The sequence below is a fragment of the Cyprinodon tularosa genome, unplaced genomic scaffold (genome assembly GCF_016077235.1).
Source record: "Cyprinodon tularosa strain WSP-4 unplaced genomic scaffold, ASM1607723v1 ctg355, whole genome shotgun sequence".
In the NCBI taxonomy this organism is placed as follows: Eukaryota; Metazoa; Chordata; class Actinopteri; order Cyprinodontiformes; family Cyprinodontidae; genus Cyprinodon; species Cyprinodon tularosa.
In genome coordinates, this window is record NW_024039069.1 from 824,668 (window position 1) to 896,756 (window position 72,089).

At 36.5% G+C, this 72,089-nt stretch overlaps 1 protein-coding gene across 2 annotated transcripts; it reads left to right on the forward strand.

Moving 5' to 3' along the window:
- Nucleotides 1-25,628: 25,628 nt before the first annotated feature.
- lman2 (lectin, mannose-binding 2) lies at nt 25,629-38,180 on the forward strand. 2 transcript variants are annotated; one of them, XM_038295425.1, is made up of 8 exons: nt 25,629-25,932; nt 27,123-27,229; nt 27,979-28,096; nt 31,593-31,672; nt 32,135-32,296; nt 35,786-35,900; nt 36,071-36,190; nt 37,292-38,180. In XM_038295425.1, exons 1-8 carry the CDS (start codon nt 25,797-25,799, stop codon nt 37,450-37,452), a joined length of 999 nt encoding a protein of 332 aa, XP_038151353.1. In that variant the 5' UTR covers nt 25,629-25,796; the 3' UTR covers nt 37,453-38,180. The 2 variants fall into 2 exon arrangements, with proteins under 2 accessions (XP_038151353.1, XP_038151352.1); XM_038295424.1 differs by lacking the exon at nt 31,593-31,672 and adding an exon at nt 31,467-31,549 and having other exon boundaries at nt 25,636-25,932.
- Nucleotides 38,181-72,089: the final 33,909 nt, after the last annotated feature.

Consider the following 72,089-nt stretch of genomic DNA (forward strand, 5'->3'; position numbering starts at 1 on the left):
TTGGTTCCTGGGCTTGTGGGACACTTGCGTTGTATGACTGCAGTTCACACAGGAGATCACATACAAATCTCATAAGCCTATCTGGAAATGTGAACAGCAACGCAAAAAAAATCAGATTGCACAAAAAAATCAGAATTGAGCATCAAGGCCTGCAGTGTGAATGTAGCCTAAAATATGCAGGATGGTGGATCCTGAGGACCGAGCTTTTAAATCACTGTAGTACCTTATTATAATATCAACTGGTAATAAAGTTTTCTAAGGAAACGCTGCTAATTGCAATAAATTATTTATTTTGCAATAAACCGATCCTTTAAGTAACCATGTGGTGGCACAAGATCATACATGTTTGTTTTGGACCTGACAGCCTGGCTAAGGCTCTGATTGTACTAAGCCTAAAGAAGAATTCCTTCATGAAAGAAAACACACATTTGCAAACAATTCTGTATTTATTAATAACAAACAACTTTTCCTCCAAGTTTCATTACTGGTTTCTGTGTACTTCATGTTCTTTATGGTGCGTTGATATATGTTTGCTTTCATTCATTAAGTATAACTTTCAGCAACTCATGATTCAGTGTACTTTCTGCTTTAATGCCAGAGGTAATGTCCCATTAACTTTCTATTCAGTTTTTTGGCCTTGCTCTGCATGCCAAAAAAATCTTTGCTATTTATTCTGTCTGTTACATATGGATACAAATGCACATATGTAAAGTTACCTTTTAGGAAAAAAAAGAAAGAAAGTAAAAAAAAAACAGGACTGGGCATTTTTGAATTAAAATACCACAAATAATTTGCTGCAAAGATTGTTTTGAAATCTTGAATTTTGAGTTCTAATTAGAATGACTCCCTACAAAGTTAACCCTGTTACTTAATTTTTGCATGAAACCAAATAAGGAATTTTTTATGAATCTAAAAGGGATACTGGGGCAGCAATTTTTATATGCATAGTTGGAATGTACAAGGGTGAAGCAAATCTTGTGGCCAAATGGTCTACTGTGTTCTGTGCCCCATAGGTCTGACAACAACACCTCTGACACCACAGTAGTTAAAAATAAATGTCTAAAAGAGGAATAAATGTTGCTCTTTCATTAAGTTTATAAAAGGAATATATCCATCAACAAATTAACTGAAACTAAATGAATAGAAATCGAGCTGAAATAAAATAACAGCAGATATACAAATAGAAGATATGCAGTACATCCCCAAACGTTTTTATTCATACTCTGGGTATACTATACACTCATGAAAAATAAAAATAAAAAAATTCTATACATACACAAGTTAAAAAGTATTTAAGCATGTGTTGTGTGTATTTCCAGCTTTTTTCCCATAAAAAAACACAACCAAGGTCAGAAATGAGAGCCTTTCTTAACATAATGTGTTTATCTTAACCCATAATTAACACTGTTATTGAAAACCTGCTGATGAAACACAACCTCATACCGCAGATGATTCAATTCCCAAACCCAATCAACCAAACAATCTAATCAGCCAAACAACCTAGAGATTAAAACATAATTATTTAAAAAATTGGGCTTTTTTATTCACATTTTACATGATAGGAATTTAATCCACCCAGAGCTTTTGATTCCTTTAGCATAAGTCTAATTAAACCTTGCCGTCCAGTGATTACAAGAAAAGGCTGCATGCAATGGGAAAATAGTGTATTTATGTATGCATTTGACATGAAAATTATGGCTTTTCAAAACCTATAAAATTAGAATTCTGACTTTCAGCGGCATCCAGAGCAAATTAATTCATTACATGTTTAAGTAAAATAAGTGCAATAATTTACATAGGCATGCTTGCTTATTTCCCCTTCTGTTTCCATCTCCGTCACTGAAACAATTAACTTGTCAAAGATTAACTTTATACTTGGACCCTTTTTCTGCAGCAAGCTTACTTAGATGTTTGGTTACTGTGCTTCAACTTGGCGGGCAGTATCTCTCCTCTACCACTGACATAAAGATTTTAAAGTTGGGCTCGTCGTTTAAGATATTGGGAAGTTGCATTAAATAATAAATTCCTGTATTATTGCTTCAGTAATAGCCTTATGTCTGGGATATCCTTGGCTGTACACTTGCATTCCTTTTGTAAGAAAGGATTTGATTCTGCTCTGTCCCTCTCTATATTCAGAGAACCTGTGAAAAATTATGTTTATTTAGATTAGTACCTAGCCTTCTCCAATATCATAGTTTTTTTAAGTGTACCAATATTAGTATGGCTCCAATATATAATATGACATAAATAGCTTAAAAATACTACATTTTAAAGCTTCCTTTTCTTCTCTCTAAGCGTAGAGAATCGAGAAAACCTGACACTAAAGCAAGGGTGTAACTTTGAAATTAAAGCTGCTGGGATCACTCCTATGGTTGCTGATGGACCTACAGCTACTCAACCCGAATGCATTCAATAGGGTTTGTATTTTCCAAAAATGCAATAGTGCATTATCTATAAAGGGCTCAAAAACACTAATGTATAAAAAATTATGAATAACAGCTGATACCGATGCCAACAGCAATATATCATGCATCCCTAGTATGACCACAACTTTAATTCATTCAATCCATCCATCTAGGTAAAGATGGATGGATAGATGGTTTCCCTTTAAGCTGCATCAGTGATCATCCTATTTCACAAGCAGCAAAATCTAATTTTAAAATTTGACCCATATACCGCCGACATCCAAAGTCTATGTATTGAATGTTATATTTCAAAAATCATTTACACACTGAATTTTAGTCAATTATTTTTGCCCTATGTCTTGTAGGTTTATTACATTTCAATTTTAAGTCTGTGTCCTGTGAGTCTGCCTGTCTCTGGGTTGGCTGGCACAGCTATTTCTGATTCTTGCTGAATTACAAAACACAAACGATATGTGGAATTGAATATATATGTATAGGATAGCACATTATTTTCTTGTAAACTTTTTGGTAAACTTGGAGATATACATTATTGCATGTTACATATCCCACTAAATCTGTTTCACCTTTAAATCTGCAGCTGTCCCTGCTTGTGTCTCTTTTCTCAGATTTATGAACCTGTCTACTATTATAATGATGCCAGAGAAACTCATTTTCAAGATGTCTAGAAGCTCTGCAGTCTAATTATGTCTGTTTAATCAGAAAACAACAGATAAGTGTTAATTTTAACCTGTGTGAGTCATGGTGCTCTGAGAAGCCCAGGTTTTTTAACTAATAAAGAAGAACACAACTTTTAAACTATTTTCTCAATCTTCTTGCATTATAATACCGTACTAACTTGTATAAATTTATAATCTGTTGACATTTTTGCTGAAAAAGTCTGCGTATGTCTAATCATGGTTTTTTCGGTAGCGTCTCTAATTTTCTTAACTAACCAATCTCCTAAATTTAACATATAATGTATCGAAGTAGCTGCCAGTTAAATTCAGTAAGTGTTGCTGATATGTTTGTCTGTCACTATGTACGCAGTAAATAGCGACCCCAATAATATTATGTGTCAAAGTGATGATGTTTCACTGATAGGCAGGACACGGGAGCAGCAGGAGAGAGGGAAAAAAAGCAATGTCCAGTGGTGTAGTCCAGGATATAGGCAGTTAAATGGGATATACCCACTTGTGTTTCAATCTGCATTGCATATACCCACTTCTAAATACCCCATGATCCGCACTATTAATTAGAATATCCGAGTCAAATTTACCTTTTTTTCTATGACGGTAAAGCCATCAAGTGTGCTACTCTTCTTCTAAAGGGCCAGTACTCAGAGAAGGGTGGTAAGCTGAAGGAGTTGAAGATTTATTAACCAAAAAGTTCAACAGAAGCAAAAATCCAAAACATAAATTCAGAAAAACTGAGAACCAGGAATACTTAAAAAAGGAGGCAAAGAAATTACAACAAACCAGCCAATAGTGAATGAAGATGAGGAGACTATATGGGAGAGAGAAACAAAGGCCAGGCTAATTAGCAGATTGGAAGCAGGTGTGAACAGAGGCAAGAAGGGAGCTAGGGAAAAGGAGACTGACACAAAATGGGCAAACATGAAATATCTAAGAACTCAAATACAATCATAAATAACCAGAACACAAAAATGGAAATAAGACCAATAAAACTCAGATATAAAACTTGAACAGAGCCAAAATTATCAGCAGGTCGCTCATATTAAACAAACTAAAAACAAATATCTTGTACTGTGTGCGGATTTTATTTTTTTTTGCCTGCGTGAATCGTGTGAGTGGATCTTGTCCTGTGTTTGTATGAATTACATATGTGTATTTGTAAAAACTGAGACCGATTTAGCTCCATAGAAATCAGGCTTTTTAAAAAAAATTATCTCTAATATAATCCACATGTCATTCTTGCAACCAAGCAGAGAAAATGGAAAGTGTACGAAAGGTGAGGTTAGTGGAAATATGGGCAATGGAGTTAACACCAAAAGGCAGACAAAAATCTAATAATTTTTTAGACCTTAAGAAAGACTGAAAAGCTAAGCTACTGAAAAAGACTGTGGTTCTCACCCACTTATCTATCTGATTTGATGGAGTATGGCAAGATGTTATGGTTTACTGTATTGTTTTGAATTCTATCTTTAATTCCTCAATATTTCTTTTCTCTCTTTTTTTTAAATCTGCAATAATAATAAATAAATAATTAAGCTTTATTGACTCACATTATAAAAATGTACCCATACATTTAACCCATCCCGTTGGGGATCAGTGGACTGCCATCATGGGGCACCCGGAGAGCAACCAGGGGATACGGGCCTTGCTCAGAGACCCAAAGTGGCAGTGTGTGCCCGAACCACTAGGCCCCCACTCCCCATAACATAGGCTCAAACTATTCAAGATTGATGGGTTAAACATGTTGTCATACGAATATGTTTAGATAAGAAAAGCTTCTAGGAAGTGAAGAAGCAGCAACTTTCTAATGCTCATCTTTGCCACAAGCTTCTCCCTAATCTCTGTGTTTTACTGAAACGTTTGAACAAATAACTAAACATATCATTCTTTTCACAGATTAAATTGAAAGCAATTTAACTGCTGTAACAGATTCCTTAGTAAGTTTTAATTTAGATGTAGATGGTAACAGAAGCACAAATCCAGAAATGATAAACAGGTAAACAAAACCAGGAGGCGTCAGGGAGAAACATCTATGAGGAATGCAGTAATGAAGAAAATTCAGCAATGAGGAACTTCAGATGAGGTGTAAATATGGGAGACAGAACAAAGAATGTGCTAATCAGCTGATAGGGAGCAGGTGTGGATAGAAGTAACCAGAAGGGAGCTGGGGGAAAGGAGACTGGCACAAGGGGGCGACAGAGAGTAACTCAAAAAATTCTAAACTTCTTAAATATAACAACAAAACAACTAGAATGACACAAAAGGGAAAAGAAACTACTGACCAACAAAACACAGAATGACATAAATTAAAGTGTAACTGAAAACTCAAAAAGAAACTTAAACAGAGGTCCACAAAGGGCAGAATCATGACAGCTTGAATGTATTGAAAAAAAGATAACTGCTTCAGGTGCAAAGCAATCAGGCTCCTTAAAGGTTTTGGGCCTCATCTTCACCACCTGAACTTTGTTTGTCTTTGCCTGCCACGTCTTTGACTCCTTCAAGATAATGAAGAGTTTTAGGTTTCATGCTATTTCCTTTTTTTTTTTTTCTGGAACGAACGTGGATACACCTCATTACCTCTTCTTCTCCCTGCTGAGGTTTGCCCTACTCTAAAAGAGAAGGAGAGGGGTAGAGGGCGTCTCTGCATGGGGAGTAATTAGAAATTTGAATAAGTGATAGACACCTTGCAAAAATCCTGACGTGTGACTGACAAAAATAGAAAAACCCCTCTGCTGTCTGGGTCTTCTCTGGCAAAAGTTTTGACAGTCAGCAATCATTAAACAAGAGGAATCAGTCTGCAAGAGGTCCCAGGTTAATCTCATTGGGGAGTTGTGCTCTGTTGTAACGTTAGAGGAAGTAGTTTGTATCTAATAATAGCTATTGTTGTTAAGTACAAGGAGGAAACCGGAGTTGGTAGACTTTGTAAAGCAGAATAAGCAAGGACATGAGGACTTTTATTTAACTTTATCTTTACCATGCTTTGTCCTTACAGTATGGTTCCGAGTTGATTCATTATAGTTTATATATTTCCTCCTGTATTATAACTGTATTGATCAGATTGATAAGATTGGCTATAGTTGATATAACAGCAGTTTACAAAGCTTGAATGACAGTTAAAAAATCTCTTTGCTGACATCTATAGTGCTAATTGGTTTAAATAAAAAAAATGCTAGACTGTTTAACTAAATTATGAAAAATATTTCCGTGCAATGCATTTGTTTTTCCTTCCTTGTTTAAGTTCTCAGTGAATTCTTAAGCAATTAATTAGGCAAGGTTTAATTTATTTTTTAAATTTAATAAGTGCAGATTTATCAATTTAGTTGATTTTCCCCTCTATGCCTTCCCTCTTCTATACTATATTGTGATCTAGTAATATTGTCTGACAGAATAGTTGCTTGTAACAGGGGATTATTTGTTAAATACATTTTTGTTATACGAAAGGTTGGTTTCTTCTTTTTCAGTAAGAGTTGACTGTAAGGGTCAGAATCACTCCTTTCCATTTATCAGTACTGTCATATAGAGACATTAATGTGGTTTGGTAAATGACCAGTGGTCATCCATTTCTATTATAAATAAATTCTTACATTAACTAATGGGTAATTCAAACTCAGGTTTGCAACTGATTTTAATATCCACATTTCTTAGTAAATCAATTTAGTAATTACAATTCATATTCCAGATTGTTAATTATAATCATTAAAGGCTGGTAGCCATTAATTACAGTTGTCTGAAAAATATTTTTTCTATGAATTAACTTTGACCAGAATATTTAATTATCATTTTTAATTTTTACAATATGTTTAACGATCTTGGTTCTGTTGTTTTTGCTTTAAGTTTTCAGTTTCAAGTTTAGCCAGGTTTTTTCGTTGTTTTCTAGCTTTATTGATGTGTCTGGATTCATTTAAGGGCCCGTCCACACGAAGTCAAACCCTGGCCTAAATTCACAAATTTTTCACCAAACCAGCCTCTCATCCATACGAAGCCGGCATTTCGGGGGTCTGTAAACGATCTTTTTTTTATTAATCCAATCAGAGTGGGAAGATTTTGAAACACCGTTTTCACGGTTCCATCTTTAAGCTCTGACCGCATTTTTTTTCTTACACGCATGCGTCATAGCGTCGCCTCTAAACACGCAGGCACGACACAGTATCACAACAACAATGGCGCCGTTGCTGCTAATGCTACTCACCCTGCTGTCGGGCTTACAACAGAATCTTCTTCTTCTGGAATATCTCCAGGAAGAACAGAGCAATATCGACGACATAGTTCATAGGTTTGGTTGTTGTATAAATATTGATGCGCATGCCCAACATTTCGTTGCCTGTTTTCGCCTATTTTTGCTTTGGCACCACAGCGCCACTTACAGGCCTGGCATACATTTTGCAGCGTTTTCATGCATTCATGTGGTCGATCACATTTATTTTACGTCTCCGTCTTTAAAACAAACATTCTGGAAAATATTAGCGTTTCGTGTTCGTTTTGACTTCGTGTGGACGGGGCCTAAGTTGCTTAGGTTTTTCTGTCTGTCCTCTGTTGCCCCCTTGTGTTCTTTTCCCTTGGCTTCCTCATCAGCTCTAGTCACACCTGCTCCCTATCAGCTCATTAGCCCTACCTTTGTTCAGTCAGCCATAAATACACTCCCTCTGCAGTCCCTCTTTGCTGGTTCCTTGTCTTATTTCATTCAACCCTGGCTCCTCATGACTTTTTCCCCTGGTGTTTCCATGGTCCTGGTTAGTGTTCAATTCTTATGTTAGTTTTTTTGAATTTCTGTTTTGATTTACATTTTTAAGTTGGATTTTTGGATTCCTGTTTTTGCTGCCTGTTTTTTTTTATTAATCCTTCCAAGATCTCACCCCTGCCTCTCAGCTTCAGCTTTTGGGTCCAAACAAAAACCTTAAAACCAAATCTTGACAATATGATGGTATGATATTCATAACCAAATAGGTAATCTATGGATTATGCTAGTCAAATAAGGACTACAGTCTTTTGGAAAAGAACTACAAAAAACAAACAATAAAAACCAAAGATATGAAGGTGTTTTCATCTGGATAAGTTACACAGATTGCAAATGAAAGGAAACATTTTTTTTTAAACTTTTTGAGAACGCCTCCGCACAGGATCGTGAGAAACCATATAGGTCCTAAGCGGCGGCTAATAAACCCGGAAGAAGAAGAAGAACGTATGCTAAAAAAAAACTATTGACTTCTCTCTTACTAACTTCTAGTACTATTTGGAAAGCACTTATCATGGCGTTCACTAATGCACTTCCACTTTAACTGAGTGTCCTTTCTGATTTACCCGATTTCGATGGAATGATTGTTTTCCAGATATCTGTCAAGTCAGTAGTGTTTACTGTAATTGGGTGAGCCACAGAAAGTGAAAGACTAGTTTGGCAAATGTTTGCAGAAATGTCTTGCCAATTAAAGTGTTACGCCACGTTTTTTTTTGTTTTTTTTACATTTAACTATTTTAAAATGTTTTTAATTTTCAAAGACACAACAATTTGGGTTCAAATCACCTCAATGCCTTGAAATATAGTAAGTCTATGCTTCAATTCTAAAGCAGTTATGATGAGAGTAATTTTCTGTTGTTTATTAACCTATTCTTAACCAAAAACAAGCATTTAAAAACATGCCTTGGCCCTTTTAACTTTTCAAAACAGTATAGATAGAGACAAACTGGAACATACTTGTTCTATGATTTATCAGACCTTTGCCCCAACAAAAACCCTTCCTGGACCCACGCCCATCTTCTCCAATACAGCTGGATTTTGATACATATAACTCCAAGAAACCTTTCAGAAGTCAGAGAGAGAGCTGAACACCTGTGAGGGAGGAGTTGCAAGTGTGCAAAAACAGATTTGAGAGGTTGTGTACACTGGTTTGTAGTTGTAGTGGGATAAATGATTCTAGTTAAAGAAAATGAAAAGATGTAATGAATTTTTTGCGTAAAAAAAAACATTAAGATAACATTTTGCAAACAATCTCAAATTGATACTGTAAAATAGGTAAGAAAAAAAATTTTAAAAGTAAGAAAAATGTTGTGCAGTTTCCCACATCATAATTTACAGACATTCACATCTAAAATCTAAGCCCAGGCGTTTGTAAACGTATTTACCTCTATACACAATGATTTTATGTAGGATTCTTTTCAGCATGCAAATATTGCTAATCAGCTGTCCCATCATAGTTGTGATTTTAGTACAGAAAACTTATCATGTACAAGAAACCTGTTTGATATGATTTCTGTGATTATGTTGCATTTGTTAACTGAAAATAGAGGAAGAAAGACACACTTATTAGCAATAACATTTAAAGCTCTGGTGTAAACCATGCTGAGTCGATGCTAAGAACATTTTATCACACAGAACAAGAGTATGGTTGGAAGCAAAAGGAAATAATAGAAAAACTATAGATATGAAAAGCTTCCAAAAGGGGCAATGTCTTGTATAATAATAAATCATATATTTATGTTTCAATTTATTGAAAAGGACTGCCTATGTGAAGTCTATGCTTGGTATATACTGAGGAGCCTGTCACCATGACTACAGAGGTTTGACTTTAAATTGGATCTGCATTGGGTGTTTAAATTGCATGAAACCTTCATTGAGAGAAGCAGAAAGGGAGGGCTGGAAGATAAGAAGGTTTATCATGTCCCCTGGGAGTCCACATGAGTCATTCTTTACCAGCAAACAAAGCTCCAGGTTAATAATGAAGAATAAAGGGCAGAAGGCCCATTTCCCAAAGAATAAAAACCTGCTAACACTGCTGCTTCTCACGGTCGCCCGAAATCATATAGTTGTGATGAATGCCTTTCCCATACGGTATTATTCACTCCCTAACCAAAACAGGTGCCTAACAGCTGTCCTTTCAGGGCCCTTCGCAGGACAAAGATTAGATTTCTAAAAAATTGTTTAGAATACAGCTTAGATTAAGCTTTGATAATTACATTTTTATTGTTGAAAACATTATTAAATGAACCAAGTCCAGCTTTAGTCTCAACATGCTTAAATGTATAAATGCTGGATCTGTATGATCTTTTTATCCACTTCTACTCATAACAGTTACTGCTATCTTCCGCAATAAAAAATTATTTTTAAATATTGTCTATAAACACTACACCACAGCTTCACACAGTAGGTCAGATATGGTACAATCAAAGAATTATACACAATATATCAAGCCTTTTCGTTTATGACTTATTTTCCCTGTTAAAAACAGCAATGTTACGGGATATTTTAAGCTTCATATAATCTGTATTAGCTCTCCATGGCAAGTGTTCTTCCAAGAAACTTCATTTTTTGTGTTTTGTATTTTAACATGATCAAAATATGACTGTGCATCAGTAAAATTTTACTACAGCAAAATATCTTAGTCATTTACTATACAAATATTTAAAAATAATATATTAAACCATTTTTTCATTTTAATGAATTCATTTTTAACCAACTCAAGCACTTTGTTGATTTGTATTTCAACTGAATAAAATAATGAATCATCTGCATATAAATACTGTTAAACAACTTAGACAGCTAAGTAATGTCATCAAATAGACATTATGTAAGTTTTTACTGAAACAATATGCTTAAAACGGCCTTCTTATTTGACCCTTTTTGACTAAAACATTGTTTGATTAACAGTAGGAAACGTCAGTAGATCCACACCGAAGCATCTATCAGCCTGTAATCTATTTTACTTAGGAAGTCAGACGTTCCTGCACTGTTCTGTGCATGTAAAGTCAAGTGGCTCCATCTTAAATGGGTACGGCCAAGCAAACAATTAAAGCATTATATTTAAAGTGGATTTGTGGATATTTTGAAGTGATCAACATCCATTTTAACACAGACACCAGTGGCAACTCTAGTAAAGATCAAAGTAAAAAAGAAATAAAATAAAGCTTGTTAAATACCAGTGTGAGCTACGAGAATGAGCAGAAGAGTGCTGCAGTTCTGTGTTTTGGCTACAGGTTGCAGTATCATTAAAAAACTCTGTGTTGCCTCAGTAGTAGATGTCAAGGACCAAACCTTGAAGTACTGCATGAATAATGTGGCAAACAGCAGAATTTGTATTGCTAACTTCTAAAACCATTTTCTGTCCTTCAGGTAGCTAAGCATCTAGTCCATTTATAGTCCACTCTTTTAATTCCGTATTTATATAACTTACTCAACAATATTATGATCTAATGGATCAAAAGCTTTTTGAAGATCAACAAATATACTTACTAATTATTGTTTATGATCATTTGCAGTAAAATGTCTTCTACCAAATAAATCATTGCTGATGCAGTAGAGTGACTATAGTGAAATCTGTACTATTGCTTTATATCTTGTATGTGTTTCAAAAAAGTAAGACATAATAAAAGTGGCAATTAGAGAGATTAATTGATGATCTGACAGTTCTTTGGCACTCGGACCCTATCAGAAGACATGGAAGCTGCAAATGACAATGAGGATTAGATATGTCTTTCCGTCGGATCTGGTCACTGGTGGTGGAGTGAAGGCCAGAGGAGAAGGAAGACATAAGGATCCTGAGAGCATGATGAGGTGGAGGTGGGTCCAAGCTCAGCGAAGACCAGGACAGTCTGTGACTGGAGAGCTTTATGCAGAATCTTACAGTATGGTTATCTGAAGAGGAATGAGGACTTGATGGTGATTGGATGGAACAGAGGCACATAATGCAGTGATTAAATGATAGTGATGCTTTTATGACTCTTACAATTCTAATACATATAAACTTCATTGGTACATACAGTATATTATTATGGTAACAAACTGTTTATTTCAGGATCAAGCTGTGACTTTGGCCTATAGTTAGAAAATGTGGTTTATTTCCATCTTTCTTAAGTGGTATTATTTAAATAAATTTCATTTGGTCTGTGAAAATCCCTTTAGTAAATGAAGCATTGCATATATAAATAAGGATGTTCTTGATAAGATCCTAGAGTCAGATCAGCTCAAAGTTTTCTTTCGAAGGAAAACCAGCTGATTGCATCGATTAATTGACTCTTTAGCAATCCAAGCATGCTTGTAGTGACAGTGGAGAGAAAAAGTCCCTTTTAACAGGAAGAAACCTTCAGCAGAAACAAGCTCGGTGTGAGCGGGCATCTGCCGAGGCCGACTGGGGTTCAAGGAGACAGAAGCAGGCATACAGAAAGAAGCAAAGATACAAAAGGTAACTGTCAAACAGCTCCACAAGTGGTCCCATCGAGGAAACACACAGCCAGGCAGGCAAGCTCCAAGCCAGCTCCCATGTCAGAGGGTGAAAGAGGCATCATATATATTTATGTTTTCTTCAAATAAATATTTTATTGTTTTATGTTCTGACTTGTCCCTTTTTACAAATGTATTATGTCCCATGTATCTTTTATACAATCTTTTTTCTCCTTCAAGAATTTGCTGTAATATTCTGTGTTGTCTTTCCCTCATATATGCTATTTTTTATGTATTTTTTTACTCTTCCTATGCATTTTTTGTACTTCATATTAGAAACATTTTGTACAAAATATAAATATATATTTTTTGCTAAAAGCATTTCTTATTTTTTTACATTAGGATCAAAATCCCTGTCAGTGTCATATTTTGTATCGTTAAATTCTTCAACTATGTTCAGATTAATAGGTTGTTAGGAATCCAGTTGGTGTGGGTTGTGCTTTTGTTTGTCTTCCCTCCACCACCAGGCAGCGCCTGGTTCTCGTTGGCCTCCTCACACACCTGCGGATGGTTACCTCATTACCGGAGGACTCTTAAGCTGCTGACTGCCACTACCTCTACGCCAGAGTGTTTGCCAGTTTTGGGAAGTCATCCTGCGAACTGGATGTTTTGGACCTTCTCCCCCCTGGAAGAATTCTCTAAGCACCAAACTGAGCTGAGGATTCAAGCTTGTGGTTTGGATCTACTTTTCCCCCAAGGATTATTTGGGCGTCTCTCTGAGCAGGGGATTCATCTTCACAAGTACCTGTTGAAGTACCACAGGAAAATTAGGTGGCAGTCAGCTCCTCCGTTCCTCAAGGAAAAAACGCAATTTGGATAAACCCTGTCCGCCCTCCAACGAGCAAGTCATTCATTGGAACAACCCACACCGACTGGTTTCAACAAGAGACACCTTTTTCTGGAAACGTGAGTCCGCAGCCTTAATTCCCTTCTTCAAATCTAAGACACAAATTTCCCACTGAGCCTGAACTAACCGCAGAATCTTCCCCTTCATTTTTCAGTTGTGGTTCAACAGTGTTCTGAGCAGCACTGGACTCTTATCACCAACTCTCAATAAAACCTGTTGAAATTTTCCCTGGTCTCTCTGTTTGGTCTTCTGCATGTGGGTCAGAGCCTTAGATAAAATCATGACATAAGTTATGTTCAGTCCGATAGTTTGTCTTACAGCAGCCTGAACTTATAAAAGTATAAATTTGAAAATAGCTCAGGATAACTGAACTATTTTGAATGAGGTATCAGAAAGGTACAGCGAGAAGAAATGTCTGTCTGAAATCTACCCCCTGCTGGATCAGGATGTTCATTTTATCTTCTTCTCTACTCATTCAGTAAGTGAGCAAAAATCTATCTGTTTTTAGCTATAAACCCTATCAAAAAGGAAAGTTTTAAGCCTGGCCTTCAATGAACATAAGAAATGAACTTGAGATCTCTGTTGTAAGATGACCAGCATTAATGTGCATGTCCCTCTTTTAAAGTTGCCGAAAAAGGCTGTCCAGATTTGGCACAGCAGTCCGAACAGCCTTAAAGTTCAGTACATAACAGCAGAAGCACTAAGACAAACCCTTACTGTTGATCCAGTGAAAGATGAAGGAACAGGAGCCAGAAACATAAGGAAGGAGCTGCAATTTGAGGTATTCAGATAGAACCTTCAATTCCCTTTCAGTCTTTCAATTTGTTTAGATGTACATTTGTAAGTTTATATTTCAGGATTTTATAACTTGAACTTAATTATTTCATTTTAGTTTTAGATTTTCATTTTAGGTGAATTATATATCTTTATTTTTTTTTTGTATTAATCTCATCCTCTCTCTTCCCTGTATTGTGGTCTTTGACACATTCTTCCCTGTGACACTGAGGGTTAAAAAACACCCTTACAAAAACACACAGAAGCAAAGGACCAGCACTTTTGGTTTGGAATAAAAAGAAGTACACAATGTACAGTGGGGCAAAAAAGTATCTAGTCAGCCACCAATAGTGCAAGTTCTCCCACTCAAAAAGATGAGAGAGGCCGGTATATTTCATCATAGATATACCTCAACTATGAGAGACAAAATGAGAAAAAAAAATCCAGAAAATCACATTGTCTGATTTTTAAAGAATTTATTTGCAAAATATGGTGGAAAATAAGTATTAAGTCAGTTACAAAAGTTCATCTCAATACTTTGTTATATACCCTTTGTTGGCAATGACAGAGATCAAACGTTTTCTGTAAGTCTTCACAAGGTTTTCACACACTGTTGCTGGTATTTTGGCCCATTCCTCCATGCAGATCTCCTCTAGAGCAGTGATGTTCTGGGGCTGTCGCTGGGAAACACGGCCTTTCAACTCCCTCCAAAGATTTTCTATGGGGTTGAGATCTGGAGACTGGCTAGGCCACTCCAGGACCTTGAAATGCTTCTTACGAAGCCACTCCTTCGTTACCCGGGCGGTGTGTTTGGGATCATTGTCATGCTGAAAGACCCAGCCACGTTTCATCTTCAATGCCCTTGCTGATGGAAGGAGGTTTTCACTCAAAATTTGACGATACATGGCCCCATTCATTCTTTCCTTCACACGGATCAGTCGTCCTGGTCCCTTAGCAGAAAAACAGCCCCAAAGCATGATGTTTCCACCCCCATGCTTCACTGTAGGTATGGTGTTCTTTGGATGCAACTCAGCATTCTCTCTCCTCCAAACACGACGAGTAGAGTTTTTACCAAAAAGTTCTATTTTGGTTTCATCTGACCATATGATATTCTCCCAGTCATCGTCTGCATCATCCAAATGCTCTCTAGCAAACTTGAGACGGGCCTTGACATGTACTGGCTTAAGCAGGGGGACACGTCTGGCACTGCAGGATTTGAGTCCCTGGCGGCGTAGTGTGTTACTGATGGTAGCCTTTGTTACTTTGGTCCCAGCTCTCTGCAGGTCATTCACTAGGTCCCCCCGTGTGGTTCTGGGATTTTTACTCACCGTTCTTGTGATCATTTTGACCCCACGGGGTGAGATCTTGCGTGGAGCCCCAGATCGAGGAAGATTATCAGTGGTCTTGTATGTTTTCCATTTTCTAAAAATTGATCCCACAGTTGATTTCTTTACACCAAGCTGTTTACTTATTGCAGATTCAGACTTCCCAGCCTGGTGCAGGTCTATAATTTTGTTTCGGGTGTCCTTTCACAGCTCTCTAGTTTTGGCCATGGTGGAGTTTAGAGTGTGACTGTTTGAGGTTGTGGACAGGTGTCTTTTATACTGATAACGGGTTCAAACAGGTGCCATTAATGAAGGTAACAAGTGGAGGACAGAGGAGCCTTTTACAGAAGAAGATACAGGTCTGTGAGAGCCAGAAATCTTGCTTGTTTGTAACTGACCAAATACTTATTTTCCACCATATTTTGCAAATAAATTCTTTAAAAATCAGACAATGTGATTTTCTGGATTTTTTTTTCTTATTTTGTCTCTCATAGTTGAGGTATATCTATGATGAAAATTACCGGCCTCTCTCATCTTTTTAAGTGGGAGAACTTGTACTATTGGTGGCTGACTAAATACTTTTTTGCCCCACTGTAAAAATGGCAGTGATATTTCAGCCAGTGACATCTAGAAAAGAGAATGTATTTAAATGAAGGCCCTGGGCCTGTCTATAAATCCTAATTTCCTCCTGGAAACTAAAAGAGTGTGTATAGCATGAATGAATGCTTGACACGCCAGTTTCAATGTAGATTGCAAAGCTACAATCATCATAAACTAATATGACTATTGTTAACCTAAATGTCATAATTTAAACATACAGTATCCTTTTATAATTATTCTGAAAAATAAGCCATGAGGGATTTTGTGTAGTTTACTGACATATTCTTTTTTAAGACTATATCAAAGCAACACTCCCTTTCTTTCTCAACCAAGGAAAATGCTCCCAAGAGAGTCCTTTGCTCTGAGACTGCAGAATCACTCATGGCTCATAGAGTTTGCAAGTGTGGCTTAGGATTTCTTTGATTAAGTCAGTTTATGTTTGTTATTGATCTCAACTACAACTGTGGATTTAATGTGTATTGTTTTATTATTAAGATCTGTTCTAGCTCTACTAAAGCCACTGAAAAGACATGAATTAAACTACAGCCGACTAGAATCCACCTAAGCAGAATATTAGTAAGAAGTGCATTTACGACAGCTTCATTTTTTTTTTTTTTTATATAATCATATTTATGTCATCCCTTCTTAGGAAAACAAAAGTAACAACAATGAAGAAAAGAGAGTGTGTTGTGTTCTGGTATCATGAGTCTTAACTTCACAGTATTTCAAATGTGATGCTAATATTATCTTGTTCTGATCTGTAAACCCCAAAGGATAAACCTTCATTGTACAGGGAATAACCATGGAAACCGTATAAATCAACAATGTTTGGATTAATGTTTCAGTGTTTGATCATTAAAATAAAGAACGCATGATGAGAGAGAAGATGTGTAAAAAACAGCAAAACACACAAAATAAGCTACCACTGCCAGTGCAGTTGGAATAATTGAAAATGAGGGTTATTTAACCATTGATTTTTGCCACAGTTGACGTATGACCTTTTGTTCTTTAGCGTTCTAGTTTACATGTGCCAGCAGCCAATGTTGAGCCCTATCTTGCTGTAGCAGGGGCCTGGCAAGAGAGGGCAACAGCCGGCTTTGGGTTTACAGTGTGTTCACATATCAGAAGGGTCAACAAGTTGGATTTGCTTCATTCAATGCACAAAACAATTGTTATCAACACTTAACAGATGAACTCAGCTCTCACCTCTAACATTGAGCTGAAGGGGGTATAGAAATAAAGGGAAAAAATGGATCCAGAGGTTCTCTGGAGAAAAGATACTGTTTTTATGATCAATATTACAGTTGAAAATACAATTCAAAGCAACTTTAAGAAATATTTCACTCTCATATTCTGACTAGAAATAACCCCCCTCATCTTCCCCCTTGAGATTCTTCAACTGTTAAGTTGTTTTTTTCTTGAAACTGCACTGCAAAAACGATCTAGAAATAAGTAAAAAATTTCTTAAATTGAGTGTATTCACCCTTAATTTGAGCAGGTAAATGAGAAAGTTTGCCGATGGAATGAGTAATTTTACTCTTAAAATAAGATAATTAGATAATATGCACTTGAAATAAGACAGTGCAATTGTGTTTTCTTATTTTAAGTGTAAGTTGTCTTGTTCCATTGGCAAAATGTCTCTTTTACCTCCTCAATCCAAGAACAAATGCACTTATTTTAAGAAAAAATGACTTATCTAGATTCAGATTTTTTGCAGTGTGCATGTACAGTCCCAAACACATTTGTCCTGGTCTTGTTTCTTCAATTAAATCTGACTTTAATATCTACCCTCAGATCAGACTGACTCCTGCAGTCTGTAAATCCTCAGCACGCTCACCATGAAATTGGACCATCAGTCTAATTTAACAGCTTTTGCTTCCATCAAATCTACTCCACAATCAGTTTATGCTGCAGGCTTCCCTAAAATTCCAGCAATATTGATCTATGAAAAAAGGGCAGCTATTATTTGAATAATAAATCCAAAGTTATGAGAGGGAGGTCCTGAAGCATGTTTGTTTTTCACAAAGGTAAATTTTATGCAAACACCATGTAATGGAGGGAGTTTAATTAAAATTTAAAAAAATACACTGGACTTTGCAAAAATAAGTAAATGACTACTAAAAGTTGTGTAAGCTAACAAAAGTTTTAACCCCCTGTTTTTTTTTTTTTTAAAGAAAGTTTCTCATTGTCTCTTATAACTAAACCAGCTCTAAGTAACTGTTAAATGTTAATAAAATATTTTTCTAACTTTTATGATTATACGTCGACTTACAACTAGTAGGATGACACCTCTGTCAGGGGGTCTGTATCGTTTTCACAGGCACTAAGCAACTTTGAGGAAGGTGGCAGTAATCCTGCCACACAAAACAACTACAAATGTGCAGAGAGCTTTATGACATACTTAATTTCCCCTCTTGCATTGGTTCTAAATACAGAAGTCAATGTGGCGATGCAGGAATACGTACCACACAAAAGGGAAACGTTTCTTATTTTGCATCATCCTCAAAAAACATTGTTTCGCCGAAATGAAATTCAATACCTGATGGCTATTCATCTTTTCACACAGCAAAAGAAGCAGAAATGTATTTCAATTCAACTATAAGCACCTGGAGATCAGGATTTTACCACTCTATGCCCTGGTCCTCATGGGAAATGCTATCTTCATTTAGGCAAAACAATACAGCTTTTGTCTACTGGGGGAACTAAAATCGACCAAAACTGTTCTTTAGAACTTCTTTAATTTATGCAACCTTTCATTATTCTGTGTCAATTATTCTCTTATTCTCTTTAAACCAGATTTAATAATAAACAAAAACTCAAGATAGAATATCTTAAAAATGCAGACATTTGCCAATTAAATCAGTTTTAAAATAACACATAGGGTTACTCACCTTACTCCTCAAACCATCTTAACATGCATTCAAACTCTGCTATACATGCAAATGTTCTTTAACTCAACAGTCTCTTGTTTTTAAAACAATTACAGGGTGTTGTCTGTGTGTTTTATCTGCTGACTGCAGTTAGCAGTCTCATTAATGATCAGTGGTAGTGTGACTGCAGGTGGCAGTAAGTTTCCTAAAGAGTTTTAAATGGACTGCAATCATCAAACACCCAATTCTGTTAGGTTCCAAAGAGAGGAGCTCTAAATTAAGATGACAGCTGTGTGAAAGCGGGTTGTCTTCTCAATTGAAAATCACTGGCAAACCTTAAGCATGCCAATTTACTATTTATTTCATATATACATGTGAAAAACAAATGTTTTATTTTTTATTGCTCTTTACATACTCTATGATGAATGCGTGATTGTGATGCACTCCGGCATGAACTAGATGAACCCTGCATGGCGAAGTCACAGAATGACCATCCCTGCAGTCCATCAAATTGACACAAATCTTTAATTCTCTGGGGCCCAATCAATACTTATCCCTAGTAGGTCAGACCATTGATTTGACCTGAAAAGATTTTCCATGGCTCTGAGGAGAGAAATACTCCCATAGACCCAAATTACACATTAGTTATACACTAAAAGAGAGAAATTACAAAGATTGATTTTTTTTCACATGAAATCTGGTAAGTGTAATTACACTGTATAAAAAGCTTAATTGAGAGTTTTTGTTTGGTCAGTCATACTTTATGCACTTTTAAAGAGGCAAAAATTGGGGCTTTATCCTTTATATTTCTTTGAGCAATGAAAAGAGTTTTACTGATGCAATATTTAGTTAGCAAACTAAATAATGCATCATTATTGTACCAGACAATAATGCTATGAAACTGACAATTCATTTTCTGGGGCGTCTGGAGACAAATTAATGCGGGTCTTTCTGTTATCTATACAGTCGTTTGGTATATTAAATTTCTTATTGTAGATCTTTGCAATATCTTTGGGTATTTTTTTTTAACATGTATTTTCCCTCAGGGTGTTTGGCACTTGTTAAAACAATAAACAAATTGCCTTACTTTGGAAACCAACTCCCGTTTACTTCCCCTTGATCAACTATGATCAAGTCAAGTCAAAGTTTATTTACAGCAGTTTAAAAAAAACCACACAGAATGCCAGGATGTGAGTCAAAGGCTTGTTTGCATACAAACCTAATAACTAACGCATGGTTTTCAAAATCATCCTCCTGCACAAACATCTTCAAACTCATATGCTAGTTAAGACTCCATAAGTTAGGATGTCAATGCACGGAATAATTTTCTGACTTAAACGTTAGCTTATTCTGGAATCAACATGCGACTTTTCCTTCATTAAGATTCCAGGTAATGAGAGACAGTACCCCACCATTCTGTCCTCTACCCAACTGAACATTCAATACAAGGTTTGTGTTGGACATGCAATTCACTTAGCCACAAAACCCTCTGGTTCCCTCTGATCTACATCAAAATGCACAAATCTGTTTACACAGATGTGCCAGGGCCCAAATCAGATGCAAAAACCCCTAAAACAAGCCACGGTTATTTCATGGGAAAAACAAAGCAGCAAAGGGAACCACAGGCCTACAGATGGCAGCTCGTAACTACAAGGGATGGACCAAAAATTCCCATTTCAGTGGGAAAATTTTGAGGGAAATATGGAGGTTGACAGATATATGATGGGAGCTTTATCCTTTTTGAAATGTTGCCAAATCGTAATGCATGCCAGAAAAGGTTTGAATCAATAATTTTCTGCATAATCAATGGTTTTGAACTATTACATGCAATGACAATTCAGGACTGCATTAAAATCCTAATCATAACCTGCTAAAATAAATACAGTTTATTTCCAGTTTTCTTATAAAATGTTTTTTTTTTATTCTGCTGATTATCACATATGAGCATGGACACAATTATGAGAGTGTCTACTGTAAGTAGTAGAATAGGAGTTTGGTCATTTTGATTTTCAGATCAATACATTCTCTAGGGTAATGAGAATACAGTGTGTCTGGAGTGAAAAAAACAGCTTTTCCATTGGTGTTGTGAAAACTTTACGCATAAATTAGTGTCAAATGCTTGGTCTCAGATAGACAGGGTTACTTTACATACCTTATGGATTTGGGGACCTATCCAGGTTCTTGCCATGTACTGTCAGCGGAGATAAGTAGGAATCAACAGGATAAAAGCCAAGCCAAACAATCTGCCTTGATCTATGTTCCTCACATGCAGGAAGCAATTTTTCATTGCTGAACAAACAGGATAACAAATATGAATGGTAAAAACTGGATCTTGTCCAAACAGTGGCAGCATTTTCCCAGTAGTGTGAAAAGCAGTTGAGGTGCTTCCAGCAGCTGGTAGGGATTCCTTTTAGAAGACTCTCGGGGGGGGGTTGTTTTGAGTATGTCACATTAAGAGAAACCCCCAGGGAACAGCATGTACTCATAGGAGAAATTAAATCTCATGGTTGGCTTTGGAATGCCTCTGTTGCCATGTGGAAGAGAAGACTAGGAGGTCAGGGAATCTTTGCTCTCATTTTTTTTGACAGTTTTGAAAGTTTTTCACAGTCTAGGGCTCTGTCTGTCTGTCTGTCTGTCTTTCTCATGTCTGTCTGTCTGTCCATCCCTTTATTTTAGTTTTTCTTTTTACATCCTTTAGTTCAAAGCGTGCCGACTATAGATCTATCTACCATAAATTCATAGTAAACCAGTGTTTATTCTGGACTGGGTCATGGGGGTTAAAGTCTGATCAAAGTTTCCCAAACTTGTCTTTCCTTCAGTATTTCAAGATGGAGACAAAAGCACTTTGAAGCCATCTAGGAGTTTTAAGCTTGTCCTTAGTAGGCCCTAGGGCCTCCTCTCATTGCATCTTGTAAATACAAGAATTTTATGAATCTGTATCTGACAGGCATGAATACTGTTTGGATTGAATTGGTATATCTCACAAAGTTAATCCTTAAGAACATATATAGTATATTAGAATACATTAAATCAAATCAATTGGATTGGAATGCAACAGATTACACATTACATTACATACAAAGAAGAAATTGTTTGTGAAATGCCATGAGAACAGCTTTTTTTCAGAACTCATATGAGATACAAATAAAATAGAACAGGATATAAAGTATTATTGCCAAATAAATCTGTAATGATAAAAAATAAAGTAAAAGAAAGCTACTGACTAATAATAATTCTTATTGTACACATTTTATAGACACCTAAAGTGGTGTTAAAGGCTACATTACAGAAGAATGCTAAATGCAGATATTTTAATAAAAAAAAGCCATGACAAGCTTTGACAAAGAAGACAGGAAGTACCTCCAAACAGTGGTGGACGAAGTACTCAGCAGTAGTTCTTAAAGTAAAAGTATTAAAACTCATAGTCAAATCTTACTCAACTACAAGTAAATTTTACTGTCAAAAATCTACTCAAGTTAAAATACTGAAGTACTTGCTTTTCAAAATACTTAAGTATTTAAAAGTACAATAAAATGCTCTAATAATATTACATCCTTGTATAATTTTCAGAGTAATTCTAAAGAAACCTGTAACTTTCAGAAACCACCTGATGTGTTGACTCATCCTACTTAACAACGTGGCAATAACTATCCCTTTAATAACATTTCTTTTAACTATAAATGATACCTGCCCTGAATTTTTAACATTTGTATCGTCATAAAATCTCTAAAACAGCGGTGTCCAAATTCAGTCCCAAGGGCTGCTATCTTGCATGTTTTAGTTTTTCTCCCATGAGGTATTTCCTATGTCCTCAGCATCTAAAAGTTCTGCATATTGCTGCTGATAAGCTACCTTATAGATAACTAAAACATCCAGGATATCTGTTCTTAAGGGTTAACTTTGTGAGAAACATTGTGTGGCCAACCGCATTATTAAGAGAAAATCAACAGTGGCTTACAAAGATAAGCCGAGCCAAAAGGAACGAGTAACGACTAGCTTCCTAAAAATGTAGTGGAGTAGAAAGTTCAATATTTTACTTTGAAATGTAGTAAAGGGAAAGTTATTAGTTTCCCCCGCAAAAAATTTACTCAAATGAAGATAATCAGAAAATGTGCTTAGGTACAGTAATTAAGTAAATGAACTCTGTTACTTTCTACCACTGCCTTGGTTTTTTTTTTTTTAAATACAACAAAAAATAGGTTGGGGCAGATTGGCAACCATGTCTTGCATGATATGTAGTTGCATCATAAGTTTTTTTTTTTTTCAGGTTATGAAAACCCAGTCTTAGATATCTCTGCATAGAAATAACCTTCTCTCCCCATTCATTGGATTTACGCCTGCTATCACTGCTTCTTCCTAAAAACAAGTTTTAGAATTTGAATCTGGAAAGATTCTGCCTTGTTTTCCAAGATTGTGGGCAGCACTTTTCTGTGGTTCCAAACACCAGTCATGTTGCCAAACTGGTCAATGCTTTTTGTATTCAAATGGATGTAGACCCTAAAGAGTTTTTACACCTGAATTAAACAGTAATAGGAAAGAAATGTGTATGTGCAGTCACGTCTGCTTTCCTAAATGGCTCTGTCCAATAAAATCAGGATACTGTACTGTTAAATGCTTAGTTTTCTGCAGACCGATGAGTCACAGCTGATGCTGAAACTGCAGTGACATTTATGGATCAGACAGAGGCAGTGCCAGATTGAGAAATTTAAGGTCTCCCTGCTTGATCAAATGACTTTAGCCTCAATTAAGTTTTATTGTCTGAGTCATCGCAATGCATGTGTGCTGCCTTTTTACCTGTAGATTTGCCCTTAACAGACCTCTTTGTGTGTGTGTGTGTGGGGGGGTGGGTCGGTACGTGGATTGGGTGTGTGCAGTAGTCTAGCTGTAAAAAAAAAAAAAAAAAGAAGGGGGATGGTCATTTTTTTTTTGGAAGCACACTCAATATAGTCCATTACCCTAAAGCAACATGCACACTGCAAAAACGATCTAGAAATAAGTAAAAAATTTCTTAAATTGAGTGTATTCACCCTTAATTTGAGCAGGTAAATGAGAAAGTTTGCCGATGGAATGAGTAATTTTACTCTTAAAATAAGATAATTAGATAATATGCACTTGAAATAAGACAGTGCAATTGTGTTTTCTTATTTTAAGTGTAAGTTGTCTTGTTCCATTGGCAAAATGTCTCTTTTACCTCCTCAATCCAAGAACAAATGCACTTATTTTAAGAAAAAATGACTTATCTAGATTCAGATTTTTTGCAGTGCATGGTATGGTTATTACATGTAGGGTACGCTGGTCATTGATCTTGACCAAGGCACCTTAAAGTAGAACTGCAGTCAGTCTCTGGACTGGCATGACTATCACTGTGCCTACATAGTTAGGGATAAATGCAGAGGACTGATCTTATTTATTTTGCTCAGGCTACTGGCCCACAGCCCGCCAAATGTTGAAAGGGCAATATTATTGCTATTACTGTTAATATATAGTACACATTTTACACATTCTGTATTAAAATGTCACAGGGGATGGTATGGGGGGGTGGTCATTTAAGACAGGGGATGATTTTTAAGATTTTTTTGAGAAGGGGGATGCCATCTTCCCCTCAACTTGAGTACTAGGTGTATGTGTGTGCGTGTTTGTTGTTGTGGTGAATGCTTGTGTATTTCTGGATTTAATCACTCTGGATAACTGCCTTTTATTTATCTGTTTGTGAAAAAAATCATGCACAATACCTCATCTTTTGGCACACTTTTATAATGTTTACATGTCATGTTTAGCTTCTTCCATTTTCTAATTATTGCTCCAAAAGTGGACCTTTTTTCACCAAGCTGCTTGGTAATTTCCCTGTAGCGCATTCCAACCTTGTGTACAATTTTGTCTCTAGTGTCTTTGGACAGCTCTTTGGTCTTGGCCATGTTAGTAGTTTGATTCTTACTGATTGTATGGGGTGGACAGGTATCTTCGTACAGCTAATGACCTCAAACAGGTGCATCTAATTTAGGATAATAAATGGAGTGGAGGTGGACATTTTGAAGGCAGACTAACAGGTCTTTGAGTGTCAGAATTCCAGCTGAAATACAGGTGTTCAAGTACTTATTTGCAGCTGAATCATTCAAATAAATAGTTAAAAATCATACATTGTGATTTCTCGATTTTTTTTAAATATTATTTCTCTCACAGTGGACCAGCAGCTAGAATGACAATTTCAGACCCCTGCATGATTTCTATTTGGGAGAACTTGCAAAATAGCTGGATGTTCAAATACTTATTTCCCTCACTGTTAGAAACAGCATAACATTCAAATAACAAACAGATGAGAACATACCTTAACCCACGTACCAAAGTTACTGATAGCAGTCACCCAATAAAATTAAAGACAATCTCATTTGGCTGAGGATAATAAAACACCAACTTTAGCCTCAAGGGATAAAAACACAACTATTTTTTTTTTATATATAGGTACCTTGAAAGAGAAATAAGCATAAATTGAGGCCTACATCCTTGATAAATATGTTATATTAACAATGATGGAGGTGGAAACTACAAACCTTTTTCTATGTTATACCAGAATAAAACTGCATGAATGTTGATGCATGTTGTAAGTGTACCAGAAACTAACATTGTAAACATGTCTTAAAAGTCTCTGACATCACATGATCTGCTTTTGAGTCGCTCCTGTTTTTTTTCTATTTTATTTTATTTAGTCTTTGCCTCCATCTAGTGGACAGATAAAAGAAAAAAAACTTCTCTCCGATTGGCCTAATTTGTGATGTGCTTCTTTCTGATTGGCTCTTAAAGCCATACCGTGACTTTTGAGTTTCCGTACAGGAACAAACAACAGTTAAATATATTTTTGGCGTTGCTTAAGTAAAATATTTATTTATATTTCTTACATTTATTCAACAAATATTTTTCATTGAGCTTTTGACATTTTGGGGATTATCTACTAAAAGCATAAGTGTTGGAGGTGTATAAACACGGAGGGGTTCTTGTTTCTTGTCGGAAGAGAAAGGCTAAAGGAGTTCGGAACCCCGAAGTTGAACATAGAGCTTCCCCTCGATGCTGTTTTGACAAAATGTTTGGCTTTAACACATTTCTGAGGCCAACATTTGTCTTCCTGTTAGTGAAGTGTTGCCTGGTTAGTTGTGATATAACGGACGGGAACGCGGAACATCTTAAGAGGGAGCACTCACTGACAAAGCCTTACCAAGGTAAGGAAAGCTAACCAACCAGCCGAACTCTGTCTGTTTTCCTCTCTATCGTCGGTTTCAAAAAGTTTTCAGTGATCTCGCCAGCTCAAATTGACACATTTCCAACAATGTGCATCTGCAATAGCTTTTTTCAAATTACAAGGGAAAAGATAGATATTCTGAAACATCTGCAAATCTAGTTCTCGATTGCTTGACTTGAAGCCTGCTAAATCATTTGCAGGTCGTCCAGAACATTCCCCATTGGAAAATTACCTCTCCTAAAGCTCTAAGGCATTTTAAAACAGATCTTTCATCCAAAAAGTCTGACTTAACTCCTTCCTATCCCTGGATTGCTATTTTGTTGTCACAGGTATGATAAAAGCCAAGTGTTCGACTAAAACTGATCTAACTAGTGAACATAACATGATTGTAGATTATAATTTCTTTTAAAAAAAAAATGCATTTTTGGGCTTTATTTGAGTTGAGTTGACAAATGAAATGCAGAGTGTTCTTCTATATTTTTTCCACTATTGTATATGAAGAGGGTAAATGTTCCTAAAACCAAATTATATTATCTTCTTGACTCAAACTTAGATTTCAATTTTATTTTACTTTAGCATTCAAACAGTTAAAAATAAGTTCACTGATCTGGTACCTAACAATGATGATACTGTTTGTACTTTTTAGTTTTGCCTACTTTCATACAGGCACCCCTGTATTGGCCTCCTGTAGAAGCTCTGAGGTTGTTGATCATGATAAGCAACTGACTTGCATCCTTACCTGCAGGTGCCTGAAGCAATGCAGGAAAAACTCTCATGCTTTGGAAATCTAGTCTGCATACGTGTAAGGCTGTGCAAACAGTAATTAAATTGCAGTGCAAACACAGACAGCTCGTTTAAACACCAGCAGTATGAGGTGGCGTTATAAAATAACTCGCTCAAACAATTGTTGTATTGATGCATTATTGTCTCCGTTTGCATATTTTATTTCTTAGATCTGCCATGTTTAAAGTTTTCATGAACAGTATTTACTTCAGTCAGTTTAAGAGGAATCAAATCCAGGATTTGCATTGTGCATGTTTAGCCATGTGAGGCACTAAGTTTTGTTTGTTTCCTTCTGATATCTTAAGGTTGTGGGCAAATTGAATGACTGCAAAAGTAATGAATTGTTCCTTTTAGATTTTTGTTTGATCCCCTCATATTTCTCTTAAGGTGTTGGAAGTCAGTGGGATTTCTGGGGAAGCACACTGGTGACAAGCTCGTATGTCCGACTTACTCCAGATGAGAGAAGCAAGCAGGGATCCATATGGAATACTGTGGTGAGGAAGATTGAATGTATGCTGACTGAAATAATGAAGTTGAATGATTGTTTCACTCCATGACTCTGATCACTTGGAGTCATTAAAAATCCAAGGTCCAAGCATCCAAACCAATGAGGGCAGAAGGCACACTCTAACAAATTGTACATTCTAGAAGAATTTTGTTTGAATATAAATTATTAAGGAGACCAAAGCCTCATAATTATCATTACTTCAAAACCCAATAAACATTCTTATCATTTAATTATTAAGATCTCTGCATGTAGCCAGACTTTTAAGGTTTTGCAAATCTATCCTTGATCTGATTTGTCTGCTCTGACCAAAATGAAGAAAAATTCTACTCCTAAGAAGGTCTATAAAAAAAAAAATATATATCTGTACTGAAAAAGCAGTAAAGGAAATTGTTAATAAATAGTTGGGTGGGGTAGAGTAGAACCAGGCCAAGTGGAGCGGGTGGAAAATTGTGGTAAATTTGGTACATGTCATTGCTTGAATTTTTCGGTGGTGTACCATTTGATAAACTTTGTTAAAAGATGGCTCAATCATAAAAGATGGCTCAATCAATCGGCCTTATGATTTGTCAAAGCTGCATAAAATCTCTCCCACATCCTATTAGACAATCTTCATCAACCCAAAGTGACACTGGGGATATTGAAAGTCTCTGGTGCAAATAAAAACCCCTTACTGCATTTGTTTATGCATTCAAAATTTCTGTTCCTTCTCACTTTGTTTATGTAAATTCCTTGTAGCCTTGTTACCTGAAGGACTGGGAGCTGCATGTGCAGTTTAAAGTTCACGGATCAGGAAAGAAGAATCTCCATGGAGACGGCATTGCCATCTGGTACACGAAGGATAGACTCCATCCAGGTAAATCTTAATCCCAATTCCTGTTTCTGCTCAGATTCTCTGGAAGTAAATGGTTCAGGAGACCTGAACAACACGCTTTACACTACATTCAGTCATTCATCCACACACTGGTTATGGCAAACTACATTGTAGCCACAGCTGCCCTGGGGCTCACTGACAGAAGCGAGGCTGTCGTATACTGTCCCCACTGGGCCCTCTGACCACCATCAGTAAGCGATGCAGATGAAGTGTCTTGCCCAAGGAAACAACGACAATGAAAGCCGGAGCCAGGGCTCGAACCGACAACCCTCCGGATGCAGCGCATACTCCTTCATCTGATGCCACTGTCACCAACTTACAGTTCAGTGTGCCATGTTTGGATTTATGTTTGTGCTGCATGGTTTAAATGCATATTTTTTATGATTTTATTTTATTTTTTTCTTGCAATGATGGTCTTAAAAAAATGACATCCATCCATCCATCCATCCATCCATCCATCCATCCATCCATCCATCCATCCATCCATCCATCCATCCATCCATCCATCCATCCATCCATCTATCCATCTTGAGATTAGGTGGCCTGCTTTGATGCCCCTCTGGAGCTAAAGAACCACTTGCGTAGCAATATTAACCAAAAACATGCCTTTAACCTCGCTGAAATGGTTCTTCATCAGTTACATCAGTTTCTTCCTTCAGGGCGATGTCTTAGAGTCCCTGCCTGTTGATTGAACTCATTTGTTCCGCTTTCCATTAAGGCAATAAACAGTATCAAGCAGTAAATTGTGGAATAGGCAATGGTATTCAAAATTTAAACTAAACTGACATGATTTTTTTTTATTTATTATCTCATATAACAGATTTTTTAAAGAAGGGTTTTTTATTATTATTTTTTTTTTTTTTCAAATTTTTTTTATGGTGACTGTAATGTCACACACTTCCTTGTGTATTTTATTCATTGTCTTATAATGAAATTTCTATAGCAGTCTTTTTATGTGTGAATGCAGTGTGACACATACTTTGGACTATGTAGCAGCCAGAGTCTGTTCCCATATAAAATTTATTTTGGGACAAAAAGTTAATCTAATCTAAACGATGCTCTTTAGCTGCACTGTACACTTAGATACCATGTAAATAAGTTGGTCCAGGCAAAACAAACACATTTGGTGTTAACACAACTTTAGGGAATGGCAAAGAATATTTCTAACTCTAGACTGGACATACAGGTGCTGGTCATAAAATTAGAATATCATGAAAAAGTAGATTGATTTCAGTAATTCCATTTAAAAAGTGAAACTTGTATATTATATTCATACATTACATACAAACTCATATATTTCAGATGTTTATTTTGTTTAATTTTGATGATTACAAATGACAACAAATGAAAATCTCAAATTCATCATATCAGAAAATTAGAATATTACTGAAGACCAATAAAAACAAAGGATTTATAGAAATGTTGGCCAACTGAAAAGTATGAACATGAAAAGTATGAGCATGTACAGCACTCAGTATTTAGTTGGGCCTCCTTTGGCCTGTATTACTGCAGCAATGCGGCGTGGCATGGAGTCGATCAGTCTGTGGCACTGCTCAGGTGTTATGATAGCCCAGGTTGCTCTAATAGTGGCTTTTAGCTCTTCTGAATTGTTGGGTCTGGTGTATTGCATCTTCTTCTTCACAATACCCCATAGATTTTCTATGGGGTTAAGGTCAGGAGAGTTTGCTGGCCAATTAAGAACAGGGATACCATGGTCCTTCAACCAGGTACTGGTAGCTTTGGCACTGTGTGCAGGTGCCAAGTCCTGTTGGAAAATGAAATCTGCATCTCCAAAAAGTTGGTCAGCTGCAGGAAGCATGAAGTGCTCTAAAACTTCCTGGTATGTGGCTGCGTTGACCCTGGACCTCAGAAAACACAATGGACCAACACCAGCAGATGACATGGCACCCCAAACCATCACTGACTGTGGAAACTTTACACTGGACTTCAAGCAACGTGGATGAAGTGCCTCTCTTCTTTTCCTCCAGACTCTGGGACCTTGATTTCCAAAGGAAATGCAAAATTTACTTTCATCAGAGAACATGACTTTGGACCACTCACCAGCAGTCCAGTCCTGTTTCTCTTTAGCCCAGGCAAGACGCTTCTGACGCTGTCTGTGGTTCAAGAGTGGCTTGACACAAGGAATGCGACAGCAGAAACCCATGTCTTTCATATGTCTGTGTGTGGTGGTTCTTGAAGCACTCACTCCAGCTGCAGTCCACTCTTTGTGAATCTCCCCCACATTTTTGAATGGGTTTTGTTTCACAATCCTCTCCAGGGTGCGGTTATCTCTCTTGCTTGTACACTTTTTTCGACCACATCTTTTCCTTCCCTTCGCCTCTCTATTAATGTGCTTGGACACTGAGCTCTGTGAACAGCCAGCCTCTTTAGCGATGACCTTTTGTGTCTTGCCCTCCTTGTGCAAGGTGTCGATGGTCGTCTTTTGGACAACTGTCAAGTCAGCAGTCTTCCCCATGATTGTGTAGCCTATAGAACTAGACTGAAAGACCATTTAAAGGCTTTTGCAGGTGGTTTGAGTTAATTAGCTGATTAGAGTGTGGCACCAGGGGCCATCAATTTTGAACCTTTTCACAATATTCTAATTTTCTGATATGATGAATTTGAGATTTTCATTTGTTGTCATTTGTAATCATCAAAATTAAACAAAATAAACATCTGAAATATATGAGTTTGTATGTAATGTATGAATATAATATACAAGTTTCACTTTTTAAATGGAATTACTGAAATCAATCTACTTTTTCATGATATTCTAATTTTATGACCAGCACCTGTATAGTGCAGATTTTTATTTAGATTTAACACATTTACTATCTTTCTGACAAAATCTGTTCCCAAGCAAATCGTTTGTTGGAGGAGCGATTCAGCAGCTGCACAAGTTAGACCTGTTTAAGTCGCATCACATCTCTTGCTAAGCCAAAAGCAAAAATTAAATAAAGTAACCCCTTTTTAATCTGCAGCGTACACCAAACAGACAGTTTTACAAATTAAAGCAGGATTTTAAGATGTATGCAGTAAATTGTAAAAATATGGGGTTGGGGCATGTAGACAGGACTATAGGACATCTATTTGTACAGTTTATTTGCGAAACAGGTTGGTTTAAGGGCAAGTAGTCAATTTAAAAAGTTAAAGGGATGAAAAATTGTAGTTGTGGTAGAGTATAGTGACTTTATCAGGAATTGTACATAATTACTTTAGATGTAACAATCTTAATTCAAGAGTCCATCATAATCCAATGTTCATTTCCATTGTTTCAGTTTCTTCTCATATTTGCTGTTCAGTGTGTGTGTTGTCCGCTCATATCTCACCCTCATGTCTGCCTCCACCTTAGGCCCAGTGTTTGGAAACCAAGATCAGTTTCATGGCCTGGCTATTTTTTTGGACACCTTCCGCAATGACCTCCATGGAATGGATGTGAGTGTGGCTCTAGTGGATTAATCTGCTTGTTTCTTTTCAGGGCCTGTGTTTTCCAACAATGCTCACTTCCAGGGACTGGCCGTTTTTATAGATACTTACTCTAATGATGAGTCGACGGATGTGAGTGGTTCCTGTTGGCATGCTCTTAGCTTTTGTTTCAGTGCTGAGTTTAATGTCGTTATTGTTAAGAAGCATGTTGTCAGAATTCAGAGCATTTCAACATTTAAATCCCAGAATGATTTAAACATGTGCAGAAATTGAATGGGAAATTTTACATTGTCACATCCTTGTTGAAATCTAAACAGTAAATTGGATTATCTATAAATTGCATTTATAATTTCATTTCAAAAGTGCTGCATCCTTTTATTTGACCATTTGATCTGAAACCATGAGCTTAGTTTTGCATGCTAAAAAAATTTTTTTAGTGTTGCAAAACCACATTTTATGATTTAAGGAGTCCTGTTGTATTGTTTTATACACACATGGTCTATTGCATCCATTTCTGTCATTTTTTGTTTTGTTTTCTAGTTTTGTTGCAGTGATTATTTAATATTTTGTATCTGATCGTTTGTTTGTTACCAGCGCTCCTTCCCTTACATCTCAGCTATGGTAAACAATGGCACAGTGAATTATGATCATGGGAAAGATGGCCGTTCATCGGAGCTTGGAGGCTGCTCAGCTGACATCCGAAACCGAGACTTTGACACATACCTTGCTATCCGTTATTCCAGAGGAAGATTGACTGTGAGTAGTGACCCGGAAAGGTTCCTTTTTTTAAAGTAGAATAACTTGCATTTTTTATTTTTATAATGTACTATTTATATCACTCATCACCTATAGGAAATAAAACAAACGTTCGAACTGTTCAAAGAGCCATATTGGACCAAAAAAACAAAAACCTATCTGTCTGGAGCCACAAAAATGTAAATGTCGTATATAAGCCTTGTATAGCAACACAGACTCTAATTATATTAGCCAACTATAGAAAAGGAATACATGGGACTAAATGTATAATAAGTACTCATGATTAAATGTTTATACTTGAGTAAATGTCCCATCATGTGACGACTCTGCTCAGTTCAAATTCTATAGTAGCACAAGGAGAGGAAGGAGCAGTGAACTGCTCGCCGCTTTACCGCCCTTCACCTTGTGGTTTGTATGTATTAGGTTTTGTTGCATTAATTAAATTATGGAAACGCAACAAAGAAGTTGTTTTTTGGTGTTATTTTTTATTTTGAAGATTTGGGGAAAAATGGAAGAAAATTCACCTACCTGCATTAGAGTGCTACCTTTTCGATCTGTGAACGGTTATCCATGTCTTGCGACGACACTAGCAGCAGTAGTGGAGTTTGGAGATGCAATCTACTTCTTAAATCTATCTTTGATCCTAATCTATCTTTGAAACTCTTTCTCTCACTCCTAACTTTGTGATTGTCTGCAAATTTAGCATGCCTTCCCGGTAAATGCCTTTTCAAGTTATTCCCTTTTATTTCTTGGCAACTTCTTAATGCAAAGCAAACATGCAGGCAATCCTTTCACATTAGTAATGAAAGCAAATGATTCGGTCCATTCTTCTTTGAATCCTCTGTTTTCATCAGCTATCTTCCCTTTTTTCCCTTTGGGATTCATGGCCCGAGACACACCCGCTGATTGGTTTACAACAGCCATGACCCAAATCTCCCTTAACAGAAATGTTAACATTTATTGTTTATATTTATGTATTATTATTTATTATACAAATTATTATTTATTATACACATTTTTACAGCTTTATAAAACATAATGAATGTTTGTTTGACCTCCTGCACAGCATATTAAAGCAAACAAAAAAAAATCTATCTTTTTCCATTTTCATAAATGTTTGAAAAAGCTCCAGGGAGCTGCAAGGTGGGCATTTCAGAGCTGCAGGTTGCCGACCCCTGCCAAAACAAGGGTCTATACGACTAACTTTCTCACCGTCTGTTATCGTTTTGGTCTTTCCTCCAAAATGTGTGTACACATTTGTCATGCATTTTGAGCAGTTTTATTATCCATTTATTGATAACTATAAAAAGTGGCTATAGTTAATTCATGTATTATTTCAATCAAGGGTAAGCGATAATCTAAATGTTTTTCAAATTATTATAACTGACAGCAACTTTAACGTGTTTTAACACACTTTAAGTATTGGTCACAAAAACAGCAGAATATTTCTAAGGAAAGCCTTTAGAATAAACCAATCAACATTTAATGAGACATTTTGTACCCTTTTAATGGAAAATATCTTTAAAATAGCATTTTTCTTTGACCCTTTAAGACTAAAAAATAGTTCCTCAGCAGTTCAGAGCTAATCCTTCCCTATTTTACTGAATCTGAATGTACTTTTGGTCAGAAGTTCCCGGGCTTTTCTGCTGATGTCATCAAGCACCTATATGTTTCATGAGTCCAAGCTAGGTAACAATCAAAGCGTTATATTCAAGATGGAGTTTGCGGATACTCAGAAGTGACCAGCATCCAGCTCAACTCAGACGCCAATGGTAACTCCACCTAAGGTGAAAAAAAACAAAAACTAAGTATGAGCGCAAGGTGGGAAAACAGGCAAAACAGTGCTGCAGTTTTGTGTCTTTGCCATAGGTGGCAGTATAAGGAAACTGTAATGTTTCTTTAACTACTAATTCTCCTCACCCAGGCAAAAATACATGTTAAAAAGTAAATAAAACAGAGTTGTTACTCTTGGTCCAAGCAAGAGTAACAACTCTGGACTCTGGACTGGTTCTGCATTTCGGGCACGTGTACCAGTGAAGATTACTTTTCAGCATTGGGTCCTCTTTCATTCCAGGGTTTTCAGCCCAGGCTTCTTCTAACGAGATGGAAGCAGCCAGTTAACCAGCAATATATATATATATATATATATATATATATATATATATATATATATATATATATATATATATATAAACCGTGTGGATGGGTTTTTTTGTCTTGTCTTTGTTTAGTCATTTGCAGGAGTGTCCTTGGGATGAGCGGGAGGGGATTGGACATGTATAAGCTTTTGCTTCTTCCATCCCCTTTTCAAGCCATGCATATGTATTGTTTGTCATTATATGTATTGTAAAATGTGTGCAGGTTTGAAATAAACTTTTTGAAATGAAAAAAAAAAGTCTGACCCCGGCTCCAGCGTTTCCACCAGGTGGAAAGTGATGGCCAGCTAGAATACTGGAGTCTCTCCTTTCATGGTTGAAAGCCTGAGGGGAAGAGGGTGCGTACTTCCTGCAGTTGGGTTTAAAAACCCACTGTTCCAGGATGTGACATCAGAGAGACGGGCTGTATCAAAATGCAGTTGTCTTTTGATCTCGTGACACATCGGGTGAGGGACGGCACGTTTCCTTTCCAAGTTTGTTTTTGATTGATCACAAGCTTTGTGTCAAATGTGATATACACATGTTTCAGGCCTCATTTAGTGTGTTACTTGATGAATCAGATTCCTGATCTGTTTTGGATCAATGTACTGTTAATGAGCCAAGCTGCAGCTGGTAAACAAGGCCTCAGATTTCCCTCTTGGAAAGGAGTGTAAAAACTCCGGTCTTCAAAGGGGTGATGTACTGTAGCTTTAAATCAACACTCCTGCATCAAATGACTGAACGCTTCCTCAGCCCAATGACTTCATGTCCTCAGTATATGACGCAAATCTGTTCAAACTCTAGATCTAGTGGAACACTCTTAGACAAGTGAGTCTGAATACTTTTATTTATTTATTTTTTTTTCAAAGTAAAAAAGGTTTTATTTTGCCTGCTGTCCAAACAAAATGAATTTGTTTAAAACTAAACATGTTTAGCTTTAGATTTTAGTACCGTAAATAACTCTAATTATGTCATGCATAATTCATAAAGAATTCCTTACCATTGAAAATGGCATCTTGATCTCCTCAAGAGAATTTATGTGCAGTGAGCCTTTCTTTCTATTAATTGACAAAGGTTTATAAAAGGAATACATTCTGGGTTTCTCACTATACCTAAAAACCATAGGATTGTGCTGGATTCCCACATGAATACCAGTTTAATGCCTTTGTTGATCCTGAATTGCTTTACATAAAAAAGATCCTCACCAGCAGACTATTCTGCCATCTTATTCTTGGATCTTTGGGTTTCAAATTACAGTTTTTGCCGATTTTGTCATTTAGACAATTATAGAACCCCATCTTTACTCTTGTTTGGAACCAAAAGTTCTAATATTATAGGCATTATTTTGTTTCAGGTGATGGTTGATGTGGACGACAAGAACGAGTGGAAAGAGTGCATCGACATTGGAGGTGTGCGTCTCCCTACTGGATATTACTTTGGTGCATCAGCAGCAACTGGAGACCTCTCAGGTAATGACAGAGCAGGGAAGTATAACAGTGAGGAAAGTGAATCTGGCTTAAATGAATTTAAAAGCAATTCTCTGAAACTTTCACTTTTTTTTCTTTTGGCCAAAAAGCAATCAGATATTTAGATTTTGAAAGTAATATCCAATGATCTTTCTCATCCTTCATTGTGCCAGATAATCATGACATCATCTCTATGAAGCTGTACCAGCTGATGGTGGACCACACCCCAGAGGAAGAGAACTTGGACTGGACTAAAATCGAGCCCAGTGTCAACCTTTTTAAGTCCCCCAAAGGTAGGTTAGGATTTCGTGGTAGGAAGTTGGGAAAAAGGAAAACTTTATACCAGTTAACATGTTTTCCATTAACTGTCAAGTGGTATCAATGGTGCATACTCTTATTAATTATAGTATTCTTGTCTCATTCAAACTCACAAATGCTCACTTCAGTGCAGCGATTGGGATTCATAAAAAACAAACTTTAAAATGTGTGGTCCCTCATACCGTCTGTGATTCATATGCACGTTTCTTAGAGAGAGGAATCGGGTAACCGAAGCCGGTGTGCATCACCACTTTTCTCTGAGATTTATTGTCTCGTCATATGAAACTTTAATCATAGATTGATTTACCAGATCCGAAACTGTAGCGCAGTATATGCCAGCACTGCTGAGTCGACTTGACACCAATAAAATAGATAAATTCTGCACATATTTCAATGTTTCCTACTCATCACCTTCCTCTCTGGTGATCAATGGGACGAGTCGTACAGATGAATGTCCTTATGTAACGATCACAGAGATTGCTGTAAACATTTAAATACCCCATACCAACCATGCTAAATGGTGTGCAGCTGCTGATTTAACAAGTACTTGTTTTAGTTAATTACAACTGTAATTCATGATCGTCACAAGCGTGAATTAGTATGAAACATTTTCAACAATTTATCAATAAATCTGATACATCACAGCCTGAAATAAGCGCCATGCTGCCTGGATGTCCTTGCACCAGAATCTGAATGCAACATTGACTTCCCACCTCATACACCAGCAACTTGGTTAAACTGTGGTTGCCATTGCTAACCATTAAAGGACATTTAGCTGCTTGCTCATTTTAAACACACAGTGATGCTAATGCAGTGCTTTGCATGGACCATTTATGGTTTAATATGGGCTGAAGAAGGAAGAACATGAAGTAGACCCTTGGATATAAACTGCCAGGGAAACCTGTGATCTCTACAGGACCATGACTTGGTTTTTGTGTGTGCAAGAAGGCTGTGGAATAACAGAATGGAATTGCAGTTAGATAAGTAGTACTGGTAGTGAAATCAAATTTTAAGCCAAGAGTAGAATAGCACAAAGACTGCATTGAAATGGTTAAATTTCCCCTCCTCTTTTGCAGACAACATTGATGATCCTACTGGAAACTTCCGTGGCACGCCCCTCACAGGTTGGAAGGTGTTCCTGCTTCTGCTGTGTGCTCTGCTTGGAATCGTTGTGTGTGCAGTGGTGGGAGCTGTGGTTTTCCAGAAGAGACAGGAGAGAAACAAGAGGTTCTACTGAACATAGATGCAACATAGACATTCACAATGACAGAACGAGCACATACAATGTGAAATTTTGCTGAAGATTGTACAAATGTTTATAACTTTTAAAGCACTGAGTAACAAATGAATATTGGTAATGAAAAGGTGGAGGATGCTTGTTGATGTCAACATTTACCCTGAATGGATTTTTCTTTTATGTGTCCTCATGCTTTGATAGCAGGGTAAAAGTAGATTTGAACATGGAATTCAGTAAAGAATTGTCACCACATGCCTTTTGGTTAATCTGGTGTCTCCAGCATCTTTAGGGAATGGGGAAATTTTGATATATTTTTTCCTTTTACTTTGTCTTCCAATCATGTTGTTTTTGCAAGTAGTACCAGGCTAAAAAATGATCATTCAAAATAAGATCAACCAATATGTTGGCCTGCAACCTTGATTTACAGCAGAAGAAAAATTTGTGTTTATCATTTTTTGGGATGGGGGGGGGATAATACTGTTCTCCACAATATCAGAATCTTCCTCTTTGTCGTTTGGAGTTTGTTTTGTCTAATTTCTGTCAGTTGCATTTTGGGATTCTGATTTTTTTTTCTTCTTTTCTATCAGTATCAAAAGGTGATGCCATAAGATCCACAGTTCTTAGTTGGTCTTCTTTTTATGTATGTTTCACACTTAGAAATGCAGTTATGTATAATGATTTAATCGTTTTCTGGAAAATAATTTAATCTAGAACTAAAAAAAAAAAAATGGATAATTTGGCTTAAAAAAAAAAGAAACATTGAGCAGGTTAATGAATAATCCTATTTTGAGTTTCGTTTACATTTCAAGTCTTTTTTTACATGGAATATCCTTTGCTGCTGTCAAGTTGTAATAATCACACAGACATGTCATAGACATGTCTCTTTACAATCAGCCTCTGCTAACAGCTATGAATTAAAAACTGCTATGTGCTTTGGAAGTTTTGAGGTAATTTAATGTGTAGATATGTCAGCTGTGATTTTTTTTTCTTTTTTTTTTTAATGAGATGTATCGGCATTTGGATTTCAGTTTTTTTTCCCTTTTTTTTTAAATGAGATGTATCGGCATTTGGACTTCAGTTTTTTTTTTCTTTTTAAGGCTCTCTGGAAAAAAAAAGTATTAGTTAATCTTCAGTTTTAATGAAAAGCCAATTTTCTATCCAAAACCCTAAATCAATATTTCTGTTGTGAGGCCACTAACTAGACATGTTCTTTTTTTCTTCATTTAAAGGTTTAATGTGAGCATCCTACAGTTAGCATCTACATGTTTTTTTTTTTTAAGTACCAGAATTATTCATGAAAAAGGAGTAAAAAAAAACCTCTCTGAAGTGACCTACAGTGTTAATTATGACCTACCAGCTAAATGTACGAAAGGTTAGATTGAGGATTTAACATTTTACCTAACAATGTTCACAGTTCATCTTTAATTTTGACTCTGGATATTTTCCCTGCACAGTCAGCTCCATTTGTGATGAAACTTGAAGCAGCCTCCTCATCAGAAATAAAAGTGATAAAAAGTTACTATTTTTCATGAAGTGGTTCTTAAGTGAAAATGAGATGATTACAAATTCATTTCTTTGTATTTCTGTTCTGTAGCTTTTGAAAACTATGGGCTTGGTCTAGTTTAGGTACAATGATGCTCTGTAGGGCTAGTTTACAGGACAGTAAAGAAATCCAGACTTGGTGTTTAAAAAAAAAGAACACTTTTTCATGTCCAGGGTAAAATCTCTTGTGCTAATTTTCAGCTTGGTTATAACTGTCTTACGAAGCTGTGTAAATCTTCTCTACTAGAAGTGCTAGGCCTGTTTAGGTCTACATAGGTTCAGGTTTAGCAACCTTGAAAGCAACTGGCAACACTGCACTGTTGCAAAAGTAAACAGTGTCCCCCTACATTTGTGATAGCAGATGGAGAAGTCGGGGAGTTAATCATTTATATTCAATCCTTCACCTGACAAAAAAAAAAAAAAAAGGACTTTGAAATGAAATTCATTCAATATATCTCAAACTAATAATTGGCTCAAAATGTCAACAGTTTTTGTTTTTTAATGAGCAATAGTATAAAGTTTTCGACTACCTTACATTTTCTTCTTTGATTTGAACCTTCCCGATAGTGGCCGCCCAACCTATTGGCTCAAATATCCGATCAATCACTCGGAAAGTTGCAATGAAAGCCTAAGCAAAAATCGAATGCAACACAGACCTGGCTCCTGTTTGCAGAGTTTGGAAATTAAATGTTATCTGTGACCTGTTGCCAATGCATTTAAATGGACTCCAGATCATATCTTTTCTGGAAGACCCAACTGTGGGGATTAGAACATTGGAATGTATGCATTTTCCTGCATTAATTTCCTAATAGAGTAATCTATATTGCAAACCAGGTTAACCCTGGCACATTTCAATACCTCCAGATGTCTTATTGTAAAGTAGCAGCCTAATTACAAAGAGATATAAATAAGGAATGTATGTAGGAATATACTGTAAAATGGAACTAAAACTGAATAACTATCTGTTAATCTCTATACTATATTGCTTACTTTTAACTTGCAATTCCATTTTCCGTCACACTTATCCCATGCCATGGGGTCATAAGGGCTGCAGGTGCCTATCTCTGTCTACAGGCAAGAGGCGGGGTACACCATGGACAAGTTGCCAGTCCATCGCAGGGCAACATGGAGACAAACGGCACAAACAACTATTCATTCACACACTCGCACCTAAGGAGAATTTATAGAAGTCAATTAACCTAACAGTCATTTTTTTGGACTGTTGGAGGAAGCAGGAGTACCCAGAGAGAAACCACACATGTTTAGGGAGAACATGCAAACTCCATGCAGAAAGACCTCGGGTCTAGAATCAAACCCAGAACCTTCTTGCTGCAAGGCAGCTGTGCTACCAACTGTTCCAATTTACAGCCCTACATTTAACATGAAAAGTTAAAAAAAATATCTGATGCAATAAGATTCTCTAAACCATCAATTTTGTTTGTATATAGTGACAGATTTCCCTCTGTAACGAAAACAGTCAAAATCATTCAGTTATTTCTAATCAATTTCAAACATAATTATTACCATAGATATCAAATCAGTGCCATAAAATATTTCAATTCAGTAAATTTAAAATTGACAAAGAACAATTTCCATACAACTAATAAAAAGATATTCAGAACACCACATGTCAACTAGAATGCACATATACTTAAATTTTCTCCCATTTCGTAACATTGTAAGATTTCTTTTAACCACTAGATGGCAATATTGTATTTTATTAGATCATTTTGAAGACTTACAAATCTTTGCTCTCCTCTCTGTAGCTCTAATATAATAGTAGACCAAACGTCATAATTGCACCCTCTTTTGGGCTCATGAGGCTTGTCTTGCTCTTTTCATACATTCACTGTTTATTTTAATAATGCTGCTGTAGGTTGTGCAGGATCATTGTTGGAGAACTCTCCAAGGCTGAGCAACATGCAACATCTATTTAACCTTGGAAGCTCAACACAGAAAGAAATCACGTGATTGTAAATGTAGGGTTCCAGTTCTTTACTTAATATTCTTGCATAACCTCTCCTGATCTCTGGCATTAACAGGTCTTTCGTCAACCAGATTTACCATTACTACATTCGTAACTCTGAAGGTCTTTATTGAATTTTCATGATGCAACCTAGCACACAAATAATCCACCATCCAATTAATGAGCCGAATAGATATTCAGCAACTCGTGACAAAAAGAGAGAGATGAAGGCAGCACTTTATGTAGTCCATGGTTCCCACTTTTATACCTGGAAGCGATGATTGACTGGAAACCTGACTGACAGTCGAAGCTTTTGCCTCGGGTTGACTGCTTAAACCTTTCCACCTGAGCCCCAGTGACATTTTACTCCAAGCACAGAAGACATGCATGCCATATCCATATCTGTAACTCAAGGTTATTTTTTATTTTTCATGAATCCCTGCATCTAGCAGTAATACACAGTAAGAAATACGTATTTCCTAAATATCAATAATTGATTTTGAATACGTCAAAGTATGAGAGCCAGATTCTGTTTACTAGTAATGACATCCAATAAAGAAACACTTTGTTTTTAATTGCAGTTCCATAGCCTGTGACGTTGTTCCTGATTAAGTTGTCAGGATGAAATGCCTGTATTGTGAGAGGCTGAGTGACACTTTGTAGTTTTGTAAACTGTTGAAAGTTTTGTGTCATTTGAAATCCTCTTAATTTTCTTTGTTCTTTGCAACTTTTCTAAAAATAAAAAAACTGGAATTGGTGTATTTAGTTCTGAATTATGTTTTTTGGTCGTGATAAACTGTTAAAACCGTCAGAGATGCAGACTGATGAGTCTTAGCAGTGCTCCTTGCTGTGAACTCAGCTCTATGCACTGCGGTACACTGTAAAACATACATCTGTATCCTTTACAGATAGAGCAGGATTCCTCTGTTTGTTAATACACACTTTCAGTACTTAAGTGAAGTCTACTTAAAGAGCAAAGCTCTGACTAAAGGCAAGAAATTGTCGATGTTTTGAAAGCTTTTATTTAAGGGAATTTTAAAGGCAGAAAAAGTATAATTCAAAGTGTTCGATAAACTTTTTCTCAAGGACTGTTGAACGTTTCTTTTAAAACATTTTCTAAAGGCTGTTGGAAGTCACCCAGGAAACGAAGAGAAAGAAGTTACTGTATTTCTAAGATTTTATGCTTTTTTCTAAAGCGGTCCACTGCAAGTTTCAAAATATTTTGACTTGAGATGTGATTTTGTTAGAAACTTTTTTACGTCGCTAGATAGACTAAGCTTCATCCTTTTTATTCTGGCTGTAATGTCAGACTTTACTGCAGTTCACAAAGAGACTCGCCCAAAGAGACAAACGTATGAGGGCCGGAAACCATAAGTTGCCTTCTTTAAATGCCTAAATTTTAAAACAGACTATTAATAAAAAAATGCTTCGAATTTTTCAATTAAAATTCTAATTTCATACAAAATGGCTTGACAGTTTCAGTAAACTATAAGAAAATATTACAATTCCTTTAAGATTTGTATTTATATATAAAAGGAACAAGTTTGGACTTTATTGTTTGATTGTTGTATCAACATAACTAATGCTACAAGTATAACTTTACCTGTGTTTGCTCTCATACACCTTAGCAATTCAATTTCATTTTATTTCAATTTATTTATGTAGTTCCAATTCAAAACATGTGTAATCTAATGGCACTTTACAGAGACAATTCAACCAGATCATACAGTCAGATTGTTTCGAAGATTTTTTTATCTAAGGAAACCCAGCTGATTGCATTACCTCATTGACTCTTCAGCAATCCATCAAACCGAGCATGCATGCAGTGACAGTGAAGAGGAAAACTCCCTTTCAACAGGAAGAAACCTCCTGCACAACCAGGCTGTGTGAGCGGTCATCTGCCGAGGCCGACTGGGGTTCAAGGAGACCGAAGCAGACATACGGAAAAAAGTAGAGATACAAAAGGCAACTGTCAACCAGCTCTACGGGTGTCCAGGAAACACACAGCCAGGCAGGCAGACTATCTCTGAGCCAGCTCCCATGTCAGAGGATGAAAGAGAGCACACACAGTTAGTCACAGTCAGAGAAACAGGACTACACTGAAAAACAGGCCAAGCGTCATCATCTATAAACAAAACTAGACAGGATGTTTATCTAATGGACTAAAACTGGTGGTTGATGTTACACTGTACAAACAGCAACATACTGTCATGATAATTGCTCTGAGAGCTGGCCTAATTGCTCAATTCTTTCACTTAGACTTAGACAACTTTTCATGTCATTTTGTATACACAGAGTGTATACAACACAAAATGTTGTTTTGTACAGCTCTCATGAGAATTTAATTCTTTTTTTTTTTTTTTTTTTTTTTACAGTCACCTGTCTGGCAATGTGGCAATAAGAATAATTGTCTTGATGCCACAAAGAGCCCAACAGATTTTACTTTCACAAGTGTAGCAGTATGGCAATTGCCATATTGCTCCACTTGTTTCATGCATACAAATTGCTTTATTATATTTATGCAGGGAGTTTTACAGTTTATATGGACACTGCAATGTAAATAGAGCAGACAAACAGAAGAAGAAAATGAAAAAAGAAAGAGAAAAGATGAAAGAAAGAAGAGAAAGGAGACACTGACAAAACATTTTCAGTCTGCTTCATCACCTGTAACGAGATGAAAAAAGAACAGCACAACCGAAACACATGGTACGAGACATACAATGAGAATTTAATTCTTTAAAGTGCAGCAGTGATCAAATATAAACATTGTGGGAGAAAAATCATGGTTCAAAAAAACACATTGATATGGTCAGTTTGATGCAAAGTCTGTGACATGATTTAGAGTTTTTTCAACATTCAGCTGACTGATTGCAGTGGGAAAGAAGCTGTTTTGGAATCTGCTGGACCTGCATTGAATGCTGTGAAGCCTCTTCTCAGAGGGCAGCAGGGAGAACACTCCATGGTGGGGTTTGATAATATTACGGGCTTGAGACCCGCAGCTATAGTATGAAATGTCCTTTATGGAGGGAAGAGGAGCCTCTCTGCTGTTCTCACCACTCTCATCACCTTCTTCCAATGTGTGGCCCTGTAATAAGAAAGGCGCATGAATCAGCCCAATTATCAGCTAACTGATGATTAATTATTTAGAAACAATTAAATAACACCCAATAATTATTTATAATCATCAAGAATGGCATTATGACCTCTGGTTGGTGAATGAATAATACCTATTGTTTCTTCATTATGGCCCCTGCTTTTTGTTCTAAAATTTGAAGAAGAAGAAATGGGTACATATAAGGATTGGAGTGAGTTTGACAAGGTGTTTGCACTCTATCTGCAGTGCAGTTTAAATCAAATTTGGTTAAAGGAAGGAACAGTGGTGAATTAGCAATGGGCTAAAGGAAAGCCTTTTTTATGCAGCGGAGGACTGAAGATTTGTGTGTCTAGTCAAGCGTTGTTGTATGCAGCCTTCCTAATCATAGTTTTTTTTTTTTTTTAAGTCAGTTATGGTCATTTCTTTATGTAACGTTTTAGTCAAGGTTTGTGGTCAAATTTAGTCTAGTCTGTTTTTTGTGTCAAAATTAATAATATTGGTCTTTCTAAATTAATTTGGTCATTTGGTAAGGTAGGCTATTGTGTACCTTACCACACTGGCTTAACATCCACCATGCCTCTTGGTACAACAGGACACCTTGTTCCATCAAGGTAGTAGGCTTTACCAAATGGGAAAAGGATAAAGCAGCACCTTTTTCATTTGAGGGGTTATGTACACAAGATAGAGATGTCATATGTTATGAATATCTGACAGATCACGCATATTTTTGTTAATTTGTATAGAACTGGACCACATAGTAACTGGAGAAGATTACATTATGAGGAATCACATTTTTCTTCTACAATATGTGGACGGCTAGATGCATGAATCACTTATCTGGTAAACACACGTCATCAATATGTCCTATGGGATGTAGGCATGGCACTGGAGATGGGGCAAAGCTTTGTACAACTTTCTTCATATCAAACATACCACCTCCCGACGTAACATGTATTTCCCTTCATGGAAACTGTATTCTCTAAAGGCTTACATCTTTTAAATCACTATAAACCACTCATAACAAAAACAGTGTATTAATTGTTTGATGAAGATTACAATTCTGACTTGTTGATAGCTTTCAATATCCCTTGAACTTAATCCAATCAGTCATTTGTGGTTGTTCTGCACAAACAAACTAATCTATGGAAGACCCCACCCACAGCTTACAGGACTTAAAGGATCTGGTGCTAAAAGCTTGGTGTCTGATACAACAGCACACGTCTAGGGGTCTAGAAAAGTCAATGCTTTGTGTTGGCTATAAACTGTAAACTGTCACATTATTAAGCGCTTGGTCACATTGGTTTGCAAGATCAGTAAAAGATTACCAGTAACTTAAATACATAAAAAAATCTTGGAGACAACAAATATTACTTTGACAAGTAGACTGGAAAAGTAAGCAGTTATAAAAACAATAGTTTTGAGTTGAATAATGTATTGGTTTCTTCATTTCTTGTTTTTATGCATATTAGAAGCCAGTTGGTGTAGATAAACTAATTATGTTCCAATGGAGCCCACCATACAGTAAATAGAAAAGGATAAATAAAGGAAAGAGAAGTGATTTTAGATAATGGCTTCAAGGTGCCTCTTTGGAAGTGGACAAAAGAAACTGGTTCATGCTGTTCTTGACCAGTTCAGATCATAATTCATGAGCTGTTACCTCCACATAAAATGTTTAAGAGGCGTCTTCAGGCTTCCTAATAAAAAATTGTTACCTGATATTGAAATCCACTGACCAGAGGTCTCAAGTAACAAAGTACAATGCTTCGTTGCCTTATGTTTTGGCTGTCCATACTTTACTGGAGTAATTATTTTTAGACAAATTTTTACTGCAATTATCTCTACTTTCTACTTCTTAAACTTTAAAGATAGACTTGTTTTGTTTGTTGCATTTAGGCTAATTTTTGTTATTGCCTGTTGGTCTATAAAAAAGATAAAAAATTAAAATAATTGGCTTCATCAAGACAATTATTTCTTTGTGGTTGGACTCATCACTGCACCGAGTTGTTGTTCTCCACATATCAAAATTGATAGTTTTTTAAAAGTTACATTTTAAACTGTTACCATTAGGTATAACACTATGAAAATTAAGTGTAAGGAATTTATTATCCAGAATTGTAGTACACATTTCCTTTAATAGTGTTGTGCAGTAACCTGCATATGTTTTAAAGCACGTGTCCTTCACATTTTTTCCTGTATTAGTTTTGCTTTTATACTATAAGTAGTTTTAAAATTTATACTTTTACACTTTTACTTTAGTAAAAGGCTTATGTGGATAGTTGACTTCTAAAAAAGTGTTGTTAAACAGTAGGATTTATACTTTTACTTGAGTAATAAAAATTAATACTTTTGACACCTCTGCTTCTGGCACACAACTCATGATCTGGGGCACATTGTTAAGCTATGTCCATCAACCATGAAACGTGTCTCAGTGTCAACATTCCAGAATCAAATTAGTGGGTTATTAACAGGCCTATGCAGAACTTAATAGCATCCTGAGGAGGTACTCAGCCTTTTGATCTGAATTGGTAAGAGCAGGGATAAATGTAAAAGTTAAAGGGCAATAGCCTCTGAGTATGGGTGTTAACAATGAGAAGTCAAACAAATACAAATGGAAACAAAAAAATGTCACACAATTTATTCACAGTTGTTAATATAAACGACACGATTTAGTGTTGCCGAAATATACGGTGACTGGCTTTGTCACACCAAATGTATTCAGTCATTATTTTAGGCTCCAAATGTATCCAACTGTTGTAACATTTGAAAACACATTTGTTAAGTGAGGACCTGTTTGACCTGTTTGTATAAGAAGTTAATGTGCCTTTAAGGAAGGTTGTTTCAGCATAAGGGAATGTGTGGCCTTGGCCTCTTTGTCCATTAAAGTCATGGGTCTTCAACTAGGAAATATCATCCAGGCATGTAGATGGATCGGAAACATGTTTCATGTTTCCAAAAACTGTCTGACAAACTGTCAGTGAAAATAAGTCAATGTGTTTTATGGCTGAATGAAATGGCTTCTAGTAAGAATAATAAAACCAGTTAAGAAATTAATAGGGATTCCAAATATATCAGTATTATCACTGATTAAAGTCAATATTGGTCATTTTGAGATATATCAGTATCAATAAGGTAAGAAAAACAAGGGCAATATTAACAACCAATATTACTGTAATTTCCAAGCTACACAGTGGGGCAGTGGGTAGCACTGCTGCCTTGCAGCAAGAAGGTTCTGAGTTCAATTCCTGGCCCGGGGTCTTTCTGCCTGGAGTTTGCATGTTCTCCCTGTGCATGTGTGGGTTCTCTCTGGGTACTCTGGCTTCCCCCCACAGTCCAAAAACATGACTGTTAGGTTAATTGGCCTCTCTATATATCCTTAGGTGTGTGTGTGAATGGTTTGTCCTGTTTGTCTTTGTGTTGCCCTGCAATAGACTGGCGACCTATCCAGTGTGTACCCTGCCTCTCGCCCATTGACAGCTAGAGATAGGCATCAGCATCCCTTGCGACCTCAGCAGGGATAAGTGTGCTGGAAAATAGATGGATGGATGTTTATTTCCATCTCGTTTTTGTTTTTATTACAGAAGGGGAATAAGAGGGTGTTGGTCGTGTGATAGGGATGTAGCAAAGGATTGTGGGTGTTAATCTACTGCAGAGAACCCATATCCTTACTCTGATTGTTAATTTTTGTTGTTATTGTTAGGGATATATTCCTAAGGATAGGAATATAGAACACGATACTGGTTACTGACAATATTATTACGGAATATCAATAACTTATATTTTTCACCTATATATTTTTTGCTTTGGTCCATAACAATTATTGAGTTTTCTAACAACTTTTCACACAGACAAAACTATTTTATTTGTTGGTATCATTTTAAGAAAAAATATACATACAGTAAATAGTGTATGCTTGACCATATACTACAAAAATGTCTTGAAAGCTTGCAGCACTTGATGCCTGTGGCCATTTTTCATTACCTCGGATTGATTAGTCAACCTTGTTCTACAATGCAGAAGAAACCAGGCTGCTGGAAGGCATCAGGCTCGAACTTGGTGTGTACAATGGATAGTTTTGTTGGATCAAGGTCAAATCTTTTTTTTAACGATAAACAAACAGGTCTAGTATTTTTTATTTTTTTTCATACAGAAATACAGTGTTTGTAGATAGGAGTCTCAGTAAATTTCCCAGTTAGTTGCAACTTATCCTCTACTACCTTCATAGATGCAAATTTGTAACATGAAATGAATTTGAACGATAACCATACAGATTAATAAAGAGCATATTATTGCTTTATTATTATTATGGTTCATTTCAGTCACTTAATTGACAAAGTAAAAAACATAGATTAATTACACCTCACCGTTAAGCCTCTGTTTCTGTATTGATTATCTGCTTAAACCTATTAAAAGCAAACATTTAAGATCAACAAAATAAAATGTTTTAATAGTAAATTGTTTAATACAATGTATGTTTAATAAACTAGCTGGGTGAAACTTCAGCCACCTTGTCCACACACTGCAAAAAATATAAATCTCAATAAGTTATTTTTTCTTAAAATAAGTGTGTTTTTCCTTGATTTGAGGAGGTAAGTAAGACACTTTGCCAATGGAACAAGACAATTTCCTTTTAAAATAAGAAAAAACTATTTTATCGTCTTATTTCAAGTAAATATTATCTAACTATCTTATTTTAAGAGTGAAAATACTCATTCCATTGGCAAATCATCTTATTTACCTGCTCAAATTAAGGCTAAATATACTTAATTTAAGCCATTTTTTACTTATTTCTGGATTGTTTTTGCAGTGCACAAATTGATTGAAAAAGGGCGACCAACAGCAGGATAGTTAGGCAAAATATCTGCCTTGTTCATGTTCAGTGCGAACGTACGTTAAAGAAACCTTATTATTAAGATCAGTGAGTAGATCAGCCACGTTGCTGTGCAGGCCTGGTCACAGAGGCTGTGTTGTGCTGAAGAAAATTCCACAAGAAGGAAGCTTGGCTGGATGCTGCAGTGGTCTCCACATTAGTGGACTGAATTTCACAAGACAAACAGGTCAGACACCAGACAGGAAAGAGTTTTGGTGAATTTTAGGATAAAATCAACCCACCAACCTGACTAGTGAAAACAAAACAGTGGAATAAAAACATAGAGACGCAGATTTTGGAGAATGAAAATGGATATTTGTGTGTTTTGCCCTAGAACAGTGCTTCCCAAACATGAACACAAAACCCACTTTCCTGTGTGTTTTAGATGTCTCAAATTCTTTCAGTACTTCTTTAGCAGCCATCAAGGACTCTAGAAGCCTGTTAACCACCCATTTATTTAAGTCAGGTGTGTGGAACCAGGGAAACATCTTAAACATGCTGGACTCCCAAGAAACAGGGTTAGAACCCATTGCCGTAGAATTTCCAGAAAGGGTCTGGAGCTACATGGACTTTTTTTCTCTCAGGCACCATTTCTGTCTGGGACCTCAACGGAGCCATGCAGGAAGCAGCATTCAGCCAGAGTGACTCTTTGCAGCAAGTCAGCCCGAGAACAGGAATGCACCTGCATCATAGTCAGTATGAGTCCACCATATAAAACAAAGCCGTGCCAATCTATGGATGAACATTTTTTCTAATGCTTAGATAAAAGCTCCAACTTCAACTATTTCTAATTTATTTATGATCATTTGTCTGAAATAAGAAATATTAATCTTTAATTTTATCATTCGCAAATTAGCAGTAGACTATGCTGCTGTGTCAACTTTATTGTCTCCTACTGTCCTTGATTACATAAACCATGTTTTAAAATAACACAATTTTCAAAATGTCAGGTTTCACTCCCATTTCTAATTTTTTTTTTATGTTTCCCAAAAAAAGCGCATTTCTTATTTTAGACTACATTTTTAACTGGAGTCACTATTAATCTTCTTATTAACACCAATTCAGGTCAGCTCTCTTTTAAACTGGTACTCAGAGCTGAATGCCTACAATAACGTGGAATGAATATCTACTGAAAGTTGAAGTTATCTTGGACAAAAGCAGTTCTTCTTTCCAGAATTTTTGTACAACTCTACACCTATAGAATGTAAATTAACTCAGGTAGCCTGTACATAACTTTTACCACAAGAAAAATAACTGAATGCAATGGTTCCAAAGAAACATCAAATGATCAATACTATGGTGTTGAAATACTGATAGCCTGCCAAACTATAATCAGTAGATTTCAGGCCTCAGATACTGCCTTTGTGCCCTTTTAGAGTAGCTTTTATGTCTAATTAACATTAATAAACATAAAAGGCACACCATAAGAATATAAAACCTCCTTCATAGAAAGCGATGGCACAAAATGTAGGTGTCTAAGCATGAAGTAAGGAGAGGAAATTAAATATGTTTTGTTTGTTTTATAAGGAAGTACATAGTTTGAGGCACAGCTTGTCACTGCCACCCCCATCTGTTCCTCATCTGTGAATGAGAGATATGCAATATTTATCATTATGTGGAGGAAATTGATGTAATAACTAGTGAGACAGCAAAAAAAAAAATTAGAATGGCATTAATTTTTATATTATTTCATTCATTTTCACTAAGCAAGTTGAGGTCCTCCCTCGCCTGTCTTATTAAAGACTTATCATTCTAAATACACTTTTCTAATGGAAATGAATCAAAAGTATCTTTTCAAATTGATTAGTAGGGCGGGTTGGTGTAGGGGTCAAGCTTCAGACCCATGGACAGAGAATTTGATCCTCAAAGAGCCCATCACAGTTTCAAGTCTCGGCCTTGTGATCTTTGCCTAATGTCTTCCCCCTCTCTCTAGTCCCATTTCCAGTCTGCCTACATTCAAAACTATAGAAAAAAAGGCTGCTAGAGCCTAAAATTAGGTAATTGATAGCATAATATGATTGACCTTTGAACTTTTGTGGTAAATTAAAATACCATCTTCATAGAAAAATATTGTCATTCATTATGCACTCAAATGAAAAGAATTGTACTCAAAATTTTACATAAATTTCTGCATATTTAAAATATATTGTGTCATTACCCAAATTTAAATGCATTATCATGTTTCATCTCTGGTAAAGGAAGTGATTTAATTACACTTGATAAAACATTTTATATTGTATTAAATGTTGTTAAAAGCAGAATACTTTATTTGAAAGTTTGATTTTATGTTTTGAAAAGAAAATGACAAGAATGTTGGAAACAAGATTAAATCACCTGGGTCTTACTCCAACATTTCTACTTTCTTTATTTTGCCCAACTAACACGTCTATCTATAAATCATTTATCTGGTATAGCCCTAATGCTGTGATTAATGTGTAGGGGCAGTCCCCATGGATGCAGGTGATAAACAACTAGTTGAAAGAAAATGAATTCATCCCTGCACTGCATTAAGTTGCTCTGAGGAGTGAAGGTGGAGTCATGCTCTGCATTTAAACTGTCAGCATAACTCTACAGAACAACTTTTCCCCATCACTCTTATTTATGAGAACCAGATGAGTAGAGGGAGGAAAAGGTGTGTGTATGCATGTGTCGTTAAGGAAATGCAAGTGTGTATGTTGGACTGAATAAAATAAAATCTTCATTCTCAGTACTGCTGTACTTCCTAATATATGTGATTTTTGACATTTCATTTCACAGCTGGTCGACATTAACAATTGAATCTATACATCAAAACATGTAACTATTATCTTATAAAGTATCAGAATATTTTTGCATAGGGTGCAATAATAAAGTTCTAAACCTCAGGACGTATACAATCATGCATATAGAGAGTCTGAAGTCTTATTCTGCTTGGCTCACAGACTGATTTCATCATGGCTTCTTCTACATCGTCTTCTTTTTCAGACCCAGTAAAGAACTTTTATTCTTTCAATTATCCATTTATTTATTTTTTTAACTATATTTAAGGGGCTGCTGACCTTAACTGAGGACATTTTTTGATTGTGAAATAAACATTTTGAAGTTCTCCTCAACCTGGCTGACACACCTTCTTTGTAATGTGGTGCTCGTGGTCACTTCATCATCAGTCAGGTTGAAGTCAAAGAGTTGCTCAAAAAACTATTTTAGCTAAGCTTTAGAGGTGTATAAGATTTGCCCTGAGCACCTCAGGTTTCTGTTTGTTGTTGGGCTGTTAAGTACAAAGCATCCAGGATGATCAGCTCCTGAAAGATTGAGGCCACCGTTCTCGAGTGTCTGTTCCCCTTTAGTTTGGGGGAAAGCTACTGGCTCAAGTGGAAGAGTTCAAGTTTCTTCAGGTCATGATTATGACTGAGGAGCAAATGAGTGAGATAGATTGATGCAGCTGCTTCTTTAACTCAGATGCTGCACTGGTCTGTTGTGGTGCGGAGAGACATGAGCAAAAAGGCAGAGCTTTAGAGACTGAAATTAGCTTTCTCCACAGGGTGGCTGCAGCCTCCCTCATAGATATGCCATCCATGAGAGGCTGCAAGCTGTTTCTCCTCCACATTAAGAGGATTCATTAAGGTGACTCGGACATGTTTTTTAGATGTCCCATGGATTCCTCCCTCATGAGGTGTTTCAGGCATGACCCACTGCACTGCAAAAAATATAAATCTCAATAAGTTATTTTTTCTTAAAATAAGTGTGTTTTTCCTTGATTTGAGGAGATAAGTAAGACACTTTGCCAATGGAACAAGACAATTTCCTTTTAAAATAAGAAAAAAATATTTTATCGTCTTATTTCAAGTAAATATTATCTAACTATCTTATTTTAAGAGTGAAAATACTCATTCCATTGGCAAATCATCTTATTTACCTGCTCAAATTAAGGCTAAATATACTTAATTTAAGCCATTTTTTACTTATTTCTGGATTGTTTTTGCAGTGTGGGAGGAAGCCCAGGACACACTGGTGGTACTATGTGTCTCTGGTAGCCTGAGAACACATAGAGCTTCCCACACCAGATCTGGGTCTTTTCTCAATATGTGTTCTTGTGCGTTATCATGTGCTTCTGTACTCGTGAAACGTCATCAGCCTCAGCCCTAGCACTGTTCCAATTCACAAAAACAGCAGACCGAGAACGGAAAAAGTCCCCGGATGTTGTTCTCGCCCCTCCTTATTTACCAAGTAGGCATCAGAGCAGACTTGTCCGTTCTTGAGATTGAAAGCTTTCCCCTTGACCCATATTTATGCTGCATGCTCCTGTTCTCCCAAAGTCTATACTTTCCTGTGTTCTTCTCAAGAACATACTTGCCAATGACACAAGTCTGTACTCGCGTTCTTGTGAACTGAGAAATGGCCCCGGTGTTTCAGGAAAGGGAAGTCTTGGAATCTTAGATGAGATCCTGCATTACCTGGTCCTGGATAAGCAGTTAAAACTGGTCAAAATGAGACATGAACAAATATCTTAATTACAAGCACTAGGGTAAAATATGTAGATTTATTTCATTTTATTAAAAGTCTATTCTTTTATAGACAAGGACCCAGTGCAATACTTTTCCCACTGGAATGATGTGCTTTTCTTTCTTTGTATTAGTGAGGACACATGCAGCGGCAGCTGTTTAATTGACACCATTGCAGTAATCATTTTTACTAAAGATGAACGCATTCGTTTTTAAAGGTCAAACTGAGACATTAATCCTGGAAACGTTTTTTTAGATTAATGTCGGCCCACTTAGTCCCTGTCTTTATCTGCCTCTGAAGGTTCGGTTGTGAGTCCATCTCTCCCGTACACCCAGATTTACAGCCTGATAGTTAGGCAACTGTTGCCTAACTTAGTTATGCAACTGGACATGGAGTTGTCTCCAAAATGTTTAGTCTCAATGACCTTGTTAAAATATTAAGAGGAAGTTATCACTTCTTTATGTTTTTAAAGATCTTTTCTTTTATACCTTTAATATTTTATTCAGTTTTTTTCCATGTCAACACCATGAGGCTTTACATTAATAAAAACAGATTCATGACACATTGGCTCTTACAGCTTTGATTTAGAAATGCTACTGAATTGCTGTACAATAAAATGATTTATCGATAGATAGATGTAGGTGTATTAGTATATTGTAATAACATATTTCTTATTTCTGTTCATTGTTTTTCTTTCTGTCTTTTTCACACTCAGTCTCACACCCAACCCCCATCCTCTTCCAGCATCCTGTACCTTGTCTTCCTTGTCACCCCTCTTGGACTCTTGTTTTTCACACGGTCTGTGCCTCATCTACAAACAAAGGCTGATTGACTGGTAGCTCTCAGCAGTCCAGTCTGTGACTGACGGATGACACATGCTACTAACAGGTGAGGCTGGGCAAACAGGATCCAACAATCACAACAAAAGGTTAAAGACGGTGCTGACCAGTCAACACCTGACTACCTGTCTTACTAAAGTTCTCATGTGGTGACGGATTGCCTCGTAGCTGACTTGCTGTCTTGCTCAATAACTGCTGAAATTGTATTTCAAGCCCAAATGATGTATCTTTAAATCTGCCGATAGAAATCTTAACACATTATGTTGTTTGCAGAATGGAAACCATCTCATCCCTCCTTTAATACAAAAAATGTACATAAATTACGGTGTTCTACGGTTAATAGTTTATACCAGATCAAAATTTTTACTGTGTCTCTGCATTAAATACACTTAGACAAACTTTATTTGTCTAATTCGTTTTGTACAGCTCTCAAGACTTAAAGGGCAGCAGTGATCAAATGTAAACATGGTGATCAAATGTAAACGTAAGACTGTGATATGATTTACAGTTTTTTTTTAATCAAAAAAGTTCAGCAGTCTGATGGCAGTGGGAAAAAAAAGATGTTGCAAAATCTTCTGGACCTGCATTGAATGCTGCGAAGGCTCTTCCCAGAGGGCATCAGGGAGTAACGTCCATGTTAGGGGTGTGAGTGGTCATTGATTATGTTACAGGCTCCGGACATGCAGCTGTGGGATTATATGTCTTTTATGGAGGGAAGAGGAGCCCCAATGATCTTCTCTGCAGTTCTCACTACTCTCCTCACCTGCTTCCAGTCTGCGATGTTGCAGCCCCCACACCACACAGTGAGACAGCTAGTCAGAACGCTTTCTATGGGGCTTCTGTAGAAGGTTGTGAGGATGGGTGGGGGCAGGTGGGCTCTCCTCATCCTCCGCAGGAAGGACATGTGCTTTTTTGCTCTTTTGAACAGTGAGGTGGGGTTAACAGTCCAGGTGAGGTTGTCCTCAGGGACCAGTAGTAGTGCTGTGACCACCTCTACAGTTGAGCTGTTGATGAGCAGTGGAGCGTGGTTAGGCCGGTTCTTCCTGAAGTTGACAATGATCTCCTTCGTCTTCTCCACGCTCACGATCAGGTTGTTATTCAATTCAATTCAGTTTATTTATATAGCGCCAATTCACAGGGCATGCCATCTCAAGGCACTTTGCAGTTCACCAGATCATACTGTCAAATTGATTCAAAGTTTTCTATCTGAGGTAAACCAGTTGATTGCATCGACTCATTGACTTGGATGCAATCCCTCACACTATGGATGCCTGTACCGACGGTGGAGAGGAAAAACTCCCTTTTAACAGGAAGAAACCTCCAGCAGAACCAGGCTCAGTGTTAGTGGCCATTGGCTGAGTCCGACTGGGGTTAAAGGAGACAGAAGCAGACATATAAAAAGCAGCTGTAAAAGGCGGCCCGTCCAGGAAACACACAGCCAGGCAGATAAGCTCCAAGCCATCTCCCATGTCAGAGGATGAAGAGAGCACATCCAGTCGCAGTCAGAGAAACAGGACTACACTGGAAAAACAGGCTCATCTCCAACATCTATAAACAAAGGTGTTGATGGTAGCAGCACAGCTGATATTTCTCTCCAGGGTTGTGTCACAGCCAAACAGGAACAGATGAGGCGAAGCTACTATGAGAAAAGGTAGAGAGAGCATAACGTTAGAGATTAAACTAACAGATACTGCAGAATGGGAGAATAGAAATAGAATGAAGCAAATTATGAAATAGGAGTCACTATGTCCTCTAGAAGTCTAAGCCTAAAGCAGCATAACTTTCTCTTATCTTTGCACCAGCCTACCAGCTACACCTCCTCTCTGTAGTCCTAGTCGTTGTTGTCTCTATTGAGGCCCACCACCGTGGTGTCGTCTGCAAACTTTACGATGTAAATTTTTTATTTAATTGCACTCATGTGTCATCAGGGTGAACAGCAGTTCGTTGGTGGGGAAATTGGAACAGGTTGACTGTTGGGGGAGACTGGAGACGATGTGTTCTTTAACCAGCCTTTCGAAGCATTTAATCATGATAGGAGTCAGTGCAACATGCCGGTAGTCATTGAGAGAAGTGTTAAAGACTTAAAACAAAAGTTTTTGTCGTGTTTTTGAACACAAAGTTAAAAACAAAATCCTCTGTTTTATTTTTACATCAAGTAAACTTTGACATTAACTGATTTTCCTTTATGCATTACTACAAAATGTTGTTATTTTTAATGTAGAGTTAATTTAACCAGAGATATTTCTTTTTTCTCACTTAAACAACAATTTCTCTACTAAAACATCTGTTTGAATGTGAGAGTTTTTATTTAACCCCTTGATATTTCCTTCATACTGAGTTCCCAAAGAAACTTGGGGAGAAAATATACTTTTGGGCGACAGTGGCATTGGGTACAAGAGTTTGCCCTGCAACCAGAGGGTTGTTGGTTCTAGCCCTGGCTCCAGCTTTCAATGTCGTTGTGTCCTTGGGCAAGACACTTCACCTACATTGTTTACTAATGGTGCACTGCAAAAACAATCTGAAATCAAGTAAAAAAATTCTTAAATCAAGTGTATTTACCCTTAATTTGAGCAGGTAAATAAGATAGTTTGCCAATGGGATGAGTATTTTTACACTTAAAATAAGATAATTAGATAAAATGCACTTGAAATAAGACAATGCAATTGTTTTTTTCTTATTTCAAATGTAAATTGTCTTGTTCCATTGGCAAAGTGTCTCCTTTATCTACTGAAATCAGGATAAAATGCACTTATTTTAAGAAAAAATTACTTATTTAGATTTACATTTTTTGCAGTGTGGTCAGAGGGCCCGATGGCGCCAGTGTACAGCAGCCTCGCTTCTGTCAGTGAGCCCTAGGGCAGCTGAGGCTACAATGTAGTTTGCCATGATCAGTGTGTGAGTATGAGTGAATCACTGAATCTAGTGTAAAGCACTTGGTCAAGTCTTCAGACTTAAAGCGCTATATAAGTATAGGCCATTTACCATTTTACATACTGTGAGATCTTGCAAAAGATAATATCTTATGTTATATACTCCTGGCTTCTTCTAACCTAAAGAGTGGATTAATAGCATCAGGAGGGAATATTTTACTGAGAAAAAGTCATGGCAGCTAATGATTTTATAAGATGTCTGTCATCAAATCATTAACAGGGGTATTGACATGTTAAAAATGGGTTATTTCTTAAAGAATAAATGGGCAACACATCTACACTCCTACTGTTAATATTTTGTGATACCTTTTTAGCATTAGAGTATCTCTAAAAAAATCTTCAAAAACATTTGACAAGGTTGGATCACACAAAGAGAGGGATTTTTTTTTTAAATATTACTCTGTATATCTGTAAATTCACTACAGTATATAAGCTCTCTCATTTTAGTACAACCCACCTGTTTTAGGAATCTGCTCTAGGGACTTAGAGGTAAAAGGTTTTTTGTTTGAAATAACCATTTCTGTGCTAATTTGTTCTTTTGGTGCAAGCCATTATCATGGTTAACCAACAATGACACACACTTCTCAGTTTTAATGCTGAGAAGCATTAAAACTCAGTTTTAACAAAGTCCTGTGTACCAGTATTAGTTAAGACAGAGATTTTGTTTGATAGTTTGACAGAAATAGCTTTTTCCTGCCATTCATTAAAAAGTATGATAATTTTTGTTACGGAAGCTTGTTGATCCTCGGTCAGCACTCTTTCCTGCAGTTCTCCAACAACAAGTCCATGAATTAAATTTGCACCCCTCATTAGTCTGCTGACTGTGTGTTTGGTGTCAGTATAAACTTTTACCTCAATTAGCCCTGTTGCCGGCAGCTTAAGTAATGGGCCTCTGTGTCACATTTATACCCGAGGGAAACGAAAACCAAAAGTCACGTACTTGATGAACAAAGAGCTGATTCATTTCAACAATTAATGTTTAAATAAAAATTAATATTTCAGTTACATCTGTTGTAAAATACTTGCTACAGGCACCAAATACTGAGCTACCAGTGATGTCGTTGATTATTTTTTCTTCTTAAGAAAAGTACTTAAATTTAAGAAAAAATTCTCCTGCATTCCCAGCTGCTACTAGAATACAAAATGAATTTGATGTGAAAGGATTTGTTGGTCTAGTGGCAGGGCCTATATGAAGTGAAGTGAAGAAAAGTGTCCCAGCAGACAGATTGGTGGAAGTGAGGTATTCTAAATATAACCATAACTGGTGTAATTGTTAGAGGAAAGTTAATTGATAGATATCCATTGACTTGTTGACATAGTTCCATGTACGAGTTTACTTTTTGTACATAAATCTTGCTATTTTGAGGCTTTGTGAAGGCAAATCTTTGGTTTGCATGGTCAAATATTGTTTCACAAACCCAATAAAAATAATGTACCAGTTTAATAATAGAAAAAAAACTATTAGCTTTATATTTTTTTAACATATAAAACAAATTATTTTCTGAGAATGTATTTATTTAATAGAAACTATGCAAATAACACCTAGAATAAGCACACTATATTATATTATTTTCCATGTGAAGCCCGTTGTTCCTGCTTCTTTGTCTTTTCTAAAAAGTGCTTTAAATCAGTCCTACCCGTCCTTATCCAAGCCGGGTCAGATCCTGATGTTTGATAAAGGAGGCATGAAAGCAAAATAAAGCATTAGCCTTGCTTTATGCAGTTAGCCAAGCCTTGTAGCTAAACACGGTCCTGGAAAAAGACAGTGTACCTTCTCCATCTCTCTTTTCGACCGCTGATTAATTTTGATGTTTGGCTGATCAGGTCCAAATGCTTTCAGATTAGATATAATTTGCTTTGATTAAATATGTGTTGCATTGAATACAGTAAGTACAGTATTTTGCCCTCTTTGTTTACCAAGAACTGGGGAAACCTGTATAACAGTTTTTAGCCGTTTTAGGTATTCAGTGTAGTGCTCTTTATTATTCTTATTCATTTCCTTTATGGACTTCTTTTTCCTCAGTGTTAAACTTGAGGAAGTGTAGGGGAATAAAGTGAACATCCTTCAACGGCGAAATGAGTATTCAGTTAGCTGATTTTCCTTGGCCCTTGGTTACCCATGACTTCTTATGGTAGACATGACCCCAAGCATGAACTTTGTGACCTCCGTAATATTTAGAAATTTATTTATTTTTTTCTCCACAGCAGCTTCATTTTAAGTCTGTTCAGTTCTGAAACCATCCTGAGAGGAATCCTGGTTTGGCAGCTGTTGTTGATGAGCCTTTGTTCTGCTACAGATGTTGCACTCGTAATTGTCTTACAATAGTTAACTCTGTCCCTCCTTTAGACATAGCTATTGGGCTGATCTTTAACTGTAACTAACTATGTGTTCTTTTTTTCTTGAATACAACGTTTGAAGATTTGATTACTGGCTCAAAGTGTACCTCTTTAGACATGTTTCTCTCCTAGATATAGCCATTACAGAAGCTGCAACTAACCTTCAACTTTTCTCTCACATGGAAAGTATTTATAATTAAGTCTTCTATGTTTTTTGGAGAGAAATGAAATGATGATTGTTACTGGATCAGTGATGCTCAAAGCAAAGGTTTTTGAAAAAAATATTTAATCATAGATAATTTAGAGCCTACAAATAAAATATTAGCATTAAGCTTTTAAGAAGTTGGGGGAATATTAGAATGTGTTGTTCATTTACTATGACTTTATAGATTAACTAGGCATTCTTAATCATCTTTTATGTGTCTGTCATTGCTTGCAATAATACAAATATTAGTTTATGGTCCAATTTCACAATAGTAAAGAACCTGGGACATTTCTAAAAACACTGGTAACAAATAAACAAGTTAATAATAACACACGTGTCTTAACAAAATGGTATCTTACTGTTTTTATTATTTTCCCAACTCTTAATTAAATTATTTTAGTATTCTTATCTGCAGTGCAGGTAATCAAAAATACCAATATGTTTAAGAATGTTTTTCTAATTTTCTTATCTGCCGTTAAAATAAAAAGATTTTCATGATTTCTTTAGGGGCTTCAGTATTCAGGCTAGTTACCTACTGTATTTATACAATTGCATAAAACACTGTCAGCTATTTGGTCCATCTTTTATTCAAATAAATCAACTCTAGCAACTTTATAATTTTTGTATAGCTGTTTTTCCTTGTATTCTTACAAGACACATTATGTCTAATTAAAAAAAATAGTCTTCATCACCTAAAACCAGCAATCAAATTGTGAGAGGGTACTCATGTTAACAATAATGAAGCATCATTATTAATCTATATAAATAGTATGTCAGTTATTTCATCAGGGACACACAGATTATTAAACTGAGACTTCTACATCTCTACAGATGTAGAGAGTCACACATGTTGATAGAACCAATCTCAGTAAACCATAATAATAAAATAATGAAACTGTCAGCAGCTGAGCTGTAGCTTATGAAGAGTGACATAAAAACTGCCTCTGGAAAAACGTCATGTTTTGTTTTTAACCCTCTGATGCAGGAATGACCAGAGAACTCTATGATGTCTGTTATACATGATGATGTGCTCTGTCCTTTTTACAGAAGACTGATGACCCCAAGTAGTTTTTTGTGTGTTTTTTTTAGCCCATTTATAGTGTTATATAAATTTGCTGTAGGCAATCAGTCTAAATAAGGACAAGGAAAATCTGGCAGAGGCAGAAAGATTAAAAGAAAACAGAAAAAGAAAAGCTCAGTGCTGATAAGGTCCAGGTAAAACGTGCGGAAACAGACTCAGAAGATCAAGGAACACATGTGAAATCATTTTCTTTCACAATGTCAAACAGACAGCTCCCATAACTTAACAGGTTTGGGCAAACCTGCCATGCCTGAAAAGGTTGTGTTGCCAAAATACTTACAGTAGATGTTGTCTCCAAGCTCTGGGGATCAGAAACAACTTGTCCGCATCTAAGCCCTTCTCTGCAGGCCATCAACAGAGAACAATGAGGCCCATTTTCTCTGTGAAAGCTGATTATTCTTGTTTCAGAAGAGCTGTAATTAGGGATTGTTTCTTGTAATTTAGGAAAAAGCTATTCTAATGGGACATTCCAACCTGAAATGAAATTGTAAATCATCTTGACAAGCTGTAATATCAAAGAAAAACTGCTTTACTTAGTGTCAGAGGTTAGTAAACACTACAAAAAGTTACATTTGCTGCAGACACATTGCCAGATTATTGAAGTCCTTCAATTGCAGAATAGACACAGACAGACAAGGAGAAGTAATAGAATGAGTAAATGAATCTGTTATAATATTAGAATACTTTTAGTAGTTTTTGCCCAATTTTATTTACTTTTGATTTTTGATATTTTGTTTATATACTTGTGGAATTCTAAGTTTCTTTTGCGATTACAAAATAAACAATCATAACATAAAACAGAAACCTGATGCAAGAAATTATGTGCACCTATTCTTATTCTAATTATAAGATTTCTGGTCATTTACTTCAATTTACCATAGTCAGTTTTTTTAGTTTTGTTTCCTTCTTTGATGTAGAATTGGTTAATTTGCTCCTTTGATTATGTTCTGCTGGAGGTTTCTTCCTGTTAAAGGGAGCATTTTGGTCATCCTTGAAATTGGCAGATTTTAATCAATAGCTAATTTCCTTTTGTATCTTAATTTGTTTATTTTAGGAATGTTAATTTTTACACTAACAACAAACCGGACAGGTACTGGGATCTTATGCCAGCTTTATATAATCTGAATTCTCTGTACAAAATGCTCTGCCCTAACCCCTAAATCCCCCAATCACTATATAGAGCAGGGACTATATAGTGGACTATATTGTCAAACACAGTTAACTTACCGTTTGGACAGATGATAACTGCTTTTTTCTTCCCGTTGATCACGTAACTCCTCCTCCACTGCGCGGTGTGTGCGCCATCTTTGTTATTAGTTGCCGCTGTCGGGTTGTGACAGCGAGCCACTGTGACAGCAAATCCCATTCTGGGATATATCCGCCTCTTCTGAGGCTTTTCTTTTCTTCTCATACATTTAGTAGACACTTTTTTTCTTACGACCCTCGGCCATTTTCAAAGAACCGTGGTGAGAAGGGTGAGCTTCAATGAGTGCCTGAAACTGTAGCTCACCACTAGGGATGGGAATCGAAAACCGGTTCCTGTTAAGAACCGGTTCCGTATTTTTCGATTCCATGGCATCGTTTGGCAGCTCGCTGAATGATTCTTTTTTCGATTCCCACAGATCCAGAGCCGAGAGCGCCGGCTCTGGGGAGCACGACTTACGTCACGTTTTTTACGTAAGTTACGCAACTTACGCAAGTTACGCAAGTTGGAAGAACTATTCGAGGAGGAAGACAACGAGCTGCGGTCACTTTGTGAATCAAAGCCCCGTCTTTCCTTAGCCCAGAGGGTAGATCAGGAAATCCAGCTCTATAAAAGCTTGCCCTCCATCCCCTGCAGGGATAGCGCCACACTGTGGTGGTGGAACAAGCAAGATACGCTGCCCTTGCTATCTGGACTGGCTGAAAACTACCTCTGTGTGCAGGCTTCCTCCACCCCATCTGAGAGGGTGTCCTCCACAGCTGGAGACACCATAAGCCCTGAAAGATCCCGTATCCTTCCAGAAAAAGCAGATATGCTCATCTTTCTGCAAAATAACTGTTAATTTTCCCTACTACTGTTTTATAATTAGTATATTTTGTTATTTAAAATAGGTTATTATCCCATCATTTGTTATTAGACATTGTTGGTTATTAAGTTTGTTCTTGTATTCATTTTTCATTTAAACACAGATGTTACTCCAGTTTCACATTTCCTGTGGACATCTTGATCTTTTTGAGTTTGTAAGATTGTGCAATAGTTAAGTAAACAAAGTTGATTCTGATAATCAAACTGTTTGTTCTCCTTTTTCCCCCAAATTGGAATCGAAAAAAGAATCGATTAAGAATCGAATCGTTTCATAGAATCGAAAAGGGAATCGGAATCGTGAAAATCTTTTCAATTCCCAACCCTACTCACCACAGATATTCGCCTGAAAGAGTGCATGTGCAGAAAAATTTAGCTAACGGGACGAGCATGTTGGACGGCCTTACATAAACATATCACCAGAATGACTGAAAAGTAGAAGGTCTACTTATTTAGATGATCCACCTGGTAAATAAAAGATCGTCCTGTCTACCTTTAGGTGTTTTTTTAGGTCAACACTGCATGTCTAATTTTGGTCTACTAAAAGTGCAGAATGAAATGATTGATGATGTATTTTTCCCAATGTCGATTTTTAACCTTCATGGCACTGCTACTGTAAATGTAGTGTGGCTATAATGCAAACCTGTTTGCTGTATACAAATTATGTCCTGTCAGATTTATACCAAGGACTGCACAGTGTAGCATTGGGTTGTACTGTTGCCTTGGTTCTGGGTTTGATCTCCGGCTTGAGAACTTTCTGCATGGAGTTTGCATGCTCTCCCTGTGCATGCATGGGTTCTCTCCAGGTACACCGGCTTACTCCCACAGTCCAAAAACATGACTGTCAGGTTGATTGGCTTCTATAAAAAAATATCCTTAGGTGTGAGTGTGTGCATGAATGGTTGTTTGTCCTGTTATTGCTATTAGATCAGAAAGGACAACCAGAGGTAAAATGTTTTAAAGTCAGTGACGAATTAATAAACTTCCCGTCGCAACCTCTAAATATGATAGTAGGATCCACGTGCAATTTTGTTCCAGCTTCATTTGATTGATCAAAATGCAGATAAATATAAATCCATACAATAGAGGTAATACATTTACACTGCAAACCTGATGCTGAACTAAAGCTAAATATGTGTTTGACCTATAAAAACACATGGACAAAGATTTGGAAATTACCACTCATTTAGTTATTTTATTCTTGTTTTTATTTAATTAAATGAAGAAAACGTTTATGATTAAAAAATGGTATATATATATATATATATATATAATATAATATAATATATATATATATATATATATATATATATATATATATATAATATAATATAATAATATAATTAAATTTGGTTACATTTCTTAATATATTGAATAAAAGTTGGCCTGAAACAATTATGGGTAAGTAGTTTCAAAACAGATAGATGGCATAAGGCTTTAATGCCAGCAAGCCACCTCACATATTTTACCTTGTTAAAGGCTGTCCTACTGCTCTTAAGGGTTTAAAAGAATCAAGTTGTTTTCATTTGTAATTAATGAATTATTTATCTACCTAATCTATGTATAAATAAAACCATTGTTAAATAACATCCACGCAAAAAGCTTAGCATAATAAATAACAGAGGGTATGCTGTTTTGCTATTTATGTTTGTTTTTCAAGATAAAAGTATTTTTATGAGTGACTTAATTTTACTCAACGCATTCCAAAAATCTGAGTTGGTAGACAATTACAGCATAAATTTCTCAATTTTGTCTCTCTTGTTTATTTGTACACTAGAGAAAAGCATTACCTGCAGATTTATATCAGGATACGTCTAAGTAAAATAAAAGTGATTGACAAAAAAAAAAAAAAAACTATTATAGGGCTGCACACACTTGACCGGCAATAGATTATCGTCATACCCTTTAAACACTCTACAAAGATATGTCTGCTCAGTTTTTAGTTCTGTAATGATTATGAGTCTGTTTGTTTTAACACACTGTGGGGACAAGATTATATTCACAGATTTTTCCTGGGGTGAGAAGTTTCCCTTTGAGTGCAAGATCAGCTGTTGTTATAGTACATGATTAAAAGTAAGAAAGTAAAAATTATCCTTAGTTTTGTGTCCTCTGCATTGAGGATGTCTGTACAAATCTAAAGCATGGTTTTAAACTGTTAGCTGACATTTGCAATTGTAATGACACAGAGGGGAAGAAAAGCTCTGGATGATTTGGAGAGCTTCCTCGGTGAGGAATATCTCTATAGTGTGTAATGATTTACATTGAGTTAGTATAAAAAGGAAATGGTTGGTGGCAAGTGTGTCTTAATTTAAAGAAAGATACTTTATCTTATTATTTAACTTTAAAGAAATTAAACTCCTACTAACATTCTTCAGATAAAGAGTGAATTTCTGGTGTATGTTTCTAATAAATTTGATAAAAATGGTTTAGATATATTGTTAGTTCTTTTTAAATATATCAGATATAATGTTCTATAGTTAGTTTTAATTTTTTCAAACAAATAGTCCTTGTGTATCCTATACAAATATAATTTTTACTATGTAATGTCTTGTAATCATTGTTTATTATTTTTTTTCTATTTTCTTTCTTTTGTCAGCTCTCCTTTTAAAACTATAGATTATTACATAGATTACCGATCTAACTGATGACTTTTCAGGTTAAAAATAGGTTTAATCATAGATTAAAGATTTCTTTCAGTTATTTCTGACAACTGAAATGTTCTCATTGTATTTCATAGACTTCAAAGGGGGAGAATTTTGAGTGGGATTAACAGGCTTAAATTACTCACATTCTGTACAGAGAGGTGGCTTTTTCAAAAGTACAGAAAATACCTCCGGGCGATAGTTTATATACATTGATAAAGATTACATAACAACAGACAAGTGGTCGCAGCAACTGATATGAATGTTCCTATGTTAACATCGCTACGAAAAAGATAAACTTTGGCTTACAAAGAGATTTCTATCATTTACAGCAGTGCCAGATAGGTATCTGCTAAACCAAAACCTTTATAAAACCTTTTCCTGTCTGCACAGAAACATGTTGTTTCGTGCATTCATGCGTAACAGAAACAAGTTGGGGTAGAAACACTTATTGGTCTGTGCTGTCATGAATACAAATCGCACAGCTGGCAGTTCAAAGAGGGTATTTAACAATTACAGAGAATGAAAAGAGAATCCTAGCCTTGACATGATATGAGTGTACATTTTAAAAGCCTTCAATTTAAAATAAAGAGATGGAAAGCCTTTTTTGCCTTTTTTTTTTTTTTACATTGGCCTAAAGTCACAATGGGTTCTCTACAGTATGCAAAACCAAAGTTAGTGTAAACCGAATAAATAAATTTGTCCCTCCCAGTGCATATGGAAAACCTGTCTATAATTCCCCAAACTTTATAATTTCTTAAAGACTTTTAATACTTGCATACCTGTAAAATAATAAAATCAAATATAACCTCTTGGAAATATGGAATAGACAAAAGTTTCCTGAAAATTAACACATCATGCAAAGAGAAATAAATTAAACAATAGATATGGAAGGACCTTCACAAAAATACGTTCCATCCTGAAATGGTTGCACTGAACTCCAAGCAAATTGACTAGCTCTGAAGGGGAAAGTAGAAACTGACCGAAGAAAAACAAAACCTCAAAGAAATCTAAACATGACATCTAACAGAGGACTGGAAATCTATAATCAAAGAAACTCTTAAAGAATTCATTATCTTTCTTACAGACCCTTTGATTGATTTAGACTTGCATTGACCTTTAAAAATTGTTAACTGCTTCAGTTCACATATTAAAATGTCAATGTCTTTTGCAGCAAGCTGGGAAGCTGGCAAAGTTGCAGTGTTTTTCCATTTCACTGGTCTTGTATGCTTCATTCTTGCATCTTGTTTAACACTTATATAAAAGCAGGTTCATTGTTGACCATCACTGCTTGTTTACACTACAACTAGAAAAGATCACAACTTTTTTGCAGAAAATGGATTACATTGATTAAAGGTGTCATCACATGTTGATGTTCAGTTATAACCTGTAGGACAATCTGGAGAATGAAAGCAGCTTTAGTTTATTTTGTTTTGTTTCGTGTGGGCACTTTGTTGAAACTAGGAAAGCCCACGATGTTGCACTCTCTACAGCAAAGGTCTTCAACAGGGGGTCCGCGACCCCTAGGGGGTCCACAGAGGTACTGCATGGGGGTCGACAAAATTTTTTTTTTTTTTTTTTACTTTTTGTTTATATATATATATATTCCCCCCTTCATTTTTTTCCACTAATTAAAATGTCTTTAAATACACATTAACATGAATTCAACATGAATTCTTCATCGTTTCATTCACAACACCTGTCCCATCAACGAGGAATACAAATCAGAAATACTTTAGTAATCCCAGGGCGAAATTACTTTGGTTACATGACTTCATCTGTAATAGAGTGACTATAGGACGTTGGATGTAACACAATTTCAAACGATATATAAATTTTGGGGGTCCCTGCTCCATCTCCCCATCAGTTTGGGGGTCCTTGGCCTGGAAAACGTTGAAAACCCCTGCTCTACAGCAAATGCTTTTAATCATTCTACTGAATTTAAATAGTTTCTGTAAGGATGCTAAATTTAGGGTTATACAAAGGGGTCCAAATGACCTCTTTTTATATACTTTGTCTCCTTACATGATTAAAAATGAATTCAAAGACAATGTCGGGGGACTCCTTTAAAATTATGATTTTATTTTACTTACAAATAGGAAAGACGCTGATTTATTTGCCCTCCAGAACACTGACAGCCATGTAGTTTAAGACACAAGCTATCAGTAATCAGCTTCCTCACAGTTACCCATCCATTATCCCACTGAGACAGTTTCTTTCCTCCAACAGATTAGAAACCAATCTTAAAAGATTACATTAGAAAAATCTTAGATACTTTGTCTATATAACGCCAGTCTTACTTAAAAGGCACCACAGGGTTCATTATCTGTCTATCTGGCTGTCCGTCCGTTAGAACAAAACAAAAGTTTCCTTTTCTGAGCTATAGTATCTCTATAGTTATGCTGCTATACGCTTAGTCTGCAGGAGGACATACGTCCCAATCACTCAGCCAGAATATGCTACTCTTTCCCCAATTTTACTTGACTTCCTGTTATTTGAAATGTTGATCATTTTTGTTATCGCTCTGTATTTTCTCCTCAGATAGCTACACCATGCAAGTTTGGATCCAGTGGTTCCAAGCATTTATATTTAATTTTTGCTCCCTGGTGAACAACATAGATGCAATTACAAGACACAACCAAGAGGATAGACAGCTGCATCATAGGGGCCTCACTGCATAAGAACTTCCAGGGCTGTGTAATTTGCAGGCCGCACAGATTTATGGGCAGACTGCACAGACTCTGGGAAGACGGGGGAGGGGTCAATGTTAACAACATTTGGTGCTTGGACATTACTGTTATTGAAAGAAAATACCTTCCCTGGTAAAAAGGCAGGCCCTTTTATCTACCTTGGAAATTAACCAACTTTTTGTAACTTCTATGTAAATCCACCTGTGAGCTAATTCTGATGTAGCCATTAGCAAGACGCATGTGTGGCACACATCAGTAGGCAGCAGACAAAAATACCCAAAGGGCCTGTGATTAAAATAAGGAGTGGCAAAACACTACTTCAGTTCTAAACCAACATTATTGGAGTCTACTTACCTTACATCTACTTACCTTCTCTCACAAATTTGTACCAGACTATCAAGTAAGCTAAGTATTAAGCATAAAATAAACTAACAATAAATGTAATAAGCTTTCAAGCTATTTAAAACAGGAAATAAGGGAATAAAAAGGTTAGTATATTGTTAGATGAAGTTTCAATGCTGCTCAGTGACTACATATAGGATTTTTTTTTTTTAAAGAGCGCTTGTAAATGGGGGTGGGTGTATGTTGGTATGCTCATGGTTTGGGGCATATGGTGCAAAAGTAGGAGGTACAGGACTGTCCAAAACTCCAGTGTGTATCTGTGTGTGAGTATAAATGTCTGTGTCAGTGCACACCTTATGTTTCAAGGGCCTCTGTGTAAGAACACAGTAGGTTCCCGGAAACAAGGAGCAAATTCTCAGCAGTTCTGCTTCACTAACACAGATGACACACTCTCCATTCATCCATCTGTGCATTCTATTGCTCCCTGTATACAGCTACATGTCAGAGCAACAGTTTAAAAACCCATTTTCAGGGCTTCAGAAAAGACTAATGTTGTCAGTCAACCATGATATACTTTGCTTGAGGGTTCCACTGTGAAATAAATGACTTTCCTCTACTGGAGAAGTCCTGCAGGTGTATCAAAACAATTTTTATTGCTACCATTTTTGTCTGTAAGCCATTTTGAACACTGATGGCTTGACATCTTAGGATATAAGCTCTAAGCATTGAAACACATTGTTACTGAGAACACAATACATCAAAATAAGGTAAACATGCTTACCAATCCAAATGTCATCAGACACAAAGGATTACTTGTAGACTTATGAGTCATCATCACAAACAGTTGACAAACTCACATTTTGGGTTTGCATGGGGCCAGGTGGCATTGTGAAACTTTCCTCATATGAGAGTTAGAGCCTATTTCATAACTGTGGGTATTGTACATAGAGCAACTACACACATCTTATCATGAATCATCTTTGAAGAATTCAGCTCACAGACTGTTTAAATGCTGGACAAGTCAGAGCAACTAAATATATAAGAACACATTTGCATAATACTGATGCATAAAAATATCTTCCATGTTTCCTTAGCAGTGTAATGTTAAGGTTAGCATTTTAAAAATATAAAGCATGATCTTCAGAATGTTACCATTGTTTAAAACTTTTTATTTGACTGCATGCCGGTGACTCAAGGATACTATCACTCTTTATCAACCAAATATTATTTTTTTTTCTTTTAATTAAACTTTATAATTGCATCTTTTTCTCCATTTGAGTCTCTTCAGTTTGAAACTGAGCAGAACACCAAAAACACATATTTATGTAGTTTAATGCAAACCAAAATAAAATAATACATAAAATGCATTGGAATGGTATAATAACTCAAAGTAAAGAAAAGTCAAAATGCAGATTTAATTGAGTCAAAGGAAAGTCTGAACAAATAGCCTTTTAACATCGTATAGAGGAATTCAGAGATTCTGCTTTACAGTTTTCTTTGTTCCAGATAATTGGAGAATTAAACTAAAAGCTGTCTAACCATGTTTCGTTCTTCTGTTAAAGCAGAGTTGACTTGAACCAGTGGACCTGAGTGATCTTTGAGGATGATACTCTAAGACTACGTTCATGCTGCTGGCCTTAATGCTCAATTCAGATTTGCGGTTATTCCCATTTCCAAATACATGTGACTGGCATGTGATCTACTGTGTTAACTGCATTCATACAACTTAAGTGTCCCTCATGTGCACTAGAACAGGCATCCCCAACCTCGGTCCTCGAGGCCCGCTGTCCTGCAGGTTTTAGAGGTTTCCTTGCTCCAGCACAGGTGATTTTAATTGAAAGCTGAAATAACAGGCTTTTGGTGTACTGCAATCATTATAATCAGCTGTTTTAAAGCAAGGAAACCTCTGAAACCTTCAGGGCAGTGGGCCTTGAGGGCCGAGGTTGGGGATGCCTGCACTAGAGGATGTAAAGATGTCACAAGTAGCGAGTGTGCCATGTATTTATGGATGTAAACATGAATGGTAGTGCTGGTGTGCGTCTTGTGATCTTGCATTTCTTTTCCAACCAGAGCAAGCTCATTTAAGGCAGGAAAGAAGATTCTGTGGTGAAAGACATGTCAAACAGCTGTTAGTGTATTTTTGAATTGTGCGCATGTGTCACCCCTTGCTCACACTGGCTCCAGTGCGGTTACCGAGCCGACGGAGACCGCAACTCCCGCACACCCCCTCTCACACCGCCCTTTTGACTACGGTGCGGTGCGGCTCTGCGGCTCCGGCAACAGGTCCGGAGATTTAACTCGCGAGCACAGAAGTTCACTTGAGTTTACGTAACTTCACATGATAACACGGCCCAAATAAGGATATTTGCGAGAGCTTGTTGCGGAGGGCTCCGGCACGCCGCAAGGATAGCTTTCTTGCTGAATTTTCTGCAGCGCCGGAGTGTCTCGGTAACCGCAGCCGGTGAGAGAGGTTTACGTCTTTTTAATGACTTGGAATCACTGCGGCGCCGCACCCACCGCACCGCGACGGTAAGACCGGAGTCGGTGTGAGCCGGGGGTCAGTGCTCTCTCCTTCACAAAAGTTCTATACGCTGGAAACGCCTCTGCAGGTAGTTTTGTATTTCTCAAAGAGAGGAAGGAAAGTGCCAGCATGCCTCTAGCCAGCAGGAAATCTCCATAAGAAGAAGAGGTCTCTGCCAGCGTTATCACTGTACATGTTTCATAATTTAATAAAATACAGTACTTACTACCCTGAAAAAGTAGCATTTTGTTGATCAGGCATTCACTAATATACAAAATAATACTGGTATTTTTAAGTATGTTTTCTGAGACAGGGAGCATGTAAGGACATTAGAAGTGGGGTGATGTGCACCACTTTCTTAGATTTAGTTAGGATTTGGTAAGCTGCATTCTGGATCACATGCTGCAGTCTGGCTGACTTTTTAAGAACACCTGTGAAAACATCATTGTTGTAATCAATTCGACTAAAGATAAACTCATGGATTAGTTTCTGATCTTTATCCAATTTAAGCCTTTGTCCATCATGCCATTAATATGAGCCTGGTGTCAACATAGCACATAATCCATGTTGTTGATCCTTTGTTTAATCCAGCTATTTGATGGATTGATTCAGTTCCACTAATGATAAATAAACCTATAAGTTTAACTGAACAAATATTAGGGCATTATGGGAGAGTGTTTTTTACAGTACATACCTATGGATTAGCCAAGATTGTACCCTTTTTTATTCACCACTGTATGAAATTAAAGAGCTGTTATTCAGGTGGCTCAAGTATCTACTGGGGATATTCAGAAAATTTTTTATTTTCCTTGTGGAGGAGCAAAAGGCAAAGGAAAGACAAGATAACACCTGAAAGAGAGCCTTTGTTTTATACTGCAGAAGGCAGGGAGGAGAGGAGATATTTCTCAAGGCTCTAGGTATCAAAGTTTCTGAAGGTTTGTCAGGAACTGAAAAGCAGTGCTGGTTTAAGGTGGACTGCATGAGAATAATAAATGTGAATTGTATTTAAAATATGCAGAAGTTATCAGCATAAC

Bases quoted from the DNA above. Each gene is read 5' to 3' on its own strand.
- lman2 (XM_038295424.1), top strand. From the start codon at position 25,797: ATGTTTGGCTTTAACACATTTCTGAGGCCAACATTTGTCTTCCTGTTA. The intron at 27,230-27,978 runs GTGAGGAAGATT...AATTCCTTGTAG, and splicing joins GATCCATATGGAATACTGTG to CCTTGTTACCTGAAGGACTG. The intron at 36,191-37,291 runs GTAGGTTAGGAT...CCTCTTTTGCAG, and splicing joins CCTTTTTAAGTCCCCCAAAG to ACAACATTGATGATCCTACT.